The sequence below is a fragment of the Lycorma delicatula genome, chromosome 7, assembly GCF_047948215.1.
Source record: "Lycorma delicatula isolate Av1 chromosome 7, ASM4794821v1, whole genome shotgun sequence".
Lineage (NCBI taxonomy): Eukaryota > Metazoa > Arthropoda > Insecta > Hemiptera > Fulgoridae > Lycorma > Lycorma delicatula.
The window spans coordinates 9605486-9675000 of record NC_134461.1 but is presented as its reverse complement, the minus strand read 5'-3'; the positions used below and the strand labels follow the sequence as shown (position 1 = coordinate 9675000).

General features: G+C 27.6%; 1 protein-coding gene across 1 annotated transcript; it reads right to left on the bottom strand.

The window, feature by feature from the left end:
* Positions 1 to 28891: 28891 nt before the first annotated feature.
* Positions 28892 to 69252, bottom strand: LOC142328200 (protein cueball-like). Its single transcript, XM_075371784.1, has 6 exons — positions 68690 to 69252; positions 50782 to 51026; positions 47096 to 47604; positions 44698 to 45046; positions 30124 to 30217; positions 28892 to 29467 (listed from the first exon to the last, which is right to left on the bottom strand). Exons 1-6 carry the CDS (start codon positions 68748 to 68750, stop codon positions 29400 to 29402), a joined length of 1326 nt encoding a protein of 441 aa, XP_075227899.1. The 5' UTR covers positions 68751 to 69252; the 3' UTR covers positions 28892 to 29399.
* Between the last annotated feature and the right edge of the window lie 263 nt (positions 69253 to 69515).

Sequence of the window (69515 nt, the reverse complement as noted above, 5' to 3'; positions counted from 1 at the left end):
AACTAAAATTATATCAAAGTTTATACAGCAGTAGGCTTATTAACTACAGACATTCATAAGCCAAGTAGTAACAGATTAAATGTAAAAATAAACAAGTGATTTTTTTAAGATTACAAATAGTCTTTTGTCTACATAAACTACACAACACTCAATGAAGGAAAAATTAATAACTGCAGTGATATTTACTAAGTGTAATACAAATTTTTACAAATATAATGCATACAATATAATACAAACATTGTACGTACAGAATATTAGACGTGATCCGACTTTAACGTCAGGTCTTACTTGTGTTACAAAGAATTATCTCAACTAACAAACTATATTAATATTTTTAATATTCTATTTTAAAAACATGAACATAATTTGCAACTTCTTGAAAGTATTCAGGTCAGTACACAGACACATTTATTTGTAAATAAAAAATTAAACTATAAAATTTGAACAAGTACTTAGAAATATTTCGTACTGAAATATGTAATTTAAAACATAATGAATATTTTATTTATTTAGTTCAATTTTAATAATTAACAAAATGAACAATTTACGTAAATAAAATGAAAAAAAAGAAAAGTAACAAAATAGCTGATTATGATCGATTGGAACTGAAACTAAAATTTTTGAAATGAATGTTTATACAATTCACATCGATGTAAAGTAGTTTTTAGAAAAATAAATAACAGACATTTGTTTAAGAAAAATTTTTGTTCAATAAATCAATAAATATTGTTAGGAAGATCCTGAAATTCAAATCAGTAGATAGAACAAACTGCACAAGTGAAACTTTGACAGCTAAGTTTATTTTTTTAATAACAAACACAGGATTCTTCTACCCTTCCTCCTGTCAGCCACTTTTATAAATTTTTACTTTACTTACATAAAAATCTCTTCAAGCGATACGCAGACATCCCATACCTGATATCCTTGGACGATCACAAAGTTTCACCCAAATCTATACATTATCTTCAACTCATAAGTTATTTCAAACAAGAACTGATCCTAAATAATTAATGATAACTAATATTTTATTATTCACTTACTAACAAATAAAGAATTGTTGATTTTTGGAAGTTCCTAATCATTCTTTCAATCTAAAAGCAAATCCATTATTTTTAAGATATAAACGTATTTGCAAACCTTTTTCAGTATAACTAGTTTCAAGGCCACAAGGGAAAAATGTAAATGTACACTTTTTGATCTCGACTAAAAGATATTTGTCATATGCAAGTTTTAATGTAGAATTTTTCTCTATATTTTGAAATGGGAAAAGAGATGAGAGTCCTTTTTAATAATATCTTTAAAGGAAAGAAAGATGGGCAACCACCCACACCTGCGAATGTCAGTAAGAAAGATGAAGGTCCAACTGCTTTTCAGTTAGTAAAGTCAGCTTCCTCCTACTTCTGTTTTGTTTTAATGTTATTTATTGTTATATTTGTCTGGCATGAAAGCGAGTTAGTTTATTTTTTCTTCTATATTCTTTTATATTATAGTTAGCTTTTTGTTTATTTTTTAACGGTATAATTTATTTTTATGACAGATAACTATGAAAAATATACAGGCGCTAGTACCAAGGAAAGGAAACTGATTAGGAAAATTACAAGATATGTAAAAAAAAAAAAGGTTAACTAGAGCTTGATACTGCTAAAGTGTTTTGAAATACCATTTCTACTGAAAGACATAAGCTTATTTCAGAATTTAAGAAAATAGCCCCTGATGATGAACAGTCTATATATTTGGATAGCTAAATATTATGTAAACCTATTGCGTGCCATCATTCCTTTTTTTACTTAAGAATTTTCATTAGTATAAAAATTATTTAAGAACAGAGAGGTGATTATTTTCAATATCAAGTACATGCTCTTAATATAACTTTAATACCTCATTTGTTACTTATTATGGACACTCACTTTTATGCGTCATTTTTCATGTTATTGGTAAATTAATTATATTCATTTAACTCTTGTTTATAACAAATAATAAACTTCAACTGTATATTAATATTTAATTCAACTATTAATAAATATTTTTATTATAATTATCCAATAATAATAATAATAATAAAATAATAGCTAAAAATACTAATTTCATGTCTCGTAACAATAATTTTCTCAACATTTTAATTTTCAGACCATTATAGCATTACTCCTCTGCACTCTCTATATAATGAAGTATACCTTTTGTTTAATTTAACCAAAACATTCCTTCTAAAAAGAAAATATTTGCTTGGTAGTAAAACTATTTAGTGATGCAGCTTAAAAAAAACACATAAAAAAAATTAGACAGACCAAATTCCCATAAATAATAATTTTACTGTATTAATAAAGGTGATTCAAAGCTCATACCAAAGAAAAAACAAAATATAACTTAATTGTTTATTAATCAAGTACATTTCATAATAATCTTCAAGTTACAATTTAGCATGTAACCCTTCTTAGCTAACATTAACATCTTGTTGGAGGTTTCTAAGCTTGCAGACTCAATAAGTGTGGTTGTATAACAAATAATAGATGTTACGGACAAGTTAATAACAAAAAAATTATTCAGTGTGTACAGAAATAAGTAAACATGGATGGAAATCTTTATACTTTCAGAAAAACATCAAATTTGGCTTTTTGAAATTTATTTTATTATTAAACTAATAAAAATCATTATTTAAAAAAAATAAATAAATGAATTCTGTCATCGACCAAGGATCAAACAATATATTGCTACCTGACACTTTCAAATTAACATTTTTGTTGTCTGATTTAATAGTATTTAAAGTCTGCAGCTTAGGAGGCAAAAATAGAAATACCATAACCTTATAAATTTGGTAGATAACCATAATCATATTTAAATTCAGGAAACTAACATAACTTTACTTCCTTTAAAAGAAATTAACAGTATAAGTTAAACTTATACTGAATAAAATGTAAACTTAGTTTAAGCACTCAGATTCTAAGCACAAATGCCCAAGAATTAATATCCTAACATTATTAAGATCGCCAAATTTATAGTAAACTTTCACAGAAAATAGGAACAGGCTTACATACACCTCTATCTATATTTGCATTGTCTTAACTTTGTTGAATTTAAGGCTAAAATATTTAAAAATATAATTTTACCTAAATAAAAAAAAAAAAAATTATATTAACTTACGAAAAAATCCTCCTCTATGAATCATGAGACCTTGCCGTTGGCGAGGGGGGGGCTTGAGTGCTCAGGTATACAGAGTAGCTGGACTGAAGGTGCAACCATATCGGAGAGGTATCTGTTGAGAGCCAGACTAAGGAATGATTCCTGAAAGAGGGCAGCAGCTCTTTCAGTAGTTGTTAGGGGCGTGAGTCACAATGATTTAAACGGCCATATCAACATCACTCAGTCCTCTGAGTACTGCCCAGCTGAAAGCAATGGAAAACTACAGCTGCTTTTTTTCCAAGAAAATGTGGCTCTCTGCATTTTCATGTAGCAATGATGGAGGCGCCTTCCTTGGTAAAATATTCCGGAGGTAAACTAGTCCCCCGTTCGGATTTCCGGGTGGGGACTACTAAGGAAGGGGTCACCAGAAAATTAAAAAATAACATTCTACGAGTCGGAGCGTGGAATGTTAGAAGTTTAAAAAAGGTTGGTAGGCTAGAAAATTTAAAAAGGGAAATGGATAGGATAAATGTGGATGTAGTAGGAATTAGTGAGGTTCGGTGAGAAGAGGAAGGCGACTTTTGGTCAGGTGATTTTAGAATAATTAACTCAGCTTCAAATAATGGGCAGGCAGGAGTAAGTTTCATAATGAACAAGAAGATAGGAAAGATAGTAGAGTATTTCAAAATGCATAGCGATAGAATCATTTTTATAAGGATAAAATCAAAACCTAAACCGACAATGATTGTTAACGTCTATATGCCTACAAGCGCCCATGATGATGATGAGGTAAAGTGTGTATACGAAGAGATTGATGAAGCAATTAAACACGTAAAAGGAGAAGCTTGAGGAAGAGGAGGTAAAGAAGATTTTTCAGGAGGACATCGCAAGAGGTCTGAGTAAAAAAGATAAGGTAGAAATGTAGAAGAAGAATGGGAGAATGTTAAAAAAGAAATTCTTAAATCAGCAGAAGCGAATTTAGGCGGAATAAATAGAACTGGTAGAAAACCTTGGGTTTCAGATGATATTTGCAGCTGATGGATGAACGTAGAAAATATAAGAATGCTAGTGATGAAGAAAGTAAAAGGAATTTCTTAATTGCCGATAGGCAATTAAGAAATGCTATAAACAAGAAGTGCAAACTGGCGAAAGAAGAGTGGATTATAGAAAAGTGTTCAGAAGTGGAAAGAGAAATGAACATTGGTAAAATAGACGGAGCATACAGGAAAGTTAAGGAAAATTTTTGGGTACATAAATTAAAATCTTATAATGTGTTAAACAAAGATGGTACACCAATATATAATATGAAAGGTAAAGTCGATAGATGGGTTGAATATATTGAAGAAGGAAGGTTGAATATATACGGAGGAAATGAATTAGAAAATGGTGTTATAGAGGAAGAAGAGGAAGTTGAGGAGGATGAAATGGGAGAAACAATTCTGAGATCTGAATTTAAGAGAGCATTAAAAGATTTATATGGCAGAAAGGCTCCTGGAATAGACGGAATACCTGTAGAATTACTGCGCCGTGCAGGTGAGGAAGCGATTGATAGATAATACAAACTGGTGTGTAATATTTATGAAAAAGGGGAATTTCCGCCAGACTTCAAAAAAAGTGTTATAGTAATGATACCAAAGAAAGCAGGGGCAGATAAATGTGAAGAATACAGAACAATTAGTTTAACAAGTCATGCATCAAAAATCTTAACTAGAATTCTATACAGAAGAATTGAGGGGAGAGTGGAGGAAGTGCTAGGAGAAGACCAATTTGGTTTCAGGAAAAGTATAGGGACAAGGGAAGCAATTTTAGGCCTCAGATTAATAGTAGAAGGAAGATTAAAGAAAAACAAACCAACATACTTGGCGTTTATAGACCTAGAAAAGGCATTCGATAACGTAGACTGGAATAAAATGTTCAGCATTTTAAAAAAATTAGGGTTCAAATACAGAGATAGAAGAACAATTGCTAACATGTACAGGAACCAAACAGCAACAGTAGCAATTGAAGAACATAAGAAAGAAGCCATAATAAGAAAGGGAGTCCGACAAGGATGTTCTCTATCTCCGTTACTTTTTAATCTTTACATGGAACTAGCAGTTAATGATGTTAAAGAACAATTTAGATTCGTTGTAACAGTACAAGGTGAAAAGATAAAGATGCTACGATTTGCTGATGATATAGTAATTCTAGCCGAGAATAAAAAGGATTTAGAAGAAACAATGAACGGCATAGATGAAGTCCTACGCAAGAACTATCGCATGAAAATAAACAAGAACAAAACAAAAGTAATGAAATGTAGTAGAAATAACAAAGATGGACCACTGAATGTGAAAATAGGAGGAGAAAAGATTATGGAGGTAGAAGAATTTTGTTATTTGGGAAGATGGACAAAGCAGGTGGGATATAAAATGCCGAATAGCACAAGCTAAACGAGCCTTCAGTAAGAAATATAATTTGTTTACATCAAAAATTAATTTAAATGTAAGGAAACGATTTTTGAAAGTATATGTTTGGTAAATAGTACAATAAAGATATTGTTGTCAAAGATTGAAAACAAGTACTGGATCATTGTTAAAAGTTACACTATTGTTAAAAATTTTGAATACTACCCGGTTAAGAATAGTAGATTTTTATTTTAAACCGATAATCAAGGAGAGAATAATATTCTGTTAGTAAGCCTGGAATGAGCTTGTTGTACATGACAAGGACTTGTACATGAGTAGGGCTATGATACTTTTGGGAGTTGCTGGTGTTCTCACATTAGAACACTCATAGTTCTAATGAGAGAACACATAGTTCTCAACTTGGTTGTAGTTTTTATCAAATATGTAGGAATAAACATTGTTCTTTACTTGCTACCCACAAAAGCATCCAAAAAATTAAAGATAAAAGTAAAGAAAGTAGTTTACAGAAATTGTACAATAATTCATTAAGGTTCCTTAAAAGAATATTTTCTTCGGTGGTATCAACATGCAACAAGTAGATGAAGTATAAATACAAATTTAATTCATGGAATGCGATAAGTTCTATATATCCATTATTCAGTTTCTATTATTTTAACACCGTATAATTTTTATTTAATTGTCAAATCTTTATAACAATTTAAAAAAGAAACAATAAAATATACTTGCTATTCCTAAAAATGAGATAAATAACCTAAATACCTAAAGGTATCAAAAGCAGATTTTTTCAAGTAAACAGTTTTTAATCAAACATCACATTTTTGGAATAGAAAAGAATTTTTTGAATTATCTTCATCAGAACTGGATTATTTCATACATTTCAGATTCATCTCTCATTTGTAAATGTATTTGGGGTGTTAGTACTTAAGGAAATAAATAAAACTACCTCTTTGATTAATATAATGGTAAATAATATTACTTATCAAAGTTTAGAAAGCTCAGTTGAGCAGGGTTGTAGATGGATTCTGACTGGCTTCTTGCTACCTATGGTGACCTGTCATGGCACTCTATCCCCTCCAATGTTTTATGAGCAGTTTCAGCTCTACATTAGACACCTCATGTGGAAATACTGCACATTATATGTTAATTTTTTCTAAACTTTGATGGGTAATAAATTACAAAAGAGAAGCATAACAACTATACAAGCAGAAAAAAACTAGTGATGTTTTTAAAAGGTGATGTAAAGCAGAATGTTGGAAATTAGATGAAGATGAAATTAGGCTGAAAAAGTATAAACTAAACTGACTTTGATCGACGGAAGAAATTTGATGATTGTGAAAAATATGACGTGATGATGAGATGATATGTGAAAAAGGGTAAGTAAGTTATGGCCTTAACTGAATTCATTCTGATTTTGATTACGTCGGTGCAAGAAGAAATACTGATAGCAAGTTAAACCTTTCTTACTTTTAGGATTCCTGTAAGGGAAGATACAGTCCTGGAGAAAACAATAAATATCCCAACCTAAGGAAATGCCTTTGCGTGTTAATCATATCTTTTCTTCAACCTCAGCCTTACCTAATCTTAAATTTCTTTTCATCTGGATAAGAGTACAATGGTAAGGTTGATAAGGTCAACTGCAGCACTGCATTATTTGGAGGCCATTGGTAAAGTTGTTTCTGGAAAATACTGACTCTGGGTGTGAAATAATCATTAGAAATCATAAAACAGATTTACAGAAGGAAAATTTGTAGATTTACACCAAAATAGTATACCTAGTTTGGGCTGAAACATATGTTTTTATAATGTTGCTCTCCATTTTACCTGCGAAGGTACAATTGTACAATTAAATAAACTGTTGATTAAAATAAACTGGTTTATAAACCCATTCCTTGGAGAAAATCTGCTAACTATAATAAAATTGATGTACATTTCCATTTGGGTAACTAGAAAATTAAAATATATCCACAGATATTTTAAAAATAAACTCTAATATTTAAAGAGATATATTCTTGATTGTACATTTGTGTATTTGTAAGGTAAGATTTGGATTCACAAAAAGGCAATTAATCACATCTAATACATATTACCAATCTCCTTTTGATGAATCCTTGCAGAATCCCATTTGCAGATCCTGATTAACAGGAGTTGAATAAACCATACAATCATGAAACTTTTTATCTAAAATAAAATAAAGGTATTCAGATAGTACTAGTAGCAATACTTATCATTAAATTGAATATACTAGGGAAACACTTTTTGAATCCTTTGATTCACGAATGATCTCTGGCGACCTGATTTTACAGAATTAATTTTTTACTTTTTGTACTTATAACTTACATGTTAGTACCTTGAGTTGCCTAATGTAAAAATTATATGATTTGTTTGTCTAGTTTTATGTACAAATCCAAGTTTATTTTTCAAGTTATTTCTCTAAATATTTCTATTTTATTTCTTTGAGATACCCAAGATAAAAAATCTTGTATTGCGTTTTTAATAAAAATGAGTTCCTGTAATTACTAATGTTATTGAGAATAAATCTGCCTTGTTCTTTAATCATGCTGATCTAAATCTTTTGGAAATTTTGAAGAAATGATATGAAGTCCAAAAATTTGCGATGTGCCCTGTTATGTTACATTGAACGCACGATGCAGAGTTAAATGTAAATACTTTTTATATTTGTTGTTTCTGTTTTGTAATTGTAAATCATTTCTTGGTAGTAATTTGGTACACAGCGATTGTTGCATTATTAATGCACAAAAGAATAATTTGTTAATTTTTTTTACTACTTTTGATGGTTTACTTACTCTGCATATTTTATCTGTAGTTTGTTCATACAAATCGTATTCTTTTTAAAGTAGTTAAAATATTAAAGCAATAAAAACAGAAATTGTATAACATTCTGTTCCTCAAAAGAGTAGCAGACTCAAGACCACATGTTTCAACATTATTTAGATAAAATCTGTTACAAATTGGCCACAGATTTTTTGGCACAAATATTGAGTTTTTTGCATTTTCTGACCAAGGGATCCCAAAAAACAAAACAGAAAAAATAGCAGGTAATGCTTATATGTAGAACATTACCCCCTAGCATTAGTAGATATGTTTGACTGAATAAACTGATTTTGATGAACTTTTGTACAGAAATTCGTATATATGGGGCAATTTGTGGGTAAACATTTTGGAGTCAATAAATCCAAGGGTTGGATAGGGGGTTTGGGGGTCAATTAACACCAAATTTTGCAAATATAACTCCACTTTATATTAAGCTCAATATATGATATCTTACAATTTAAAAAACAATTTCCCCAAATTCAAACAGATAGCTTTTTATTTACTGAATATTTTTTAACAGATAATTCACCCCATCCCTAAAAAAAAGAAATCTTATATAACTTTTTATAGGTTGTACATTTTTTTGTAGGTTTTTTTTAGTTTCTTCCATTTAATACAGTAAACGTAGAAGAATCCAAAAAAATGTTTTTGGAAGAAAAAATATAAAAAATACCAATTTTTGAAATCTTTAAAAGTCTTTTTTGGTTTATTAAAATACAAGATGATAAATTTTACAAAAAAACTTCATCATAATTACCTCCAAACCAGAAAACAAATCTTAGGAAACTTTTTTCATGTATAATTATTTTTTCCCTACGTTAGAGTAAATAGCAAATGCAGGAAAGTATTATAACTGTTCTTTTCTTTTTTTTGTTACTTGCATACACCATGCTTGCTTGTTTTTGAAATATCAATCAAATATCCTAGTATTCTAGGAGTGTATTCTAACATAGTGCTAGGAGTTTTCAGCACTCGTCTTCACTACATAATTCAGTCAGTTGTGCACCAATCCTAAGCTTTGTAACAGATTTCAGAGACCCACAGGCTGTTATCAAGCATATATTTATTAGAAAGGGAGGAACCTTTGCAAAGGATTTACCTCCCTCGTTGCATTTAACTACAAGAAACCATACATTTGTTAACTTACCTGGTACATCTCTTGTATCCATTTGATTAGATGGATCTTCAGCTGACGCCAATCGAAGTCTCTTCAAACTCCCTGGTTAGTTGTTTTTTTCAAGTGGACCAATAATCACTAAAAGATTTTTATTTGGAACTACCATGTGGTCTCCATGAGTACCGGTGATTTTACGACCACTTCAGCAGAGCGTGCACATACTGCTGAAGTGGTCGTACTGCTAGGGTTTATTAAACCCCAGCTTCACGCAACTGCCCAGAGAACATCGTTCAAGACTCACTTTTTACTACCTTATACAAAATAAAGGAAATATTGTGATCACAAAAAATTTCAGTTTTCATATTTCAATGGAAATATCCATTTTGACTAGTTTCGGCATGATGTCTGAATGTAGGTACATATGTATCTCGCATAGCTCAAAAACAATTAGCTGTAGGATGTTGAAATTTTGGATTTATAATTGTTACACTATCTAGTGCAACTCCCCTTTTGATTGCAATCGACTGAACCAAAAGTGCCCAAAATTTGGATTTTGGACTTTTTCTTAACTGTAGTAATAAGCCCCATTGAGAGCTTTTCAACGATATATCATAAATGGTATATTTTCATTGGTTCCAGTTATAGCTAAATGAAATTTTAATTAAAGAAATATTTTGATCTTAGAAGGGAAAGACACATCTGTTCAAATCAGACATCATCTCCTTTTTTTTTAATTATATTGACAAAAAAATGCCAATGTACAAATAATACTGAACCTAATATTCACATACAATCAGCTGGTCCATCTACTTTTGCCATTTCTACATCAAATAAATTTAGTCTTCTTGAAAACAATGCTGACAACGAAGGTTGTCATGCAAAAGTATTAAAACTTGAGCCTATTTTTGCAACAGGCGTTAATGCAATAACTGAATTGAAAAATTTTCTGTCACAATTATTTCCCAATTGTAATGTTATTAAATATAAATTGACAACAATGAAATCGAGCCATACGGTAAAAGTTCTGCCAGTTGATATTGAAATACATAAAATTATTATGTCAAAAATGCTAGAAATCAATGTCAGTCACTATACATATAAACTTAAACATGAAAGAGCATATAGAGTGGTCATGTGAGGCATGCATCACATGGAAGATAAATCAGTAATCATTGATGAATTAATGAAGTTAGGCCATGAGGTTAGAAACATTACTAACGCTCTACATTGTCAAACGAAGGAATTGCTGCCACTTTATTTCATAGATTTGGAGCCCAAATCTAATAATAAAGAAATTTTTGACGTGAGATCTCTCAGCTATACAATTGTAAAATTTGAAGCTCTGTATGTTAAAAAGAAGTGATCCAATGCAAACATTGCTAATGGTTTGGGCATACCAAAAATCTATGCAGTTTACACTGTTGTGTAAAATGTGGTGCAGAACATGCCACAACAGTCTGTTCTAAGGCTCCACAGGTTCAAACCTTCTGCATCAACTGCGGCGATCAACACCCAGCAAGTTACAAAGGGTGTAAAATCTATCAACAGAAACTAAGGTCTATTCTTCCAAACCCGCCCTATCTTCCAGAATTGCAACTAATAGCTATTCTACTGATAGTAATAATTATACTAACATCAGTAATAACAATTTGAGAATTAAAAGAGATGTTTGTGTAACGAACTCTAGTAACAATGGTTTTCATAATTATAATAATAGTAATATTAGCGATAACAATAATAATAGGGTGAATATTTCTGGTCTACCTATGCTGAAAAAGTTAAAATGAATAGTCCCTATGATCAAAAAACTATTGATAACCAACATTTTCATCGGCTCATAAATGTCGTGTACCATATGTTTCAAAGATTTGAGCAAATGCTTGAAAATATGATGGATAGAATGATTGGACTATTGATGAATCATCTTGAGAAAATATGAACAACTATCTCAGATAGCAATCTGGAATGCTAATGAGTTGTCTGATAAAATTCTGAATATACTTTATGGAAAGTTACAAAGACATTCAAGAGACCCTGGCAGTTTATTCCTCCTCTCCATAGAAATAACAGAGCGTGGGCAAGTTTTCAAGATAAGGCAAACTTCTTTGCTGAGCACTTTTCAGGCGTGTTCCAGCCCAATAATAATGAATCGGATCCAAATGAAATTAGGAAAATTCCCAGAATTTTTAATTTCTTCTTCTCAAATGTCCTTACCAATTAAACGTTTTACAATCCAGGAGGTTTCTTCAGTGATTAACAATGAAGTACAACCAACAAAGGTGCCGGGATATGATGTAATCACCGGTCAGGTTCTTCAAGCATTACGTCGACAAGCAATTTGTTTAGTCACTGTAATTTTTAATGCTGTTATTTGAATTGGTCATCAATTTCACAAATAATTATTATACCAAAACCGGGAAAAGAACCAACAGGTGTTAAATCTTATAGGCCTCTTGAGAAACAATATCCTGATTTGACATATCGATTCAATTAAGTGGTTTTATAATCCAGCGTTATGAAATTCTCCTCAATTTCATTACTTTTCATCGTTAACTTTTAAGTAACAAACTACTGGGTTTGTAGCTTCTTAATGTTCATTCTAAATTTAGCTTATTTACTTATTGCTCAATTTTATCTCTGAACAGATTGTAAAGTTACTGTAACATTATAATAAAAAAAAAATTATATTGATTTATTACTAATTATTAACCTCCGATTGTAACAATATGACAAATAACAATTCAATAAAAACAATTAAAAAAAATATCAGAAGTTATTAATGAAATAAAATTTTATGTACTTTTCATTTTAAAAAAATGTGTATATGTAATTTAATAAGCGTACAAGGAAGTCATCTGGTGCCCACATCAGATTTTTTTCCAATGTGGGAATAGTACATAAATTATACAACAATTTGAGAGCTGACCAACAATTTGTTTCATGTTACTGAAACAAAAATTCTTATACCTTCCAAAATTAAAAACACATCTGAAAAAGGTAGAGATTCCTAAAGGAAACCACCCAGACACCTATCCTCGTATTGAAGGTACAGAAGAGAAAAGGCAAATTGCTGAAATATTTAACGAAATTCAATAATAAAAAAATTATATTGTTAACAGTAACTTACCGAGCAAATGTAAATTGTGCACACACACACACACACACATATATATATATATATATATTAGTATAATATAAAAAATGATATACTAGAGAAAATCATCATCTTCATTTATGCATTTTTTTATATTTTGTTCATATCATATAAAAACAAGACAAATCATAGCTACAAGTGGTAACTGCAAAATATAACAACAGAACAATAAAAACATGATAAACAGTTATGAAATTCTCCTCAATTTCATTACTTTTCATCGTTAACTTTTAAGTAACAAACTACTGGGTTTGTAGCTTCTTAATGTTCATTCTAAATTTAGCTTATTTACTTATTGCTCAATTTTATCTCTGAACAGATTGTAAAGTTACTGTAACATTATAATAAAAAAAAATTATATTGATTTATTACTAATTATTAACCTCCGATTGTAACAATATGACAAATAACAATTCAATAAAAACAATTTAAAAAAATATCAGAAGTTATTAATGAAATAAAATTTTATGTACTTTTCATTTAAAAAAAATGTGTATATGTAATTTAATAAGCGTACAAGGAAGTCATCTGGTGCCCACATCAGATTTTTTTCCAATGTGGGAATAGTACATAAATTATACAACAATTTGAGAGCTGACCAACAATTTGTTTCATGTTACTGAAACAAAAATTCTTATACCTTCCAAAATTAAAAACACATCTGAAAAAGGTAGAGATTCCTAAAGGAAACCACCCAGACACCTATCCTCGTATTGAAGGTACAGAAGAGAAAAGGCAAATTGCTGAAATATTTAACGAAATTCAATAATAAAAAAATTATATTGTTAACAGTAACTTACCGAGCAAATGTAAATTGTGCACACACACACACACACACATATATATATATATATATATTAGTATAATATAAAAAATGATATACTAGAGAAAATCATCATCTTCATTTATGCATTTTTTTATATTTTGTTCATATCATATAAAAACAAGACAAATCATAGCTACAAGTGGTAACTGCAAAATATAACAACAGAACAATAAAAACATGATAAACAGTTATGAAATTCTCCTCAATTTCATTACTTTTCATCGTTAACTTTTAAGTAACAAACTACTGGGTTTGTAGCTTCTTAATGTTCATTCTAAATTTAGCTTATTTACTTATTGCTCAATTTTATCTCTGAACAGATTGTAAAGTTACTGTAACATTATAATAAAAAAAAATTATATTGATTTATTACTAATTATTAACCTCCGATTGTAACAATATGACAAATAACAATTCAATAAAAACAATTTAAAAAAATATCAGAAGTTATTAATGAAATAAAATTTTATGTACTTTTCATTTAAAAAAAATTTGTATATGTAATTTAATAAGCGTACAAGGAAGTCATCTGGTGCCCACATCAGATTTTTTTCCAATGTGGGAATAGTACATAAATTATACAACAATTTGAGAGCTGACCAACAATTTGTTTCATGTTACTGAAACAAAAATTCTTATACCTTCCAAAATTAAAAACACATCTGAAAAAGGTAGAGATTCCTAAAGGAAACCACCCAGACACCTATCCTCGTATTGAAGGTACAGAAGAGAAAAGGCAAATTGCTGAAATATTTAACGAAATTCAATAATAAAAAAATTATATTGTTAACAGTAACTTACCAAGCAAATGTAAATTGTGCACACACACACACACACACACACACACACACACACACATATATATATATATACATAGTATAATATAAAAAATGATATACTAGAGAAAATCATCATCTTCATTTATGCATTTTTCTATATTTTGTTCATATCATATAAAAACAAGACAAATCATAGCTACAAGTGGTAACTGCAAAATATAACAACAGAACAATAAAAACATGATAAACAATTATTTTATCAGGAAATAGGCATAATACAATTGCAAAGAAATGCAATTTAAAACAATATATAACTAATACTATAAATAAACAAATATGTCCAAATACAAAACATTTAATTCAGAAGTAAAAATAGAAATGAAAATGTTAACCTTAAATTAACAAGTTTTTTCTCAAAATTGTTAAAATATCTGGAATGGTTACTTTCTTTTATTAATTTCTTAAAGTAAAAAAAAAAATTGCATCATATATTAAGCAAACTTATGTTGAAGAAAATTTTAATTTTTTGGACAATAATTTTTAAACTATTGTCCTTAAAATTAAAATTTTCTTATATTATTAAATTAAACTTTAATACATTAGTTACTACATAAAACAGTTCAGATATTAAATAAATGGAAGACAAATTATTAAAAATAATACTAGGATGCATTATGATTACTTTAAAAATGAAAAAATAAGTTATTAATAATTAAAATAAAAATTTAAAGAATTAAGTACTTGCATGAACAGAAATGTTAATATAAAATATTTTTCCAAATAAACACAATCAAATATTAACTTTGGCACAAAGCCCTGTACAATGATACTAAGAGTTGCATTAGACTAAGAATTTTATTAGCCAGAGCATTTCCTATCAGAGTCCTACATTATACCAGTTTTACTGAAGACATCGCTTAATAATATCAAAATACTCTTAATAAATACAATTAAATTTATTTGAAATAAATACATACTTAGAAAGTATAACTTAAATAAAAACTTCTAATTACAAATGTAGAATTAATGAAATAGTAATAAATAATAAAAAAAGTAATTTTGATAATAAAAAAATACAACCTTATTTTTCCTGATATTACTCTGTTATTAAACCATATTTGTAAATGTATTTACTGACTATTATTATTTAACCAGTCATTAATATAAAATTAACGATCATGTCAATCAGCAATTACTGAAATTCAATACTTGAAAAATATATATATATATATATTTAAAATTATTTACAAAAATCTTACATACACAGCAATAATTTAGTTTTTATTATTATACAACATTTTAAAATTAAACATTAACGTTATTATTATTACCATAAGTAGTAAAAAAAAACCACAGCAATGTTTAATACAAAAATTAGTCAACATTCAAAACTATATCAATAATTAATTAATTAAAGTAAACAAAACTTTTAACTTTATATCTAAAGGAAGTTTCTACCTTGTCAGATAAAAAATTTTTTTTATAAAATATATATATTTACAAAAATAACTGTAAATTTTCAAGTTGAAACTTGTAATATTTCCAACATTATGAATCAATGTAGTAGAGATGCAGGTAAAATTTCAGAGCATGATGAGTGACCTGGCATCTCAAATGTAAGCCTCTTAATAAACAGTACAAGGTTTTGGAAAAGATAGGACAGCCATAACCTAAACAGGTCTGCAGCTGTCCTATTATACATTTTATAAGTTAATACATTAACTAATACATGGTTAATACATTTATAAGTATGTAAATGTATTAATTAAATATGTATGATGTATGTATCATATTAAATACGTTTTAAGAAGCATAGTGCTTCTATACTTATTTTTATGAAATTTAAAAAAAATGTCTACCCATATTTATTTTAACAAAATGCAAATAAAATAAGTATAATAAATGTTAACGTAAATAACGTACTGTTTATAGTACATAATACAATTTATTATAAAGTTGTTAGTTCATTTTTTCCCGCTAGATGGTTACTATTATCATTCACAATAAAAATCTGAGCATAAATAGCAAACCAATGCACAATCATGTTTTTTTTATTGGAGAGACAACTGAATTACTGAGAATTTTGTAATATACATTCTACAGTGCTGCATATTTTGAAAATACAGTTCAAATGAATTAACAATTAATAAGAACTTACTTTAATAATTTTAAATAAAATAAAAATTAATTAAAAAGATTTATTTCAAAAAATGAAACTGAATAACCTGAAAAGTATATTAAGTATATAGCAAAAAATCCTTTAGCAGAAAAATAATCCCTAAAATTGCGTGGAGGTTACATTCTAGTAATCATTAAATAAATTATATTAGTTAAATGAAAATTTGGAATTTAGGTTATCATACTTCAGCAAATATATACAGAGTAAACCATGACACTCACAGATATTATATCAGGTAAAATATAGGCAGTACTGGTAAGGCATACTAATCAAAGGTTAATGGGCAAGTAAATCGCTTATTCCTAATAATTATACATCAATATAAATTTGTATAACGTATATATTACATTCAACTCAGAAATAAGTTGAATGAGATCCGAGTTGAACTCAGAAATGAATCGGACCTAAGCACTAAAATATACAGAAGATATTCATTCCTTAAAGATTAGGCATTTTCAGGGATTACCTAAGATTTCATAATTTCTTACTTCAAAAATTAATAGTATATCCTGAATACTAAAAAGCTGATATATCAAGAAGTTATAATTACTTTGTTGAGTCTCCAATGAAATCTTGAAATTCATGAACTTCTTGTAAAATGTAGTTACCTCTAAAGTATGACCAATTAGCGAAAACCTAATGGATATCCACCATTCAGAGGTTATAGCAGAAGTATTGATGTAAATACTTTTGTATTTAATTTGATCTTGTAATATATGATGAGATTAATAGACATCTTTTGAGATTTCCACAGTTTCATCTTTTTTTAAATGTTAGCAAACATAAAATATTTTGACAGATCAAGATTCACAGTTTAACCATTTGTCCCCCTTTCAACTGAAAAAGAATAATGAAGAGAACCAGTGTATTTAAGTAGAAAGATAAAGAGTAAAGATTTTTTTTCTCTTTTTTCAGGAGAAACAACTGAACATATCTACTGTGTTTTAAAACTTTTAGCATTAGTTACCGATACAGAATACCTGATATCCAATAATTTCTTATTTTAATGTTAAAACTGTAATTCAAATTCTGAAAGGTTTTGAAACATCAGACTGAAAATTTTATATTGTCTTTGTTTAAAGTTTTATACAATTGAAGCCAGAGCCTTATATTTTAAGTTTCTCGGATGAATTAATTTTAAAACTAATTATAGCTCACAAAAATAAATTAAACTGGTAAGAAATTACCTGCCATAAATTACATAAACAAAAGCTGTTTAATACATTAACAAAACTGAGTTCCAGTCAATGAAAGATAAATTATTACATGAAACACACACACAAAAGCAAATATACACAATCAATAGAAAATACCTCATCTAAATCTGAGTTACAAGTCACTATTACACAAAATAAATAATTTTAAGCTCCTTTGCTTCTTAACTTCTTTATTGTAACTAAAACTTTAAAATTAAATATATAAGAATATTCTTTACTTAACAACCATATGTGTTCTAATGAAGTCTGTGACTTGAATTGCATTAACAGCAGATTATCATCTAACTACTACTAAGAATATTAATATAAACAGTATCTGAAAGGACTCCATTAAAGGAACCAATATTAATAAAGACCACGTGTCCTTTATTTTATTAATAAAAAAAAACAGTCAAAAATATTTGTCTTCGTTGTTAACAGTGTAGCATCATAAATTGTATCATTCTTTCATTGTTAATGAAAGTCTGTAAGAAATTATGAGAGCCTATAAAATTAACAAAATACAGTTGTGAAAAATACATCTATTTCCATGATAAACATATTAATAATTTGATATTAAAGGGCATATTGTTATCATTCATAAAAATAAATCCAATTCTATTTTCAATTTGTCTATTCTTTTATAGCAGTTAACAACTGCATATAAGGTAATGGTATAAAGTAGTCTCCAGAGTTTCTACGCTCCTCTATATCAGAATATTTATCACTGTTAATGATAAATTATCTAAACGAGCGTCAACAAAAGCTTTTAGAAGTTGAAGATACTGCTTTACATCATTATTTTATCGATAAAACATAACTGCTACCAAACAAATTTTAAAAAAGGATTAGAAATATTTTTTCTCAATAATATTATAAGTTAATAAAGTGCGTTTACTCAAACTGTTGCTGATCAAAATTATAACTCACTAAGAGCTGACAACCTACTATTAAGACTGAAAGGGAATGCTACTTTTTATTTGAGTATACAGAGAAATCAATGTTCAGGGATTTGTACTGGAATCACATTTCCGATTTCACATGGCAGATGCTACACAAAGGCTAAACTTTTACGAAGGCAGTAAAGGCAGCTACTTTTATAATGATTTGAATACTAGATAATAGATACCGGTGCTATATGGTGATTGGGTTTCAATTAACCATACATCTAAGGAACGGTCAACCTTCATTTACATTCACATATATCATCCTCATTCATCCTCTGGTTCCAGAGACTAAATGGAAAAAAGAAAAGATGCTTCACAAAGAATCTTTGCAGTGTCAATCTTCATGGGCACTGCTGCTAGAGAAAATAATTAGAAGATAAAATATTTTACATAGGTACTTAAAAAAAAATTTATACATTATTTTAAGATGAAGCGACAACAAATGAATCAAATTATGAACTTATTATATTTTTAAATATAAGAGTAACTGCTATAACTATCTCTCCCAATTATAAGAAAACCTTTCTAATCCTAATAATTTAAAAAAATAATAATAAATACTGAACCATAGTGTTAGTATGTCACAGAATATTCTTTACTTAACAACCTTATGTGTTCTAATGAAGTCTGTAACTTGAATTGCATTAACAGCAGATCATCTAACTACTACTAAGAATATTAATAGAAACAGTATCTGAAATGACTCCAATAAAGGAACCAATATAAATTAAATTCTTCTATGCTTTATTTTATATTTATCTTTGATAGATTAACTAAAAAAAAATTATTGAAAAGGAAAATAAATAGAATACAAATTTTATACACATATTTAATCTGTATGTGTAATTATAAAAATTGAACTACTAAAATGTAAGATACCTCCCTCCTGGTTTAAAAAAGGAAAACTACTATGGGATTTGAAATCCTGAATTACCAATATTTATTACTCGTTATGTTATATTTATTAATAATGGCTACTGGACAAGACTAATTTAAATCACAAGTGGAATTTACTGTATTGTAAGGTGTAGTAAAATTTCAATATAAACTCTTTATTTGAATCAATAATTTATTTATTTGTAATAATAAAACATTTCTCTATAGAACAGATAACCAACATATTTTCACACTAAAAAAAGTTTATTTAAATAGATGGGAGTGACTTCAGTTTCTGAAATATTAATTATAAACTAATCTGTATTAAATCTACATAAAGATATTTTATAATAAAAAAAAAGTACTTTTTATATATATATATATATCCAAAATGAAAAAAAATATTTTCAGATAAAGATAATACATAAATTTTAATTATTCATACAATATTACAGTACTAGCTGGCCCAACAAGTAGTATATTTTGTTATCCTATTTAATTTTAATTTTATCATAAGACGTCATATATGTAAATTATAAATTTGAAAATTGTTATATTAAATTTTATATGTTATATATTTTTTTATTATTATTTTAAGTTTAATATGTAATTTGATAATAAAAATTTTATGAAGAATTACAACTTAGAATGTGGGTTCCCACGAAGGTACTACTGTAAACATTATGAAAAAATAAGGTGAGTGTCATTTTACTTTAATTCTGGATAAAGTTGAATTATATACACACTATTTAGTTCAGTATAAATAGTATAATAATAAAATATGAATTCAGAAGTCACTGATGGGCTTATACATATGTAAAACTGGCATACTTTAGTCGATTTTTCATGTTTTTCAAATTATATTCATTTCTCTAATATTACATAGCAAAAAATAAATTTGATATTTAAAAAAAATTTAATTATATTTTTTTTAAGTACTGATATAACCGTTGATACACAGTGGTAAAACAGTAATTTTACATGTTTATAAATAAATGAATTGAAAAAAAATATTTTAATACGTCACCAATAAAATTAATAAGTAAAATATATGTAACCATCTTTTTCTTAAAATTAAAAATTTCACATCAACATAATAAATGAGAAATTCATCAACATAATAAATGAGAAATTGTTGGGAACTGTACATATTAAAATTAAAAATTAAGTTAATTTTTAAAAAAAATTTGTAAGTACAATATTAATTGAAAAGTATATGATCATTCATGCCAACTGTTTTTCTTTTTAATCAATACTCTTTTTTTATTTTTATATATATTAAACAAAAATTTATTCATATTTTTATAAACAATTATAATTATTTTTCATTAAATCACAGCCTGTATTTTTTTTTAATATTAATTTAAAATACAATCTAATATTAATTAAACAATTATCCTAAAATAAGTTAATAAGTAATTCAATAAACACACGTTTACATGAAAATTAATTTTAAAAATACACTACTTATATCCACATCAGAAAATGTGGATATGTTCTTGTAAAAATAAAAGTCCTCCTTATCAGTAAATATTTTATAAATCTTACATTAAATACTAGACCTGTCAACAAAATTTAATTAAAAACAAAAAAAGAAGAAATTTACATTAAACACAGAAAACCTACAACAATAGTTTAAAATATATATAAAGAAATATGTATACATGTTTATTTGTCTGTTTTTAAAGGCTTTTAATTTTTTGGTTATACATAATTAAATACAAACAAAATAAGTTTCCCTTGCAAATTTTTCAATATTTTTTTACATACAAGGGATTTCTTGAAAGAAAAACAGGTTAATTATAAAAATTAGAAACATGTAAATATTATCGATGAACCTTTATTGTTTTTTTTTTTTTTTACCAAAACCAAAACACATTCATTAGTCATCTCCTCTTGATAATAGCAACCAATATCGAGGCGTGTGTCAAACTTATTCATGAACTTTGATAATAGTCTTGTTGCACTTCTACTCCAGTAGATCATTTAACCACCATGAAAAAGCTTATTTTAAATAATAATCACCTACTTAACTGTTACCACCCAAAAATTTCTATAATTATGTGAATGGATAGTTGCAGTCTTCAGAACTGTAATATACACTATGATAAATGTTTGATAACATTCCATGAGAGTCAAAAAGCTAATATATAACTATTCTAAGTTAAGATAGTACAAAAACATTATTGGTGTTTCTCCCATCTCCAAATGCTCATTTTCTGTAGATAAGTTATTTGTTTAATACATATATTTTGTTTTTCTACTAAAATGTTCCTTAAACTTTCAGTTTTCTTCCCTTACTCCTCAGAATTTTCCTTAGAGTTTTCTGATTACAATTCATCTGCAGATTTGGGTGTTCATCTTCAGAAACTCGATTGGCATATGTGAAGTGGTATGGGCAATGCTAGTAGGGTGATGGTGTGCTGCGTTCAAGGACTGATTAGAAGGAATTCGGTTGGCTTATTGTATTCGTGTAGTTACGTTGATTCACTGTACATTGTTACTGATATTTATTAAACGAAATATAACATCGACATCTTCCAAAGATGTGCATTATGTAAAATCATATGCAATTTTCAAATACAACATAAATCCCTACCGACATTGAAAAACAATTATTAGTTTTAAAACCAAACACTCATATCTGCAGATAAATTGCAATAATGAAAATCTAAGAAAAATTCTTAGTAGTATAGGAAACCTATACTTTACTTTCATCTAAAAAGATGAAAGTAAACTGAAAATAAAAGGAAAATTTTAATAAAAAAATAAAAAAAACATATTAAACATATTAAACATATACATATTAAATGAATAGACTGTCTAAAGAAAATAAACATTTACAAATGGGAAGGAAGACCGATTCGGATGAATCTTATATTCACTTACTTATGGGAAAAGTTATGGTTGCACCAATGGCTCAAACAAAAAGGCTCTAACACAGGAGAAATTCAAAATGCTCTTTAACATTGTGCCAAAGAAAAAGGAGAATACCAGAACTATATGAATGCCGATAATTACAAAAAAATGACAGAATAAAGCTAATCCCAAATCTTCCACATCGATCGGTTTTTATAATAGATAATGCTTGGTACCGAACATAAAGTTGTACAAGGTGTCAAATTCAATCGGCTAAAAACATAAACTGTTATAGTGGTTTCGAGAGAGAAATGTTCTGTACTCAGCAGATATGTTAAAAACATAACTGTACGAATTAGTGCAAATTAACAAACCCAGTACGGAGTACTACTTCGATAAAATATTGCAGGATCACGGTCACAACATAATAAATAAGATTGCCACCCTACCGTCCTGAAATTAACCCAATTGAGTTGGTTTGAGCGAACATAAAGTCAGGTAGCGAACAAAAATGTCTTTCATTGGAGAAATATAAATGATATAAAAGAAATTCCTGAGAAAAAGTTTCTGAACTGCCAGTGGAATGTTGGAAGCAATGTTGCAAACATGGACTAACAATAGAAAAAAATTATGAAATAGATAGGGAGTTGCCGACATGCAAACTGACAGCACCAATGAGTCATACTCATCGAACAATGTGAGATCTGATGATATAGATGGGATTGAGCCGCTTGATTAAAAAATCCTTATCTACCCTAATTACCTGTTAACTAAATAAACAAACAAAAAATTGTAAAGAATAAATGAAATTTCAAAAAGAAATAAAAATTGTAATTGTATAACTAAAAAACTAAATAGTCTAGCAATTTAAAAAAAAAAAAAAAAAAATATAGTTGATTGAACAACAATAAATATAAATAAAAATATCAAAAGGGAAATAGTTATGTATCTGTGAGCATTCAGTGCACTGTTGAGCATATGCATGTACACAATACATACTTGTGTATGTATGTGTGTGTGGTCGACCCTTTGTTCCACCTAGCAGTACATACCAACCATCACCACCCTGCGCATTGACTTGTATGTTTATGCTTTCTTAACTTACAACACTTGTAAATTTTATATTAATTTATTTGTAGTCGATAAAAAACCACAATATGACCACAGTGCTAATGAAATTTTTTACCTTATTTTACAATCTCTGCACATCAAGTCATTGGTTATGATTGAGGATCATCCTAAAAGGTGTTTTATCATATTTATTAATTCTACTGTAATAAAACTTATAATTCTTTAAATAATCATAACACAAAACCTCAAATTCGTGCCTCTGTGTTTTCGTTCAAATACATTTTATAAATTCATAAACTATACCAGAGTAAAATTTCAACATTAGTTAGTAATTCTGTTTTATCTTCTTAAAAATAACAAAACACATAGAAAGTGGTAATCTACAATAAAACAAACTGGCTGACCATGAATCCAAAGATTTAAATTAAATTTACCAAATTCTACAAAATAATTTACTAACAGCTGTTACTTCCTTCTAAGATAACCCTTGTATGTTGGTCGAGTTTTATCATATATTTACAAAAAGGTATATATATATATATATACTATAAACATATAATATATAGTATAACATACTATATATTACAAAATGTAGTTAGTGTGTTATAAAAAGGGAAATAGATATGACATCTACAAATAATATAAACAATTCATTCTAAGCAAATAGATGATAGTTTTAAGCAAAATACAAAAGTTTTTTTCTTAATGTAATTTCTTTTTCTTCCTATTTTTTTTATAGTATTTCAATATTTGTTAGTGTAATATAAACTCAAGGGATAGTTTAAAACAAAACATTTAAATTATGTTGACAAAAACTGAATTATTAATATCTTTTTGGTTAATGTTGGCTACTGGTTAATACAGGAGTTTTTTTTTTTTTATTTACTTTAAAAGTAAACTAATAACTTGCAATTAATTTTATAATTTCACGACTGCTGGAATTATAATACTTCTATCTAATATAATTAAATATAATTGTTACGTTTCAGAAGGAAAAGGATTTTACATGCCAACTGAAAAATTAAAAACAATTATTTTTTTCTAATGGCTTTCCATTACTTAATATTACTTGTCAAATGAGTGTCCAGTATTACTTAAGAATGAGAAAAATATTTCTAGTACAGTTCTGCTAGTTAACCACGAGAAATAAGTATTTTAAAATGTATCCTTTATACTTCAAATTTTTAATGTCAAATTTTTCTTCATAAAATAGCTTATCATTGACATAAAAGGACTATGCAATTTATGAAGTGAAATATTTTTGAAACTAAAAAGAATTGATAATTCTAATAAGATTTACCAAGCGCAATTTTTCCAATAACAATCTGTTATAGTTACCAAAAAACATGTGCTCTATTCTAAACAAGTAATCAGTGTACTTGTACATTTTTTTATGGAAGAAGCTAAAAAAATCCATTAGACTTAAAAAGGAAGACTAAATGAAAAAAAAGTGGTATTCTATTCAGAAGAAATATAAATATAAAATTAAAGCCACAAAACTCAGAAACATATAGTAGTATATCTATAACATAACTTGATATAACTTAGAATCTAATTAGATAAATCTATATATTCTATGACTTCTAAATCATATATTCAGTATTTTTAATTGAATTATAATTGAAATTTGGCTTTACCAAATAAGTATGTTATCTATTTGGTTTTTTGTGGAGCCACAAGATACTAAACAATAATTAAACAAGCCCTTAAATTAGTCCTCAAGCAGTTCCCCTCTCCTCCAGATCACACTAAGAATGCACCGGCTTCATAAGTCCTAGCAACCTCTACGATAGAGTAGGGTCCAACATACATGAACAGAACACAAAATTAAGAATAAGAAAAAGAGTCGATGGATGCAGAAAAGACAATCTTTTCATAGATGATAGCTTAAGATTCCCTTCAAGTCACGCACAGACATCCCGTACAGACATCCTTGGATGATCAGAAAGTTTCACCCAAAACAGAATTTATGCTATAAAAAAATGTATATTCCTCCAGAAATTAAACAGCCATCCAAAACAAATAGGATTTGATAAACGTATGATTTTTCCGATCCCAGAATTTGTGACCAGTCGAAATAACAGATCTAACTATAAACTATTCATTGAGAAGATCATTAAAGTGATTCCATTCAAATAGAATCGAATAACAATAATTAAGACCGATAACAGTAGATATCATCAGCACAATACTAACTACAAGAAATGAAAAAATATAAATAATACCTTTAAAAACAGTAATTTTTACAATATTTTTAACTGCATAAAAAAAGGCGATTCAAATTAATATAATTAATCCCGTACTTCTTAACATTACTTTCTTGTTTAAATTAGACAAAAAAATTAGATCTTTCAATTAAATATAACTACTACAATAATTAAATCATAAATCTATATAACTAAAATTATATCAAAGTTTATACAGCAATAGGTTTATTAACTACAGACATTCATAAGCCAAGTAGTAACAGATTAAATGTAAAAATAAACAAGTGATTTTTTTAAGATTACAAATAGTCTTTTGTCTACATAAACTACACAACACTCAATGAAGGAAAAATTAATAACTGCAGTGATATTTACTAAATGTAATACAAATTTTTACAAATATAATGCATACAATATAATACAAACATTTCATTGTACGTATAGAATATCAGACAAGATCCGACTTTAACGTCAGGTCTTACTTGTGTTACAAAGAATTATCTCAACTAACAAACTATATTAATATTTTTAATATTCTATTTTAAAAACATGAACATAATTTGCAACTTCTTGGAAGTATTCAGGTCAGTACACAGACACATTTATTTGTAAATAAAAAATTAAACTATAAAATTTGAACAAGTACTTAGAAATATTTCGTACTGAAATATGTAATTTAAAACATAATGAATATTTTATTTATTTAGTTCAATTTTAATAATTAACAAAATTAACAATTTACGTAAATAAAATGAAAAAAGAAGAAAAGTAACAAAATAGCTGATTGTGATCGACTGGAACTGAAACTAAAATTTTTGAAATGAATGTTTATAAAATTCACATCGATGTAAAGTAGTTTTTAGAAAAATAAATAACAGAGATTTCTTTAAGAAAAAATTTTGTTCAATAAATCAATTAATATTGTTAGGAAGATCCTGAAATTCAAATCATTAGATAGAACAAACTGCACTAGTGAAACTTTGACAGCTAAGTTTATTTTTTTAATAACAAACACGGGATTCTTCTACCCTTCCTCCTGTCAGCCACTTTTATAAATTTTTACTTTACTTACAAATAATTTCTCTTCAAGCGATACGCAGACATCCCATACCTGATATCCTTGGACGATCACAAAGTTTCACCCAAATCTATACATTATCTTCAACTCATAAGTTATTTCAAACAAGAACTGATCCTAAATAATTAATGATAACTAATATTTTATTATTCACTTACTAACAAATAAAGAATTGTTGATTTTTGGAAGTTCCTAATCATTCTTTCAATCTAAAAGCAAATCCATTATTTTTAAGATATAAACGTATTCGTAAACCTTTTTCAGTATAACTAGTTTCAAGGCCACAAGGGAAAAATGTAAATGTACACTTTTTGATTTCGACTAAAAGATATTTGTCATATGCAAGTTTTAATGTAGAATCTTTCTCTATAATTTGAAATGGGAAAAGAGATGAGAATCTTAAGTCGTCCTTTTTAATAATACCTTTAAAGGAAAGAAAGATGGGCAACCACCACACCTGTGAATGTCAGTAAGAAAGATGAAGGTCCAACTGTTTTTCAGTTAGTAAAGTCAGCTTTTGTTTTAATGTTATTTACTGTTATATTGTCTGGCATAAAAGCGAGTTAGTTTATTTTTTCTTCTATATTCTTTTATATTATAGTTAGCTTTTTGTTTATTTTTTAACGGTATAATTTATTTTTATGACAGATAACTATGAAAAATTTACAGGCGCTAGTACCAAGGAAAGGAAATTCATTAGGAAAATTACAAGATATGTAAAACAAAATTGAGGTTAACTAGAGCTCGATACTGCTAAAGTGTTTTGAAATACCATTTCTACTGAAAGACATAAGCTTATTTCAGAATTTAAGAAAATAGCCCCTGATGATGAACAGTCTATATATCTGGATAGCTAAATATTATGTAAACCTATTGCGTGCCTTCATTCCTTTTTTATACTTAAGAATTTTCGTTAGTATAACAATTATTTAAGAACAGAGAGGTGATTATTTTCAATATCAAGTACATGCTCTTAATGTAACTTTAATACCTCATTTGTTACATATTATGGACACTCACTTTTATGGATCATTTTTCATGTTATTGGTTAATAAATTATTTTCATTTAACTCTTGTGTATAACAAATAATAAACTTCAACTGGATATTAATATTTAATTCAACTATTAATTAATATTTTTATTATAATTATCCAATAATAATAATAATAATAATAAAATAATAGCTAAAAATACTAATTTCATGTCTCGTAATAATAATTTTCTCAACATTTTGATTTTGACCATTATAGCATTACTCCTCTGCACTCTCTATTTAATGAAGTATACCTTTTGTTTAATTTAACCAAAACATTCCTTCTAAAAAGAAAATATTTGCTTGGTAGTAAAACTATTCAGTGATGCGGCATAAAAAAAAACATAAAAAAAATTAGACAGACCAAATTCCCATAAATAATAATTTTACTGTATTAATAAAGGTGATTCAAAGCTCATACCAAAGAAAAAACAAAATATAACTTAATTGTTTATTAATCAAGTACATTTCATAATAATCTTCAAGTTACAATTTAGCATGTAACCCTTCTTAGCTAACATTAACATCTTGTTGGAGGTTTCTAAGCTTGCAGACTCAATAAGTGTGGTTGTATAACAAATAATAGATGTTACGGACTAGTTAATAACAAAAAAATTATTCAGTGTGTACAGAAATAAGTAAACATGGATGGAAATCTTTATACTTTCAGAAAAACATCAAATTTGGCTTTTTGAAATTTATTTTATTATTAAACTAATAAAAATCATTATTTAAAAAAAATAAATAAATGAATTCTGTCATCGACCAAGGATCGAACAATATATTGCTACCTGACACTTTCAAATTAACATTTTTGTTGTCTGATTTAATAGTATTTAAAGTCTGCAGCTTAGGAGGCAAAAATAGAAATACCATAACCTTATAAATTTGGTAGATAACCATAATCATATTTAAATTCAGGAAACTAACATAACTTTACTTCCTTTAAAAGAGATTAACTAAAGTTAAACTTATAGTACTAAAATATAAACTTAGTTTAAGCACTCAGATTCTAAGCGCAAATGCCCAAGAGTTAAATATCCTAACATTATTAAGATCACCAAATAGAAATAAAATATGAATAAAGACATTTATTGTTATTTTGCATCACAAATAGTAGTTATACTGTTATTTTTTATTTCTTATTTTTAAATAAAAAATCAGTAACTTTAAACAACTTTTTTGAGAACTATCAAAATTGCTGTTGTAAAGGTTCCTTTATAATACTTTACCTTGATTTTTACAAAGTTACACAAATGTTTAATTATCAATTAAATTAAATTAGCAGATAAATAAAATTGTTTTTTCATAATTTTTTTTTTATTGTCTACATACTAAATCGGCATATATTTCTTTAAAATAAATAAACACTATCTTAAATTATAACAATCACAAAAGTCAATCATTTTTTGTTTTAAATGATTTTAAGTTTTAATCGTCTAAGTACACAGAATAATACTCAATAAGTAGTTACTTCGATTTTATAAGACAAATTGCCTATTATTGCTGCCATGGATAAAAATTAAACCTAGTACAGTCTTTAAGTACTACTACATTAAACAAATACTAAGGCCTCATTACAATGTATCTTTTGTTTCGACCAACTTATTTTTAGCACCAAACCACTTTTATATAAACACATTAACACTTCATTCCATTCTTAATAGTATTTTATGGTAAACTTTCACAGAAAATAGGAACAGGCTTACATACACCTCACCTCTATCTATATTTGCATTGTCTTATCTTTGTTGAATTTAGGGCTAAAATATTTAAAAATATAATTTTATCTAAAAAAAAAAAAAAAATTATATTAACCTACATAATAAATATTAATCTACTTTCTTATAAATGTTGCACTAAAATAACGCAAGAATTCTAGAAAAATAAATACCTAACAGATTTTCTTCAAGGTTAGTGCATTCAAATTGATCCGATTAATTACTTGATTTTAAAAAATAAGCCTATTGGAATAAAACTAAAAACATACTACAAACATTCAAACACATTTATAAATACACACCCATACACCAGTTGCACGCACTAAGAATATGCACACACATTCACATAAAATAAACACATTAAAAGCGCATTAGGTATCATGACTCTCATTAGTATGGCAGTTGGCAAATATCAAATTACTTCTTTTCTTTGTAAAGGCAGTATAAATTATACATATACATATATAATTTTAAAAGAATACAGCATACAATCTGGAATGTACACAGAAAATAAAATGCTGTATTTGAGACACTTGCTTTGGTATAACAGCCTGATTTCTGTAAGAATCAGATCTATTAAAATAAAATAATTAAAGATAAGACAAGCAACATACAATCCAGCAAAATTCACTCTCTCAAAAATTAATAACAAATTAAATTCCAACAATAACAATTGCAAGCTCAAATGCTGCAGAATTTCAATTTTCATCAGTATAAATCATCACCAGGAAGATCAATTCCTGACAAAAGATTTCTGTTTTCTTCTTTTTTATATTTTTCAACACTACGAGGTTTCCGAAAATCAGGCTCAAAACAAGGCTGAAACAAACAACAGTGGAATTCTTAATTATTACTTTTATAAAATAAAAACTAATTTTTCAATACAAAATAAAAAATTATAATGATCATTTTCAAAAAACTTAATTTACATAATAATATAGCTAATAGATTACACATATACTACAATTGGAAATATGACTGCTAAACTGGACTTAAGGACAACTGGTTTGTTCATCTTACTTGCTGTTCCTTAAAATCATTAAAATTTAAAACAAGAATCATAAAATTTTTAAATAACAAGACAATCATAGTCACCACTTTTTAATATTTAGAAAGCAATAAAGCTTTTGGATTTACAAAATATAATTCCAGTGAAACTGAAAAACTGAACGACTAGTAAGAATTGAAATTCACCAAAAGAGTTGAAAATCTAATATGAGAATAGTGTAAATATACCAGGAGAAAAATAAAAATGTTTTGATTTATTGACAGCATTGTTTCTGGCAGAAACCAAAAATTCAATTTCATAAGGAAAGAAATTCAGTTTGGGAAAAATGAGAATAAAACAAATATACTGAAATAAATGAGGAATTAAATAATAATACAAGAAAACATAATACACCAAAAATTCTAGAATTTTGCTATTTAGGGTATAAAACTATGAAGATGGACAGAGTAATGCACACTTCGAAAGCAGAATGAGACCAGCAATGAGAGTTTTTAAAAAGAATTAAATATAAACCTAAGAATTAGAGACGATTTTGAAAATATTTTTGTGTGGAATGAAACACTGCATGGCAGTGAATCATGGGTAGTAAGATAGCAAAAGGAAAAGAATAGAAGCATTTGAAATTTTGTGTTTACAAGAACTTAATCCTTGTCTCCCAAAACCATGCAGCAGATATATATATTATATACGAATTCAAAATGTACAAGCAATATCTCAGTAGTTAAACCCTGAGGGATTCTGTCACTCTCATGTGCAAATGCAATTGTTGCTTTAAGGGTATGTACTGTAAACTATCACTTGCCTGGCACTGTGGCATGCCAATGATAAGCAATTAAATCAATTAAAAATTTTATTGCGCCTTTCTTAGTGATGCTTAATAATGACAGCATCATTTGTAATGCTTTGTACCATTATTCAGTTCAGGGAAAGATGGTATTTCAGTATAAGTTATCTTGTTGCTCAATACGGTACACAATACAGTTTTATAACACATTTTGTAACAATTTTATTCAGTTTATTTTCATCAGTTTTAATTAACTAATTAACCCTGTGTTTTTGTACCAATCAGGTTTAGTAATGAATGATTCTGTCGTGAAACATAAACCAGTAAAGTAGCTCTGAAAAAAAAATCAGCATTGTATACAAAACCTTAAAACAAGAAAATCCTGAAATTGCAGTCAGAGACATTGCTTGGAAAGCAAGTAGTACAACAGGCGTTAGCGAAAGAACACTTTTTAATATAATAAAGAAACTCAAATTGATGGTAAACATGTTACCCGTAAAAAGATTCGAAAGTGTCCAAAAATGATTGAAAAGTTAGACAATTTTATTAAAATCCTATCAGGAAAAAAGTTAATACATTTTATTTCAATAACGAGCTTCCTAAATTGAATAAAATATTAAATTCTGTGAATACTGATTCTGAACTGCTGAATCTTTCTAGAGGTACATCACTACATCGTGTTTTAAACTCAATGAATTTTCAAAAAAAAGAAGCGAGCAGACGACAGTAGTATGAAAATATTACTGTAGATAATATACTGATAAATTTGGGAAACCAAGACAGTAGTTCAACAGAAAGCAACTTATTATGTATTAAAGAAATATATTGAGAGGTGAACTATTTTTTCCTCTTTTACTTGATGAAATTTTAATATAATGATATTGTACTTTTTAAAAATTGTTTATTTTTAAGATAAATATATCACTATCACAATTTTCTAATTTCCTTATTTCAGGTTTTTTTACTTGGCAAGTATTTTTTTCAGACGGATTACGCTAAATTAAATTAGTATCATCATACTGTTATGTAAGTATATATATATATATATATATATGTTTGTTACGTTAAAAAATTCTCTTACAAATTTCTTTCTTCTTCTATTTGTCTTTAGAAAGCTTAATTTCAGATTTTATTTTAGGAAACTTAATTTCAGATCTAATATTCAATAAAATCTGAAATTAAGCTTTCTAAAAAACAAACAGAAGAAAAATTAAATTTATGAGAGAATTTGATGAGAAAACTATGTAGGTAGATCAAGAAGATAAAACGAAAATAAAAACTAGAATATTATATAATAAATAATATCATTAACAAAAATGCTGCTGTGTTGCCAGTGATTACGTAGAGAACCAGATAAAATATATATTAAAAAATTTAACTTAATCTTGTCATATTATAAGTTTTTATAATCAGATGATTAGCCACTGCAATGCAAGGTTGCTTACCAGCCAGTTCTGTATAAGAATTAAAATTTAACATGATCAAGGATTTTGTAATTACAAAATGGGGCTTAGTTCAGTAAGTAGATATAAATTAAAATAAAAAATAATAAATTTCATTTAACTATAAAAAAATAAAATACTGTAGATCTAAATGAAATTTTAAAAATACAAAAATTAATGATGAAGCAATAAAAACAGCTAAATTAAAACTTAGCCACTAAAGTTGTCAGCAGAAATGGCAAAGTTTTATACAAAGAGAAATATATACTTAAAAGGTAACAGAAAGGTAACAGGTACTTAAAAGGTAACAGGTATACAGTAACCTAACAGAAAGTCAAATGACATTCCCATAGATCAGGTTGAGGTGGAAGAGTATATAGTAGGGACTGCAATTGTAAAATCTTAAGTTAAATAAACAAATATATAGATGGACAATAGAAAGCTGTAGGAATAGATAGCATTGTCAATAAAATAAATTAAGTGTCTTAATGGAGGGATTACAAGAGATGGTGAAATTATACAATGTAATCTACAACAGTGGGGTGTGGCCGCAAGACTTTCTTAATTAACAGATTCCAATTTTCAAAAAACAGTATTAAAGTTTCAAAATTTATGTGGCAATTAATTTTATTTTTCATTCAGCAAAGATTTTTCTGTAAATTCTGATCAAAAGACTGAAGGAAAAATTATGTAAATTGTTACACAACAATCTGAATTCAGGAAGGAAAGAAAGCAAGGGATGCAATCCGGCTACTAAGAATTATTGTTGAAAAGTATTTGGAGATTGGTAAAGGATATATTTAAGATATAAAAACAGCATGTGACTGTCAATTAAGAACTCAAAGTACAGATTAAAAGACAAAAGATAAAAGAACTAACCGAATCAGAAAATGGCCATAAAAATAAACACAAAAACTTATAAACAAATACATTCATAAGAGAGGAAAAAATTGTATAAGGTTGGCAAGATGATAGATGGTTATTTTTTTTTTTTGTTAGGAAATAAAACTATCTGTGTTTTAACTTCTACATGAAGCACAGAACATTCGAACAGATGATTATAAAATTAGAAGATGCTACGGCAAATTATTGAACAAAAATGAATGTTAGGAAAGCTAAAGTAATGACAATAGGAGACACAATAAGCTACCAATAACTGCACAGTAGAAGTAAAGATTTAATAAATTAAGCAATAGTTACGAGGCAGCATGGTTAACAGAAGATTGCAAAGTTGAAAACAAGATAACAATGACTAAGTATGTGTTTAATAGAAATAGTTATTACATAGTAAGAATGAAAGAAGAGGTTTTTTTGGATTTTTTTTATTTTGAGTGTTCTTCAGTACAGATGTGAAAGATATGCACTAGAAAAAAAGAAAAGGTACAGGCATTTAAAATGTGGGCATGGTGTTAAAAGAAGATTAAATGAGTAGAAAAGTGAAGAATGAAGAATAATAAGGAGAGTTAATGAAACTAGCAATAATGTTCTTAATAAGAACATTTCAAAATGGGAAAGCTATAGCTTGGGACCTTACATCAGAGGAGGAGTACTGATTAAAGCAGTGCTAGAAGGATTAGTAGAAGATGCAGAATAAAGGAAGGAAATCAGAAAATAGTAAAAATTGAAGATAATTTAAAAGGAAATGGGAGCTATCAGGATCTTAAAACTTTTGGAGGAAATAGGAGCAAATGATATAAGTAATTTAAGTTAAAATCAAAAATATAAACATAAGAAACTAAAGAAAATGTAAAAAATTATGTTATAATTTAACAGAAACAGTTAGAGTTATATTAGATATTATTTTAACTGATGACTTGAGATTTAATTGTTTTTAAGTAACAAAAGCAAATAATAAATAAATATATTTAAAATAAATGTTTAATAAATACATTTTTACAGTTATCCATATCTACTATTCATGCAAGACAAGTGTGTGTATTATATGTGTGTGCACTCACTCATGCATACACATATGTATGAACATGTGCATATCCAAAAACACATGTTTTTTGACAAAAAATACACATAATTACATGTAACACAATAAGAAAAACACATAATAGACAAGAATAAGAAAAACACATAATAAACACTTAAAAATTCTAAGCAAAGTAAGGATCTTTTAAGCAATCTCAAAAATTACACCAATCAGTAATCTTCAATTAATATTAAATAAAAAGCTGTATTACTTACGTCACCAAGATCATTTTTAATTATAAATAATAAATTTATACTTTAAACAAAATTAAAAATAGCGGAGGAGAATTTTGATTTCTAAGTCCACAGACCTTTTTGACAATATATACTGATAGTTTGTCTTCTGGTTAATGGTTTTACTATTATGTGAGCTTATTTGCTAACATGTAAGGTGGTTAACCATGAGAAAAAGTAGATTCAATCATGGTGACCACCCTTAAATCCAAGCAAGTGTTAATAAGTCTTATCGGTTTATCTTTATAATCACCAAATAATATTGACCGGGTAGACTCTAAGGTATATTTTTTTAAATTTCTGCAAAGCACATCCAATATAGTTAAATTGTAATATCCAATGAGTGATGTAATGTGGGAAAATTAAATTTCAGATACAAGGAAATTCTGGAAATGAAAATGACACTATTTCATTTTACAATTAGTAATAGACTTTAAAATTATTTCTGATGGAAATGCAAAAATACGAATACACTTGAACAAAAAATAATTATTATCATTATCTTCTTCACATAACAAATTCTACAACATTTCTAGGTTAAATCACAAACTTTATTGTCCAATATTTTCACTTCTCTTTATACCTTCAAATAATTCTAACCCTATATACTTTAAGTGAACTTTCCCTTTTCACATACACTTGTCCAAATGAAAATTAATTATTCATTTTATCCCCACCCTTGCCAAAAAAAAAAAAATCATTATATAGATCATATACCAATACACTGATTTTATTTTACTATTTCAATTCGCCAACGATTCCAAAAGCTCTCTGTTGAAAGTTCTTCAACTTTCTAAAGTTTCTAATCAATAAAGTACATTATAAACAATAACTTAATCCAGAATTTACACAATAAACCTACTGCACAATTTACAAAATAAATACAATTTTATATCACAAGTAAAGATACAGAATTAAGAAAGAAACTTAAGCAAACAGAAAAAAGTATCCCATTAAGACATAATGTGCCGAAAAGTCAAAATAGTCAAATAGAAAGGTGCTTCATTATGCTATGTGGCATTCATTTATATAAACATTTATTTTACACTTAAATAAATAAATATGTTAGTAATTTTCAATAAAAAAAAATAATAAACCTCACAATTCTTAACATGTTCCTTTTTGTAAGTGAAAATAATGACTAAAATAAAAACATTCTAAATGTTGGAAGATTTCATTTGTAAAAATTCATGAGCTATACTCTTACACCTGTCAGCTGTTATAATTTGGGCTTCAAATTGGGCAGAAAAGTGTCACAATTTTTCCTCATAGAAAACATGGAGATTTTTGTATGGTGCTTTGCAAAATTGTATTAATGATCTTATTCACAAGTAAAATTTGATCTTATTCAGATAAAAATTTGGAAAATCTGTTAAATTTAATGTAAGTATCAGACCTGTCCACTCCATTAATCACAATTAGCTAAATTAGAACAAAATGTGTTTGAACTGAGTTTCAAGACAGTTGACTGAAAATGCCTTGAACACTTGAATTTACATTTGTAGTGAATTTAAACAACAGTTTTCACTGGAAAGCAATGTTTTTTTTAAATCTAATAATAATTTGTGATGAAATCTGGCTTCATCATTTTAAGCGAGAATACAAGGCCCAAATTATTGTAATTATTTGGAAGAACATGTGAGTACTAGTGTAACATGCTACAAAAAGTCAAATTTACAATACGGAAGTAGCATCCTGGTTCTCTCAAAAGATGTAATTCTTCAGCACAATAAAGCCCATCTCCAACCACTAAAAAGACATGGGAAGCTATTCAAAAGTTGGCTAACGAGATGTTGCCACATTTACCTTACAATCCGAATCTTACATCTTTTTTTGTCCTCACAAAGAGTTTTGTGAGTTTACCGAATACAGCAACAATGAACAAAATACAATAATGAATATGTTCATTAATAAAATAAATGAACAAAGTCAAAGAATGATTTTAATCAAGAATGTGTTACAAGAATGGTTAAAGCACTGAGGCGAACAATTATTTATTATTGGAATAAGAAAGTTCACAGAAAAATAGTTTAAGTAGCTTATGTAGCTGGGGATATGTATAAAAAAAAAAAACAGGATCAGTTTCATAATACTTAAATAAATAATAATTTTCTAGTCATTTATCTGTTTAATTATTGAACACCCTTCAATATACAGAACACTAAAAAAAAAAAATTGAAGTAAAGATACACAACAGAGCACAGAGTGTTCACAACAATTAAAATAGAGTAATTTATCTGTGCACATGATGCAAAGATTCAAGAAATTTCCAAATGAATTTTTTTACAACCAAATATAAACATCAATATATATTCACAGTACAAACATTAAAAAAGCTGCATACTAATTCAATGATTTAAAATAAAGAGATAGCATATGTCCTAGGTTTGTCTTGTTTAGCTCCACAAACTCGCATGCATAACTAACAAAGGACTAATTAAGATTTCAAAAAGCAAACAACTATGGGAACTATGGGAAATTTTTATAGAAAAATTACAGAAAAAAGTTTTCAAAGCACAGAATACAATAAATCACAATAACAAAGGTTTGTTAAGGAACTAACCAACATACAAACATAAACAAAAAAAAAAACCGAAAAGAGCAAAAAAATAAAAGTAAAAATCCATTATTAGAAATAATGAATAAAACAAATAGTGAATGTATGTGTGTGTGTATATATAAACTCAGCAAAAACAATTCTTTTGTTACTGTATTTGTCCATATTCCCCTCTGTACTAATATCTCAAAGAGACATGAAAAAAAACTGTTACCACCAAGAACAGTACAGAATACGATAATGCTTCCTATCTTATTTGGAAGAAAAATTTTAACTGATGATCAGGGAAAACCACAAAAGCACTATTAGAAAAAAAATAATAAGCAAAAGGTAGGAAGCACTATCGAATTCTGTACTCTTGGTGGTAAATGATCTTTATACTTTTGTCTTTGATATATATATATATATATATATATATATATATATAAATAAATATATTAATATAGGCAATTAATAAAGGTCATATTTTTAAGTAAAATATGTTTTTTGATTATATTTAATTCTGTCCAATCACAAGGAAAATAAACTTAAAAAATTACATTTAAATTAATTATTCACACATATATATATATATATATTAATTTAGTAAAATTGATTTTTAAATTGTCCATATTTTCCTCTGTACTAATTAACTCAAAACAAAAACAAAATTCAGCAATTTACCACAGTACAGAACCAAATAAGAGTTCTTACTTTATTTTTCATTTTTATTATTCTCCCTTACGTATCATTTTTGATGAATTCCTAATCATCAGTTGATTAAAATTAAATTTCAAAATTACACATTAAAATACAAAGTTATTACATGTATAAAACATGTGGTCGAATAATTAATTGTCTTTTTAAACATATTTGTGGCTAGCCGCTGGCAGAGTATAGTGCTGTATTTAGCAAGTGAGTACCAGTGGTGTACAGAGAATTTTGTTACGGGAGTGTCATTATTAAAACTGTTTACAATTGACATCAGTATTTTAAATTTTGTGTGTTATTTTATTATTATTATTACTATGATCATTATTATTATATCATGCTATGATATATTCATTTTGATATGTTCAAACATATCATAATCATAAATACTCTAATAAAATCTATAAATTATTTTTTTCACAGTCTTAGGCTACAATTTTTTTTAACAACTTTTAACATCTATTTCATTCTGAATAATAAAAATGCTTGTGCCAATGCCACATGTCATTACTACACTTAGACTACACAATAATTATACATTTTAGTCAATGGTTATTTGTATACGATACATAAGACACTTTACATAACATATAAAATCCACGGAAGCAATCAAATATAATGAAATACATTTAATTAAACACAATTTGGACTCACTGAGGTTGACGAATGAAACTGGCACTGATGAATTCACATTGTATGAAGGAATTTGAATAAATTATTGAATGCGGTTGTCTTAAAAGTTCAAATCAGTACTCTACTATAGTGTATTATTGTTTTGAAAAATCATTGTTCAAAAAGAGTACTGGTAGTTAAATATAGCATTTATAATGTATGTGGCTTACAGTATGTACATTACAAATGTTACATTTGGAAATTTCAGCACTCACAATATAATGTCAAAACAACATTTCTTTTAAATTAGTTCATTTAACACATCTTCTGCAATTGGAGTGTAGTTTCTATATAAGTTGAGTGCTAATCCATACAAATATGTATTTCCAGTAGAATTACGCATTGAGAAACATCGTTCATTTATATATGTGAACAATGGAAGTGCAGCTAATATTTCTAGCAAAGTGAATATATTTGGTATTATGTTGGGACTGCACATAGTTAACCCATCTATGGCCGTTTTCAGTTGGTCTCCCTTTTCAAGACATGCAATTCTTCCTTACCGTAATTTTAATCCATCACTCAGATCATCCTGGCAACCACTTCTTATGCCACTGGTGTAGAATTCTGTGAGCGAAGTGAAAGCAGAAACCTGAGACAGAAAGTCTGGGTTTGTAGGTAAAAGGTACTGAAAGTCTTTCAATATTTCCATTTTGATATGCTTTGAAGGGTTGCAATAATAGGGTTATACAATTCCATCACTGCGGTCACGGAATTATACCTTTCCAACCAACGTGTTGCGAAAACTTGAGTTTTTCACTGCATAAAGCTGTAGTTTCCATTTCACATCACCGATTTTAAAACATGTTTGCCTTTTAGGGGTATTAAGATATTTGTACAGACTCAATATTGTACCCATACAGTTTTTAATTGCAGTTACTTCATAAGCACTGGATACAGCTAAGTTGAGGCTGTGTGCTAAGCAGTGGACATATAGACGACATTATTTCCTTTACATGTGCCTGGACTTAGTTTACTTTTCCTGACATGGACATAGCTCCATCATACCCCTGACCACAAATCTTATTTATGTCTACATTTAATAACGCAACTTGTCCAATATTGCCTTTATGATTCCTTTTCTGGTCACATCATACAATGATATGAATTGTAAAAAGTTTTCCTTCACAGTGAAATTTTCATTATCAATGTAACTAATACACAGAGATAATTCTTCTAAGCCTGATATGTCTGACGTCTTATCGGTGAGAACAGAGAAGCAACTGGAGGTATTAAGTTCTTTCACGAAATTTTGAACAATCAGGTCGTTGCACTCTTCAATTATTTCATTCTGTATTCTAGGTCTGGTGTACTGTGCATTTCCAACACATAACACATTTTTTAATACAGTATCAGTCTTACTTGAAAAGTGAAGAAGACCCCTGAAATTGCTATCATTTTCTTCTAGTTCTTGGTCGACCTCGACTTCTATTCATCCTAAATCCCTCTGGCCTCGCACAGCGATACATTATTTCCCGCAAAACAAAAAATACTCTCAGTAATAGGAATAAGTTTTTTCCTGTTCTCCAGTTTCTTTTGAGTTGTTGAAGTATATATTAGCACATCTATAGACTTTTTCTTCCCGCATGAAATTTCGGTTAAGTACCGGCTACCTCCAAACTTTCTTTGCGATAAAGACACTTCTCATGTTCTGAAAATCGCTTGATGGCATCCTTCCAGTTGTCAAATTTCTCACTACAAAGTTGACCTAAGGGTTACTTGCCAGATTCAACACCGCTTCTTGGAGCAAAAAGTATACAAAATTTACAAAACTCCATTCCTTAAATTTGGAATATGCAAGCCACTTCCAACAGTAAAGCCATTTAAACCGAAATGGCAGATTTCTCTTTCCTTTTGTTAGAAAAATAAACCTGGATTTGGTTCCTAGATATTTTTCAAGACATCCAGTTTTTTTCATTAGACAAGTCTCTTCCTATGTAAACACCAATATCATAAGCGTGTGGTTCACTGGAACTTGAAATGTTGAAGCTTCCAAAAACCAGAACAATACACTTATCACTTCTAAATGATTCAACAGGTATATCAACATTATTGAGCGATGGTGATGTACATTCAACACAAGCTGAGTTTTCACAGAAGGGTTACTAGTTTCGAGAAGAACATTTGCGACAGCATCATCACGTTGTAGCAGCAAAGAAATATTTGGCAATGTGAAATTTTCACTAACATTACAACAATCGCTACTGATACATGACATTTTGCTAAAAAATTGTAAAACTGAACTTAATATCGGTCGCTTAGACATATTAAAGAACATGGAACGATAATGTGAAGTTTATATTTAAAAATATGAACTGCATAATGCACAAAACGTTAAACGAATGTTCCACAACACAATCTGAACTCAGACTAATGAGCGAATACCACTCGACAATGTACAATATTTCATATATGCATTGCTGCCAATGCAGAGCTGTCCCGACAATATGTTTTACAACAGTAATTTTATATGGTGTCGGCCTTGTTTTATTACAAGGTCAGCATTATTATTGTACCTTCTTAATAAGTGGCACAGCTTTGATGGTCTTTCCTCTCTTCCAGTAGATGAGGAGGGGTATATGCTGACACCCACTGCGCCAGTGAGAGTACTGCCACCTTCTAAGAATGCTGAATGAAGGCTACTATGTTGTACATAGAGTGATGTACTGTATGTGTTATAGCTCCAAGTACAGGGATTAAATTATTGAAGATGCAAGAGCGGCAGACTGGATCTTATGTCAACAGATTTTGTTACTCTGAGTGAGAAATACAAGGAGAGAATTCAATGGATTTTTAAAAAGATACTCAAATACATATGTGTAAATCTATAGTATGTTTATTTTACAGGTCTAATATTAAAAAGTACTTAAATCTTCAAAAGGGGGAGTTCAAACCCAGTAACCCCCCTTATGTACACCCCTGGTGAGTATAGTGCTGTATTTAGTGGTGACCACAAAGATGTTTAAAAAATTTTAATTATCTGTAATAACATGGTATTTTAATGTGTAATCTTGAAATTTTAATTTTAATCGACTGATGATGAGCAATCCTTGAAAGCAGTAGCGATACATAAGGGAGAATTAAAAAATGAAAAAAAAGGTAAGAGTAAGAGCACTGAACTTTGTTTTTGCTTTTGAATATATACATACTGCATATAAAGTAACAAAATTAAAAGAAAAGCATAATTATGAAATACAGTATATCATTAACCGAAGTAAATCCAGGTGGGATTAAAGGTGGAAAAATCCTTATTTCAATAAAATCCATAATGACTCATAAAAAAATTAAAAATCTGAATTGGAGTTGAACAGCTTTTAAAAATTTCTCCACCAGTCACACCATCATCTACAACACTACAAATGCTATGTGCCAGTTTGAACTTTCCTTAAATGTATTTAATTAATTAGAATGTGGCAAACATGGCAGTTACCTAGCAAAAATTATCTTTTTTTAATTTGATGACAAAATCTTTGTAAAATTAGTAGGTTCATTTACTAACAAGAAAAATATATAAACAATAAAAATGAAAGTTAAGAGAAAATACTGGTTTCCTTTATACAACAAACATGCTTTAATTCCAGGTGTTTTTCTTCTTTAAAAATTATACATGGGGTATCAACCAAATTGCTGTTAATAATAATGGATCCATCAATGAATTTTAAATTAATAAAACAAAAAAAAAAATTGATGGGTCTCTTGTTTATTAAGTATGATTAACAATATTTTAAACATATTTACGTGTATATTTTTAAACTCATTCAGATTGTATCAATTTAAAAAATTAGAAAATCATACTGAATATTATATGATAAAAAATACTTCATACTGATAAGTTCATTTTAAATCAAATAGTATTGTTTAGTTATAAAAATATATTATTATGATTATATATTGCTTTTAATTATAGATAAAACACAGAAAAAATAGGACAGTAACACTAAAACTACATAAGTGACCGAAAGTATTGTCACTGAAATACAAAAAAATCTGACGAGAAAATTGTAATATTTTCCTGGCATTGGTTACTTACTTAATCTTATATAGTAGAAAAACAATTAAATATGAAAAAGTTACCGAAATTTCTTTTTTGGGGTGCAGGTAATTAATGATCTTTACTGTAAAATTATCATTATAAATTTAAATAAACCAAAAAAACTTTAAAAAACCCAAAACTTTTTCTGCTCCCCACCACCAAAATCACCTTCAAAGAATTTTTCTTGATTTTCTGTTTACTGTGTTAAATGGAAGTAACAAAAACAAAATTTCACTAAATTGTAAACCAATAATAAAAATAAAACGTTACCTAAGATTTCTTTTATGGGGATCGGGATGAATTATGAAAAGTTAAAACTGTATTAAAAGTTTATTAACTTTTAATAGTATTAAAGTTTAAATAAACACAAAAAAGTTTTAAAAATTTAAAAAAAAATGTAAACTTTGATCGGCTCCCTCCCCAATATCGCCACCAAAGTATTTGTTTTCTTCTTTTTTTTTTTGGTCGCTTGCACTACTCCTAATCCTAGGAAGACAAAAAAGCTAAGCTAAGCCAGAAAAAAATTCTATCATTACTACAGAACAATAATAATACACAAAATATCAAATATATAAAAATGCAAAGTCAAAGTCACGGTGCAATAAAAAGTTTCTTTATTTAAAAAAGAAAAATCCATTACCATGATCGATAACAAACAACCATTACTGCACAAGATAAACACCTCTTTATCAATTTAACAAAAACAACAAACAAAAATTTGAAATAAATAATTATCCAAACACCACCAAATCATACAAACGTATGAAATTAAATCCAATAACTGAACATGAAGCGACTAAAATATTATCATAGATGTAGCATAAAATTATTAAAAAATTTGATTATTTTCGTGACACATAATTACAGCTAACTGTTAAAAAGTAAAAAAAAAAAACCAAAAAAATCAGAATGAATGCAACCAGATCCTTAATGATCTTAATGATACAAACAAAAAAGGCCCTTTTCATTATACACTTTTAATTAATAATTTCATTACAGGTATTAAATTTTTTTTTGTTTTTTATTACTATTTTTTTTATAGTTTTTAATAGAAAGAGTATTAATTATCAATTACATAAAATCTTAATCAAACAAGACATATGTTATGTTTAACATATGTTATGTTACAGTAAATGCAACTCTTAGCAAAAAAAAAGAATAGTATCTATAACATCATTACCAAAACTAAAATGGAGCACAATGATGCTAGATATTAGAGAATAAGTATTTTAAGTTCTTAATTTTAAGATTATAATAAAAATAAAATATATAACTTTGTATAATAAACATTTTGCTTCATAAAACCAGATATCAGTACACGGACAGTAAGTCCATGTACAGTAAATTTATGAGCAACAGGCCCAACTTTACCATGTAAGCACCTCAGCTATTAGTTTGGTTTTATTTGCAATCCTTAGTCCTTTGACAGTTTCTCGGGCAAAGAAGGTCACTGCTCTGCTAAGTCCCAACAAAGAAATGGATACTTTTCTGGCCAAGAGATGGTTGGATAAACTGAGAGATGGTTCTACCATTACAAATGAAAGCAACCGATCCAATTTCAATAATACTCGCGCAAAAAAGAAAGAATAAAAAACAAAAAGGAGAAAAGCAAAAGGTTAAGCAACCATGCGATTTTACCTTTGTTCAAGGTAGATAGATAGTTTACAATCTTACCATGATCCTGCTGCAGGATAAAAAAAATACTTTTTAAAGTGAAGGAAAATCATTAAAATATAGCATGTATACCATCTATTGTATTTGATTAAAGCAAATGTAAATGAACAGTTATTTTGTAATTATAGAATAAACACAACAAAGGGATAATTAAAGCACCCGTGTTATTCTTAGAACTTAAAAAAAATTATTACAATTATACATATACATAAAACAAAAAACCTTACCGTTTCACAAATGTTCATATTACAACAATTCTCAATAGTGATTTCACACTGGTCAGTATTTTGTGGTAGTGACGTTAATGGTGTAACATTCTTGTTCACAATAATTCTTTTCTTAATACGAGGACGTTTTCCTAATGACAAAACCTTAAATCCAAATACAGCTGACAATCCCATTAAAATCAGGCATACCAAAGCAAGAATACCTATAGAAATTTCATATAACTTTGTATTACATTTTACATATTCGCTACTCACTGACGGCAACAGTTCCATTTTAGTAGTATTATTATTTCTATCACTACTTACAAATTTATCTGAAGGACTCTTCAAATTCATAAAATCTGAACACCTGCAAAATAATGAATAAATAATGGGTTATTTTACAGACTGTAAACATTTTCACATAAGTTAAGCAAAGTTTTTGTTTAATATTGATAAATTAGCTACAAGAACAAATTTTATTTATGCGGTGGATAAATTACATAAATATGTGCACAAGTATAGAACGAGGGATATCTGTAAAGTAAAGACCACTGGGAAATTGCTCTCCTTAAAGTCGGTGAACCTGTGTATTTCATAGCCATGCTACTAATGAGCACACTGCATTGTTGTCTGTAAGTTGTCGCTTTGTAGTATAATCGATGTTACAGCCAACTGTGAAATACATCGAGTCATATGTTTTTTAAACCATCAAAACATTAAGCCGGCTGAAATTCATAGGCAGTTGGTGCTGTGTAAGGTTATAATGTAATGGATGAAAGAAACGTTCAAAAATGGTGTGAAAGGATTAGAAATATCAGAATTAATGTGCACGATGAAGAATGTCTGAGGAGGCCCTCGATAATAACAGAGGACCTGTTGAAATTTGTCAATGATGAAATCAGAAAAGATCATTGCTCAACGATTTCTGACCTGGCTCTTCTTTTTCCTGGTGTTTCAAAGTGGCGATTATATAGAGAAGTAAAATAAAGTATGTAGTTTAAGAGAAATAAAAATATTTAAAGTTTTCAGAATAAGTTTTTTTAATAATGAAACTGTCTTTACTTTAGAGATAACCTCTCGTATAAAGCATAATAAAATCTTTCAAAAATTTCATGTTTTATTTTTTTATTATAAAAAAATAAAAATAAGTTAACTTTATCAAACCAGACAAGAGAACTCTATGTTACACAGCTAACATAAGACCTTATTGTGCTTCTTTCCTTTAATAATATTATTATTTAATAATCTAAATGATTTATTAAAGATTACTTTAAAAAGGTTGTTTTATTAAAAAAAAAGTCACTTTTGGAAAAAAAATTTCTTAATAAAAATATGTACTCAAATCTTTTCCACTTTTCTTTTTATTTATTACTTTTTTTGCTCTGACCAAAATTTTTTCAGTTTTCATCTATCTATCCAGGCAAATGCTGAAGTATTTCCCTTTTTGTTTTCAATGAAATAAGCTTATCAACAATTCGATCGATATAATTTTTCTTTTCTAACCTGTATAAAGTATTTTTATGTTTACTGAAATATCATATTTCAAAATAATATTATATTATCAGAATGCTGTATAATATAAGGTAGAGCTCTCTAAAAGCCAGGTAGCTATGTTCATACCTTCAAGTACTCAAAGCTCAATCTCACAGAGTGTGTATCACCCCTAACAAGTATTAAGTCACACCCTTAACATTAAGACACGTAAAGAACGATTTAAATCTGAGAAATATTATAACTTAACCTCAAGTTGAGCAATAAAAATAAACAAATAAATAGAAAAATGTTACTATAAACAAAAATTACATATATTCTCATGTTACTTTTTGACAAAGACCTGCACAAATTCATGTATTTGACATCAGTTTGTCTATTTCCTCTACAAAGAATGGCGTCGCTGAAGTACCTATCTGTCATCACTTTTGAAGTATCAAGTAGCCAGCCAATTCTTCAATTTTGTGACCAGATGAAAATCAGACAGTGCCAAATCTGGGGCTTGAAAGGGGGATGGTAAGAAGCATGCAAATTAAATTTGTTTAGTACACCCTTAGCGGTAGAGATGTCATATAAAAAAATTAATTCCCTTCATTAGCATCCATTACTATTTATTACGTATCACTCTCCCAAGCTATGTTAATGTTTCACAATAAACATCTGCTGTTATTTTCATCTTCATATAAACAAAATTCTTTACAGTAGCAAAAGATGGTAGCCTATCTTTTTTTGTTTTGAATTTTTTGAACTTGTTTTTCGAGTACATTCGCACATAAAAAACATTTTCTTTTTTGTAGCTGTGTAGTGATTAAAATAAAATAGTTTAAATTTCATATGCATTTATTTAAATTGGTTCTCATACTTCATATTGCTTACTGCTTAGAAAGAAAATCAACTTTTAACAAAAGAAGAAAAAGTACTATACCTGCAAGGTGAAGGAGGTTTTGCTAAAACTTCGGGAATTTCATGACTAGATGACATATCAATTATTTGTTGTTCATCAAAACCAGCTACCATTAAACTACAATGTGCAATACAAAGATGCTGCATTTTCACATGTTTATCACAGCGCTCTCCAGTGAATTCATCACTACAATTACACCTCGGTATCTTTTTATTATCAACTGAACAATCACCACCGTTATAACAATAACCAAGACACACATCGATATCACATCTTTCTCCCTTCCATGTTGAATTGCATTTACATACAGGTTTATTATTTATAATAACACAATCTTCTCCATGTAAACAATAATTATGACAAAGAGATAATTCACAATGATCTCCACTAAAGCCTGGTTTACATATACATTCACCGGATGATTCTATTCCGTTATTGAAACATAATAATTCTCCTTTTTCAACACTTTCACTCATACCCTCCAAAAGCTTATTTTTTTTATCTACAACCTCTAATATGTCTTCTTCAACCTAAGGAAGAAATAAGATCAATTAACACAATATATAATAAAAATAAATTTAATGCAAAGAGTAATAAAGAATAAATACACTAAGTTCTTTAATATCATGGTTTCAACTGCATATGAGGTCTGTTCAGAAAATAACAGAACTTTATTTTTTTAATCTTTATTATTAATTTTACAAATAATTAGTCCTTGTCCCCTTCAAAGTACTACCGTCACCTATTCACACACTTTTCCCAGCGTTGTTTCCACTTCGCGAATTGTTAAGCTTCATTTGAAATGGCCTTTAAGGTGTGTGAATAATTTGTATTAATGTCATTAACAGTCACAAAACAGCATCATTTCATAACAGATTTTAATTTCAGAAATAAGCAAAAATCACAAGGAGCCAGGTCTGGCAAGTAGGGAGGCTGAGGGAAGACTGATTTTTGGCATAACACTGACAAATTGACAAAGCTGAGTGTGCGGGAACATTGTCATACTGAAGGAACAATCAGTCATCTCACCACAACTCTGATCTATTTTTGCAAATTTTTTCACATAACCATTGTAAAACACCTTGACAGTATGCATGGTTCACTATTTCAACTTTGAGGCGAGAATTCAAAATCCATGATTCCATTAAAATTGAACAGCCCTAGTATTATCTAAACGTAAACCAGATTTTCTCATTAGAAAATGTGATATATGAATCTTAGAATATGACTGAAATATTTGGAAATTAAATATATGAAGCTCACTTAATAAAGCCACATCACCTTAAGAAAAAATATTTTTGGTAAAACTTACAGACACAAATCACATAATAATGATACACACAGAACTTTAATTAAGAACATGATCATCAATGTAGGCATGATATAATATAATGACATTAAACAAGGTCTTACAGGTACATTTAATAGCAATACTGACTTATTTATTTTAAGACTAAGAACATATCAAGTGAATGGTTTGATTCTAAAATAAGAACAATGAAATACTAAAAAGTTCTGTTTAAAACACTATTTATACTAAAAAAGGAAAAATGGATTACAGTAAGCATTAATAATACAATACTAGACTCATTAAAATGAACTGAATTTGATTTGTAGTAGATCAGATGATATAAAATTAATAGTTAACAGTCTACAAAAAATTACACAAGAACTCATCGATAAGAAAGATAAGCATGAAATAAAAGATGAATATCAATTTTAAGTTATTAAAAAAAAAACAGAAATATAAAATGCCGTTAAAAAAACTAAAGCCAAAACTGCACAAATAATGAATTGTACATTTCTCTTCATAGGGATAGTAATTCACCAAAGGAGAAAACAACATTTGAAATGAAACTCTACTAGTTGCTCGCATAAAAACATACTAGAGGATCAACTGAATCACTTGTCAGTCTGTATACATCAAATCATTGAGTTAACTGAAAATGATATGTTCAAGAATGGCTTAATCAGCATTTTTTCAGAAGACACATAGATCATACCAACAAGGCAATGAAAATGAAAGATATTTAGTCCTGGAATATGAAATCCTTCTAAGCCAAAGGAACATGTAGCATTCTCGTTCTCTCTTCTCTTGAGTATAGGATTTGTTAGGCCAGGTTTCGCATCTTACTAAGGAAACAACCGGGCATTAAGAATTGGAACAGTAGTACTGTAAAAAAAAACCGAACATAAGAAGAGTACATTAAATAGGAACAGTAGGCATTTGGCAAGTCTTTCAAGGTCAATTGCGTAATGCCTGACCTAAGATATTTTAAATAAACTTTTTTTTAAATTTCTGAACCTGATGCAGTCTACAACACAAAGAATGTCTCAAGGAATAGTATCTAGGAAACAAGGTGTAACATAAAATGCCAACAACCTGTCATGCTTAATAAACCGGTTTCTATATTACTAAACTTCAACATTCTATGGAGTCACACAGCAAGCCACTGACATTAGTGGCTAATAAATAGTGAAATAGTAAAAATAGTGATGAACAGAGGAAACATGGAAGATGAAAATAATGCGGACTTAATTTGGAGAAAAAACAAAGCTGAACTTTTAGGAACAAGACTTGTAATAAGAATGGTATTTACCTCAAAAAGAAGTAAGAAAAGATATTTCTCAAATAAAAATTAAAGTTTTCCTTTTCTAAAAAAAAAGAAAATTTTATTTTTGTAGTCTACAATTAAGGCAAGCTCATAAACCTGGGGAGTGATGCCTTTTTATATATTTGTTCAAGTAAAGTTTAAAAGCTTCTCTCAACCTGATCAAAGTAAATAGAGTTATCTTGCCTAGGGTCAAATATTAAGTTGAGGAGAGTGAATGACTAAACCTCCCAAAAAAACGTTTGGTTTAGAGTGTATAACAGTAAATTTTTTCATGAGATAAAATTGGGTTTTTTATTAAATGTGTATGTAGTCGTTAATTTTTTGTTTAATTTGTTCATGATTTAACATGGTCAAAATCCCCATTTTTCAAGTTCCAAATTTTGTAAAGGAACTTTTATGTCAAAACTTCACTTTTACTTCAAATTGAATCCGCACACTTTTAGTAGGAAATTATTCTGTTAAAAAGGAAATATTTACACTTCTATATCATGATCAATCACATTAACAAATGCTGGCACAAAACATAAAACAAAAGTGTCTTTCAGAAAGCAAAATGTTTCAGTAAAACTATAGATGATCTGAAAAAATGAAAAATGATGTACAAGCTATATAATTTCTCAAGAAGTAGACCGATAACTCTCTGAACCATGAATTATATTCACTGCAAAAGATTCTTGGTGTAACAACGTAGCTGCAGTTTGAAGACAAAATACTCCCACAAACATTCTCAACTTAGTCCAATTTTATCAGCCATGAAATCAATTTTCAAAAACTTCTGTAACTACTGAAGCTAAATTATGAAAAACTACTGGAAAATAACATCATAAAAACATTTTTCTGCTTCAAAATTTGAAAAAGTTTAACATTTCTTAAGAATTTATATTTTTTCTTTGGTAAAAAACAATATCACATAAGTATACTTGCGCAGTTTCAATACAAGTACGCAAATAATGCCTTGAAATTTTGGCTGAATGGTTTTTGAGAAAATGGATCACAAACTTGGCAAATTTAAATAATGGGAACTAATATACTTAAATTACATATATAAAAATGTTTGGTAGCTGAATAATAAATATTTATAAACTGTCTTACCTGATCCTTTCGTTCTTTAACTTTGCTACATTCTTTAGGATCAAGATACGATTCTTGGGAAATTGAAACAATACCATAAATTTTAGAAAAATACTTTTTAGAGTAGGATTTTAATTTTGACACAGTTACACGATCATAATCTTCATTGTTTATCTTAGCATTATAAATTGCCTCGCTTCCAACATCAGTCCAAAAAAATCTTGAACCCAATGTACTCAATGCCACAGGCTTATGTGCATTTGCAGCTGAAAGAGTTTAATTATTTAACTTTACTAAACAATTAACAGTAATTAACAGTAATTTATCATTAATACATGTATGGATTGTAACAACAATAAATAAACACTATGATTTACTAAAAAAAAAAAAAAACATTACAAATTTTCTTCTTAAAACATACTACATTCTCTAGCAATAAGTTCTGTTAACAACTTGTATGTTTTTTTGTTTTAGTTTGTAACTGTCAGGCACACAATTTCAGACAAAAATTTTAACTTTTCATTACTGAGGAATATAATCACGAAGGAGTTACAAAAAATGTTATCCTTAAACAGTATAATATACGTAACTTGGAACATTATCAAGGCTTTATACAGCAGTAGTTTCTCATAGTATTACTGAAATAAAATTGAAGTTAACACCTGAAAAATGAATTAACACATTTTTGTTAAACAAATAACACCAATGTTTGTAGTGGTGCATTACAAACTTTTTGTAAGATATTGCAAGTCATTATCTATAAATAACATAAAGGAGGTGTCTGGGGTAACAAATGGTTTCTGAGAGATCAGTCATTTCTTCAAAAACAATTCCAAAACACAAAAACTCTTTAAACATTTTCAAATGTTTAAAAATACATTAAATATATATTAATGTATTTCATTATACGTTTGCAAAGGGTTCCATTTACATAAAAAAAAGTAATTATACAAAAACACCCCCTTCTTCCATGTAGTCTAAAGTTTTTGTTTGTTTATATTTAAGGATTCCAAACTACAAACGCAAGTAATGTTTGTTAATCTAAATACAAGTAACAAGATAATTATTTATTTTATAAATTATTTCAAGCAAAGGAAGCTTATACATAATATCAATTAAATTAAAAGTTTTTAAAATTAATCTATATATTTAAAATAATAATGTCGGGTTAGTCTAGTGGTTAAATTCGTCATCACAAAATCCACTGATTTTTGAAGTCGAGAGTTTGAGGTTCAAGTCCTTGTAAAGGCAGTTGTTTTTATATGGATTTGAATTCTAAACTGTGGATTCTTTGGTGGTCGGATTTCAATTAACCACACATCTCAGGAGCGGTTGACCTGAGTCGGTTCTAAACATTTACCATCTGCATCTAATACATTTACATCTGCAGCTATGTCAGGCCTGGCAAGCCAGTAGCAGCAATTGAATTTGCCTATACACTCACATCCGGCAGTCGCTGGAAAACTGATTGGAGAAAACAAACAGTTAAAATAATGTTATCTATATTAAAACAAAAGTAAATCAGGTTGATAACTATAAAAACTTAAATTTTTTACTTAGAAGGATTGTAAACCAACACTTAATAACTTACGTCAGGTCAATGCGACCCGATTAAATATTCTTTATAATCACCTTATATTATTCAGTTTTGTTCAATTGGAGACAACCTTCAAATTAATCCCCTATTGTAAAATATTCTTTTGATCATTGTTGCTTGTCTGCATGGATTGTAGTTGTCTGCTCAAAAATATTGACCCAATGCAAAATTTACACATACAGAATTTTATAGCTGACCCATTACAAATGCTGTTAAAAAAAAATTAAATATAAGTGGAGCTTCAATTAGATATATGTTACCTAATAGTTTATTGGCTCATTGATATAATAAAAGGAAACAGCAGGAAAATTCTTATTAACAACCGCTAAGAATTAGCTCTTTTGCTGTTGCACGCTAAATTAATTCTTGTTGATAAAATTCGAAAAGATTATATGGCTGTTCCACAGGATTATATTATGATCCATTCATAACAAAGATTATACAAAGGTAATGTTATTAAATTAAAAAAACATGACGTTTAGCTTCATCAACAAATAAAATTTGCATCATATGTGGTGGCCACATTATTTGTCTACAGATTCTTTTACTACTAAATAAACAATTATGAAATGAGAATAAAAAATAAACTTTTTATCAATTTAAAAAAGGATTAGGATCGATTCAAATTACAATACTGAAAGAATGGTCTCCTATAAATACATTTTTAAAATTGTAACACATTTTCTTACAGTAACACTTCAGAGTTAGACTGACCCAATATGATACTACTGTTTCTGTAGGGGTTTGGTATATACAAGTAAATACATGTACAGTTTACACAAATACTACAGATACATAAAATAGTGGTACCAAGGAAATAAAGTCATGCGTATTAATATGCTAAATTTCACCAAAAATATGACAACCACCATATTGGAAAAGGTTGTCTGCAGATTTCTTGTGAAGGGGATTTTGATGGAGGAAGGTAGAAATATTTACATAACCTTTTTTCATCAAGAGCTGGAAGCAAAGCATGATGAGCCAAACTAATTTAGGTTTTATTACACTGTCCCCTAACCTGCTTTGAAGAAGAGGATACAAGCGTGTTTACTTCAGAATATCCAACAATAAATATGTAAGAGTAACCTCACTACCACCGCAAAAGCAGATACAATCATGATCCAAATTAATCAATATTGTTGATATTAATAATTTAGATCAGTGATTTCCAAACTGTGGACCTGGTGCCTAGGAGAGACATGGCTCTTCATAGGGGCGCCATGAAATATTGTATATTCATAACTAATTGAACCAAGACATTTATAATCATTAATTTAATGTTAATAAAGTAAAAAAAATAATGAAGATATAAAAGTTTTATTTATTTTTATCTCTTACTTACAAGTAGTCATGATTTTACTTACGGTAGGGCACCATGGAAAAATTTTAATTGAAAAAGGGCGCTGCAACTCGGAAAGGTTTGGGAACCACTGATTTAGATCATTGTTAAACACACCAACAAAATCAGTGGCTATAAATTTAGTCAGATTAGCTTTAGACTATTCTAACTACCTTAATAAAAGTACATCCAACCTTGACATTTTTTTTACTTATGACTGGTTCAGATAATTTCAATTTATAGACAAGAAGTTTACCACATGAGAAGGATTGATTCACTGCTATTTGATATAGATAAATCAGGTTAGTTCCATCCAGTAATATAATTTTACATTTAGATGAAACAGAATTAAAATCTATGCCACTAGAACCAGTGTATAAACATCAAGTTTATAGAAAAGATCCCAACAAAATAAAAGCATGCCATAACACCACGATTAGAGGAAGGTATTCCTCGGGAAGTTTTTTTTTTCATTCTGCTAAAGGCGTATAACTATTGGTGATGTATATTATTTACCAAATGTTTCACAATCATTTAAAAGAATTATTCACATTATATGAAACATAAATTAAGTTTTTCTAACATGGCAACGTTGGTAAAGTACAATTATATATAATATAAACTGCTTACCAATATATTACTTGTTTCCCTCAAGCTCTTTCGGCTACCCTGGTATCTTCAGAAGGGATTATAATTTATAATTGAAATACATAAAATTTTAAAACTCACATTTTAAATGTACATAATAATTGATTGTCATTTTCTAAAAGTCTTAAGTTGAAGTAAGTACGTCTGTATTGTAATAGTATCACAATTGTTATCTTGTAGTATAACAATTGTGATACTATTACAATACGGACGTATTTATTTCAACTTAAGACTTCAACTTTTACAAAATGATGATCAACTGTTATGTATACTTAAATATGTGAGTTTTAAACTTTTATATATCTTAAATATAAATCATCCCTCCTGAAGATTGCAGAATAGCTGACAGCGTTTGAGGAAAATAAATAATATATTAGTAAGCAGTTTATATTATATATAACGTAAATTATAGTTGAATAATCTGTAACAAAAATAAAATAATTTTCTAATAGTATAGTGCATCTACACTTTTAAATTCTTAAATTGAATGCTCTGAGGAGTTGATTTGTGCAAAATGGTCACCTGCAGCCTGGTGAAATTTATATTATCATACTTCTGTCAGTTAATTTTTCTCTTTCATTAAACAAGTAGAATCTACAAGAGTAGCATCTTGAAAAATTCACTCTTTAGCAAGGATATACCAATTAATACTGTATGTACTGATTTGATGCGCAATATTTAACAAAATCATTCTTAAATAAAGTTAAATTATGCTAGAAGAAATTTTCTTTTTTTTACCAGTGAGAAAAATATTATGGGAGAAATTAGAATCGCTAATGACCAAGGAAGATGCATAAGAAGAAAATAAAGTAAATAACATGTGAAAGCGTAATATAAAAAAGTAATACTAAAGATAAATATTTTAAATGTGGATATTACTAATAAAAAAATAGTTAACTATAAAAACAAGGATGACTTTTGCAAGCAGTTAGAAAACTGTAATCATGCAGTCCTTCAATATCTATTTTATAAAGACATTATTTAAGCTCATTTCAATAAATTTATGAACACAATAACATTTTTATTAAAGGAAAAGGGAAGCAACATGAATGGTGAAAAATAAATTGTACTAGAGACTACACTGAATCACATAAATTCAGTTAATTAAAAAAGATTTTTTACCAATGAAAAAAAAGGATTTTTTTTTATAAATAATTTCATACGAATACAAGTTATACTTTTGAAAAGAATAGAATGATTATAATGTAAGAAATAATTGTCAAAAACATGGTTATAGAAGAAAAAAGATTGGAAGCCAATTAAGTAATGCAAATTCATAATACTTTTCTTTAATATTTGTAATGCTAGAAATATTCTAATTAACAATGTATAAAGTGTACATAAAAGATAATAGATTAAGTGATACTGAAACACATATAATGCAAAGTGAACTTTTTTAGATTTAAGTTATTCTGTGGAAACTGGCAATATTGATAAATTTTTGTTTATAAAAACCAAGAAGGCCGTGAAAATATGACACCTTGAATGTGGAAGGAGTAAAAATAAAAACAGTAGATAAAATTTCTAAACTCCTTCAGTACATGGTTTGTTTCTTACCCTCCAGTAAAATAATTAGTCATATTAATTAATGTAGTTCTATACAGATAAAAAAATAATGTAATGAACAGCAAAGAAAGCAACTAATCTTTTGTTCTGAACTGAGCAAGTAATTATTCAATACAATATCTTTAACCTCTATTATCAAAATTACCTTATACAGTCAAAGGCATCCCTAGTCATTCTAATACCACTCTTATTCTAGCATTAATCAGGTTTCACTGTTCCTGAAATAGCTGTATCAGATGTTTTCATTAATGTCTCATATAAATGGCAATGAAATTTCAGTTTTCAAAATCAGCTGATTTAAATGTTTTTGTAAATGCTAATTCTAATTAATTGTTTCAAGTACAAATATATATATATATAAAGTAAATCAAACTTATAACAAATTAGTTGTTTAACAGCTGATTTTCTTAGGTGAAAGTTCTGAGGTTCAAATTCCAGTAAAAGTTAGTTGCTTTATACAGATTAGAATATCAGATAGCAGAAACCAGTGTACTTTGGAGTCGGGGTTGAATTAACCACACGTTTCAAGAATGGATGACCTGAGTCTGTATAAGACTACACCTCACTTACATGTCTTTATCTCATTGGGCCAGGGGGAGGATTGCTTATTGTTCACTAGCTTAACAGATTTCAACATACACATTAGGAAAATAAGTAATTAATTAAATATATATATATATATTATATATATATATATATATATATATATATATATATATATATATATATATATTTTAATTACTTCATTATTATTTTAATTTAATGATGTAACTTGAGTGAAATTAATTTCTTTGAAATGTTTGTGCTAGCAAAATAATATTAGATTAAATGATTATTTAATTATATAAATAATTATGAAAAAAGTTTAGGAATTTGGGGAAAAAGGTATTAAACCTAAGAATAAAGATTTTTATACATAATTTATTAATAGTAATTAAACATTACTGATATTACTATTATTGTAATGAAATATGAATAAATTTTAATAATTATCAAAAAAATTTGAAGAAAAAACAAAAATAATCTTTACAACTTCTATTAAAAAAATAAATTCATATATTACCAGCTGCGGATGAGTAAGAAAATGCATATACTATAAACATCATATCATCTTGTAACTCAAAAACAATGCATAACGCAATACCAAAGATTTAGTAAGAAATTATGGGTCTATATTTTTCAAAGGGTTGTAAGTTGTAATACTGGGATGCAATTTTTGGTCTACCTCTATTTTTAATACTAAAAATAATCTACATTGTGACAAGCTTATATTTGTCACAATGCAGATTACACGGGGGGGGGGGGGGATGAGTTTATTAGCAGAATAAGCAATGTTGTACAAGTGTCATGTCCATGTAAAAATTTTAAAGTTATGTTATGCAGTAAGTAATTGCAACATAAACAATTAAATCTAACCTAAAAAGCAACCAAATTAAGTATAAATGTTTATAAATTACTTATCATTTTTAACTGAAATACAATTAATTATAAAATAAAGTTTAAATAATAAAATAAAATTTAAATAATGGATATTTTTAAGTGAATGAATGTCCTAAATATCTGAGACCTTCCATCTGTCACCAAAAAATTGATTATTAATTTTTTTTTTTACTCTAATAAGAACAAAAATGATTCTGGATGATCTGGAATTTTAGGAATTCAAAACAAAAAAAGTTGTTTATTTTCATATACTACCATTTTACAATTCAGGAATACTTTTTTAACAAAATACTGGTTTTCTATCTACACAACCGAATATTTTTATTTTATTAATTTCTAATCTACTCACAGTTTATATTAGAAGCTAATTAATAAATTATTTATATTAACTTCACATGAAATAAAAATTAACCTTATAGTTTCAAAGCCAGCATCATTTTCAAGTAATAAATATATTCATGCATATAAATATATATATATTTTTTTAAAAAGAAATAAGCAGTTATAACAATAAATTTGACATTATCTTTTTTTTATTTTTAAATACAATAATAACACATTTAGATGATAAAGTTAATGAATGCATTTGGAAAATTAACAAATATCTAATGAGACTATATTTAAACACAAAAATCCTTTCTATAGAATGATAAATCTAAAATATATTAAATTTTCACCATAACAAAATAAAATGTATTTACAAAAACCTTTTTAGAGTGATAATGTAACAGATTAAAAAATATAGATAACTAAACTATAAAAAAAAGAAATAAAACTTGCACGAAAATTGTACAGCACAATCCCAATTAACTTGAACTGAAGCTTTTCTAATAATATTTTAGAAAGTAAGGATCTACATAGTCTTAACAATTCTCATTATCTCATTATTAAAAAAACTTCTACAAGATTTTGACTTTTTATCAAGTAATTATTGTATTTTTTTGATATACAAATATTTATTTTACTTGTTAATATATAATGAATGTCACCTAAAGTAGGAAACAGTAAATGTAGTTTTACCTTTTTTTTTCCAGGAAGAATGTGTTTTGCATAAGTACTCCATCTTCGATAACTTTTCCTGCATCCAGATTTTAAAAACTCTGTTTAGTAGTATTATATCTTGTTGATTAATAATACAAAATGTACATTGATAAAGACTTTTAATTATTTGATGGTTCTATTATTAAAAAAAAAAACTAGATAAAGGGGACAAGGCTGGATTAATACTCTGAAAACATGTTCTTCCCGTTATGCTAAAGAGAGTATTAACATATTTAATTAACAAATTAAGTTAACAAGCAGTAGTTTTAAAAAATTAATATATATATATATATATATATATATATATATATATACAATCTAATTTTGTATAGTAATGTGGTTGTGCTCCAAATATTAAGAAAACAAATAAACTTTAATTGTACAATATTATTTTTAAGAATAATACTATATCAATAATCTATACAGAAAAAAAAAATTATGACTATAAATAAATCAATATTAAATATAAACCAATAAATTTCAGCAATATATATTATATTAAATAAACATTAACAAAAAAAAATAATTTTGAAATTAATTTTACTAATAGACAAGGTGAGGCACATTAGATCTGGAGGGACAAAATTAGAGAAAATATTTTCCCATGTATTAGACCAAGTGGAAAGAGTCCCTAAATGGTCTCATGTGTGGATACATAAGACTCTTTTATAAAAATATCTTGTTGCTATTTTTTTTTTATTAACAAATTATTGTAAAAAAATAGTGTTTTTCAGTTTTTCTTTAATATATGGTATTTATTAAAATAGCGAAACGCCGCTGGCACCATTGGAAAGCTGAGAAATTTCTACACAATATTACTAGTGAGCCCTTTTTTAAGCAGTATTTATCACTCAAAAAGCCGCTTACTAAGTAGGTGCAACTGCTGCAGCAGTATACATGCCATAAGTCGCACATGCTATAAACAAGTGCCTGTAACTTGTGATTTATTTGAGAAATTCAAAATGGCATGTATAACTCTCTAAGACTAAACAAAATTAATTAATCATATTTTGAAAGTATTTAAAACATTTGAATTCCTGATTTTCTTCTTTAAGAGTTAAATTTTTCAATTTATTGATTAAAGCCCTGTACTTCAAAACAAATTTTAAAAAAACTAATAAGTCACTATTGTAAGTTACACATTAATAGAACATATGTTTATCTACAACTTTACAAAGATTAAAATAAAAATCTATTTTCATTATCTTTTTACAATTTCTTTACAGCAATATTTTCATCTTTTTGGAGATTATTTTAACTTTTTGCTAATAAAACTCACAGAAAAATTAAAGTTTTATTAAAACCGATTCCACCATCTGAAAGTATGTGTTTTACCTAACTCATAACTCCTAAATCAATTTTAAATCTAAAAGATTACAATAAATAGGGATTGCTTTTTCTAATTGGAGAGGATGCGAAAAAGCATTTTTTATATAAGATACAACTAAAATAATTTGAAAAAAATAATAAATAACCTTTAGATATATTCCTTACAGAATTCATAGATAATGGCCTTGAAAAGACATTACAAACATGAATTCTTAGTTTTTGAAATCTGTTTATGATTACACGGCTTATATTAATATTAACAAATTGCAAAATTTAACACTTAAACAATAAAACCGAGAATTCAAACATTCAATATGATTCTTCAAGTATATGATTCTTTAGTACTTGTATACCAAATTGTCTTGGTACTTATATACCATTTTAAATTTCTCAAATATCTTTAATAAATCACAAGTTATGGGCATCTGTTTATGGCACATGCAACTCGTAAGTATATACTGCTGCAGCAGTCGTGCACCTACTTAGTGAGTGGCCATCTGTTTATTAAATACTGCCAAATCTAGTGATCATAGAAAAAAGTGCTCACTATTAAAACTGTGTAGAATTTCCTCAGCTTTTTTATGGTGTTAGTGGCATTTTGTTGTTCTAATAAATAATTTACATATTAAAAAAACAAAAGAAAACTGAAAAAAATAATTTTTTTAAAATTTGTTAATAAAAAAAAAATAGCACCAAGTTATTTTTATAAAGTTTCATACGTTAATCCAAATACTTACTTTTACAAGCCTTTTCCACATGGTCTCATGCGTGGGAAAAGTTTTCTCCTATTTCGACCCTCCAGATCTAATATGCCTTATCTATATATAACTGTTGAAAAACGCCATTCCATCATAATTAAAAAGATTTTAAAAATTTAATTTTATACTAATTTTTAATGTTTTCCCTCAATAAAATCTGACATTCTTTTTATAGTTTTTAAATTCTATAACTAAGAATTCGCTTTATTGCTTAAATAAATAGTTAAATATTACTTTATGGACTTTATAATGATTATATGCTGATTTAAGTTGTTTTGAGGAGAAAAAGTAAAACAAAATAAAGAAAATAAATATTTTATTGTTAAATTTTTCAAGGTCAATTTTGTTTGTTTTTAAGTAGCAATCAAAATATATCTTTTAGTAAATTTCTAAAAAAATATTTAAAGTATAAAAAGAGAACCTTAATTTTAGATATTGTAAGTAGTCTCCAAACATTATTTCAAATAATAACCGATAAAAATGGGAACTAAATATTAATTATAAGTAAAATTAATAATGATAAAAATGTTCATATTATTTTATTTGAAAATTATTTTATAACTATCATTTGTACTTGAAAATATAGATTTTATTATTCTCTTACTCTATATGAAATAAATATAAGTTTTTTCTTTAATTTGGCATTTTAAGGTTGAACATTTTGGTTGAAAATGAACAATTTTTTTTACATAGAATGTACAAAATTTTTAAAAAATATATGATTAAAAAAAACCAGAGATCTTTTTTAAAAATGTAAAACAAATATTGCTACTTTCTTTCTTCTATAAAAAACTCAAATTATTTTTGTAACTTGAAAAAACAACTAGTTAAAAGATTAATTATGAACGTGGAAAGATCAATCTGTAATGTCGATACTTTTTCCTATAAAGTTTAAACTTATTAAGTTTTGTTAAAACACAATTTATCTACTAAAGATTTATCAAACCGGTGAGAAAAAAACATTGACTAGCTTAGTTAAGGAGTTAAGCTTCAAGATATTGACATTCAAGATATTACACGTGTTAATATACATGGTGAACAGTCAATGTGCACAAAGAATATGTGGAAAGTAATACCCGTTCGTGAACTGTAATCGTGATCCTGGTTAATTCAAGGACAACCAATCTCAACACTGTATTTCTCATATTCTGTACAAGTTTCATTATTTTAGAAGCTTATGTAATCAATATATGTAATAAAGGACTTACATCAAACTCTTGATGACATAAAAAATTTCCACATGTTTTCCCACCGTAACCCATGAAACTGTCCTGTTTATTTCAAATAAATTAAAATCTATGCGAGGTACTAAAATGCAATGCTATTGATCAATGTAGTAAAAAATACAGACGCTGCACTGTTATTTTTTGACTAATTCAGAAAGGAAGGAGATGAATATTTTAAGGACATCATGACAGGTGAACAACATCACTTTTCTTACGTTAGAAAGAAAGCAGTACACGTTAGTCAAAGAAATGGTATCACCTTATTTACCATTCTAACTTAAGAAGTTTCAGCAGAAGCTCTTGACTCAGAGTCTACATTTTTTTAGGATGCTTAGATGTGTATGTGAGGTACTAAAGCAATAGCAGAGAGATATTAAGAAATGCAAAAAAGGACTACTTGTCATACATTAGCAAGATCCTCTAAGATGAACCACCACCCCTCAGAAACAAAAAGACAACTTGATTATTTAAAATGGGATATTTTTGATTGCTCATCTAAGACTTGGACATGACCCTTCATAAGTGATTTTCACATTTTCATCAAACTGAACAATTGATTAGGAGTGCTTCAAAATAAATGAATAGCTGCAGGAACCACTCACTAGCTTCAGAATGGACAGTGTTGAAGAAATTCGGTGAGTATAAAAAAATTTGTTACCATTATAGAAGGTTCCAAAATTTTCAAGATGACTAGATGAAAAAATGGCATAAGATGTACTGAGATAAAGTGAAAACTTTCATTAAGAAATCTTTAATCGGTTACTTTATTATAGAAATGGTAATAGTGCTTTCTAATATACGACCCTCAATAACACAACTTCATGCTCATTAGATGATACTGTAATTAAAGTATATCAGAGTAATGACTAGCTATTTACATCAACATTGTTTATCTATACTGTTATGATGTGGAAAAAAAATCCATGAATTTTTCCATGGCACAGTAATGCCAAACTTTTGTGTTGTTTTATTTAATTCATAAAATTGTAACTAATGTTTAATTTTGTTATTAAGGATTGTTGTTATAATTGATAAATATGTTTATCCATAGTTCAATTCTTTAAGGTGAATTCACATTCTGAAAAAACCCCTTACCTTTCTCAGTCTACAATGCACAAGAGTAAATAGAAATTACAATCACTGAAATGCTTTCTATTTTGACCAAAGATAACACACAAGATTTCTGAGAGTTACTAAATATGAGATCAACTAAACAGCTACTTTAATTCAAACAAAATTTAAACTCACAAGTAAATCATATGTACAGAACACAGCATTACTCCAGTTAATCATTTCAACATTTAAGTGTTACAACATAATGTAGAAATTAAACAAAATAAATCACTTAAGCGAATTCTTTAATGAAACAATTAAAAACTAATAAAGAACAGTTCACTTAAAAGAGAAACTTTATTAAAAATAAGTGAATTACATTGAAAAATAAAATAAAATAGAGACATTCCTAAAAAACTTAGTTAATAGTGTTGAAATTTGCGGAATCTATAAACTAATATTCAAAATAATCTTAGGCTTGTAAAATTATGAGTTTGCAGTTAATAAATGACAAATTTTGAGACAATGACAACAAAAAAAAATCTTTTAAATAATTAATAACAATAACTTAGCTCAATGTTTATTAAAATTACCCATATGCCAGTACTTTTACATTTATTTATAACATAACTTAATAAAAAAAGAAAACTATTCTTGACATACATTACTTTGAGTAAATTTACAATAAATAAATAATTTAATAATAAACACATAAAATACAAAAAATCTCATACTTAATTCACATAAAACTCGATAATGTCACATAATATAATATATTGCTGTGACATATTACATAATATAGATGTATTGCATCACATAATATAAGGGAACTAAATACACATTCTGCCAAGTGTAAACCAAGCTATGTTCTGTCCAAAGTAAAAAGCACCAATAAAGAAATTGATTAAGCAGAATATATAAGTTTATACTATTATTACTCCTTTACAACAAATACCATCAAAATGATTTTCATATGTTTGTTTTGATGGCAATGCCATATTTTTGAAATAAAGTTACATATGTTACTTTAATTTTTTTCTAAAATTAATGAGAATTTTTCTCATAATTAGGAAGGATGTTCAGAAGGGTTAAAGAGAAATCCAATATACAGACTAAGATTACATTATACTATGCTAGTTAAATGCAATTTCTTATTTAAAGGGTTGTGGCAGCAGGAAATAGACAGACTTCTATAAATCTGGCATAAGTAATATTAACTTTAATCAGAGATTGGTTGAACTGTTAAGTAAGGTCCAAGCAAACATCAAAAAACAATTGCTAAAATTAGTTATGTTCTTTAACTTTTTTTTTACAGAATATTTATTTTTAAATAGTTTTTTCTAATATAATAAAGTAAAAGGTCATAAAATTTTAATTACAGCTGAGATACATAAGTTATCCACTGTTATTGTTTTAACCTTTTAATTTTAAATTCTGAATTCCAAATCTATTCACCAAGATGTACAATAGGAGGTCTGTTCAAAAAACTCTGAACTTTATTTAAATAGTGCTCCAACATGAAGATGTAGAAATGATTGCTAAGTGGTACCGTATAGTGGTTTCCTTCATGATAAATGTCATTAGTTACATTCTCCCACTACTGTTTTTCATTGAGAAATAGCAAATTTTTCATGTATAAATAGAATATGGTTTGTGATACTCAAGAAAGCAAATTATTCACGAGGAGCGAGAAATATTAAATTTTGCTTGAACTTAAAAAAATATTTAAGAAGATTAACTAGTTGATGAACTACTCTTTAGAAAGTTTATGGTGACCGATGCACGAGAGACTGCATTTGTTTTGTAGATGAAAAATTTAGATGCACCTTAAATTCCTGTCACCTTGGATCAAAAAAAGTTTTGCCATGATAGTATATTTTAAAAATTATTACTTTTTAAATCGAAAATAATTCTTTGGCTAATTAAAAAGATTTTTGAAATAATAGGTATCAAAGTAACAGGGTACACCAAAATTGTTCTTTTCAATACAAAAACATCTAATGAAAATGGATTTTTTCATATAAAAAATGCTGAAAATAAACCTAAAATTTTATATCGTTTAAAAAATTTAACATAAAATAATTCAACATTTAAATAAACAACATTGTTTCAAAAGTCTTAGATGCATGATACAGTAATACTTAGAACATACATAATATTTAAAAATGAGTGTGTACATAAATCTTTTGACAGCAGCAGATTAAAAAATAAATAAAAAACTGTTGAGATTTCCTTCTTCAGAGTTTCTATTAGAATAAAGTTGTAATTCAAATAACTAAAAAATATTATACCAAAACATGCAATTATAAAAACTTTAAAAAAAAACAACAAAGATTAGCACATTAAAAAAGTCACTCTTCATTAATAAAATTTGATAATTATCTGATACCAATCTTCCAATTTAATTAAGATCTTGTAGGAATGAGTGCCATAAGCTGCACAACAAAACTAACATTATATACAAATTAATGTGTTCTACAGAGGTTTTAATCTATAACTACCGAATGTTGTTCTGCTCAAATCGATTTCCTCCTTCAACTCCAAGAGACAAAAGATTGTCTATTGTTCTACCTTCACTTAACTCTGTAAAATAGTTAAGAGGAAGGCAAAATTGTGATTTTATAAACTTTGGAGAGTAAACTCAAGGAAACATTCTGAGACAATCTCTTACTTTTACATGACGTTACATTAAACTTACATTAAAGTGAAAATAGTATATGGGGATAAAGTAAACTACACTTAAAATGTTAGTATAATTCCCACATCATAGTTACCAAAATACTAACAAAGAACTGATAAATCCAGACGTTTTTATGATCTTATTCATGAATCAATAAGATGTAGCAATTATAAATGTTAATGCAATTCCAAACAAGCAATTAAAACATTGGGCACAATTTGATTAGATGTAATGTCTAGCGTACCTTTCACAGTTTTTCAGATATTAAAAATATGGAACAATATTATTAATAGCTACTGCAAAATCCAACTTATCTAAACACAGAGTTTAACATTTCATACCATTATAACTAATGTTATTAATAGCAATTACACAACTTTACTATATTTGTTAAATTTTTCACTTTTCTTAATCATTCTGTTTCTCCCAATCAAACAATATTACTAGCTGAAATCTAAAAAAAGAGTATTTTAATCTAATGATAAAAGTAGTTCTATTTAAAAAAAAAACTATAAAGTTACAATTTTTATTCAGTTAAATTTGCAGTATTTTTCTTTTAAATTTTCTACAATTTCAACTAATGTCTAAGTAACTATTACACAAGATAAAATCCTTTCATCCCTGATACTGATTAGAATAAAACAGGCGACTGAATCCTCTAATTTGTTATACTGATATTTAAGGTACAGGCAACAAACATTACCAGATGTACTAGCTTAACACCAAACTTTATAAATATTTAACTGAATGAAAAAAAAAAAAGGTTATAGATAATTCAGGCTTAAGATATTTTTGTCTTTAAAATGCCAGAAACATTTAAAGTAAAAAGCTACAAGATTTCCACACCAAAAAAAAATTAAAAGTATGCTATAAAACTTACACTTGTTCAGCCAGAAACTACAGAAACACTTCTGAATAGCTTTATTTAATTTGTTCCAAGATGATGTCGAGTTAAAAACAAAAAAAAATATTGTTCAGGTTATTTATTATATTCCATGATATCCTGCAGTCATTCAATACACCATAAACGGATTCTGCATAACATCCTTTAGCGTTGAATGTATTAAGCAATAACAACTTATGTCCTACTATGTAATGATTCCATTGCATATGGAATACATAATGAAATAACATCACATAATTATACTAACAAGATATTAATTAAAAATGTAAAACAAAATTTTATAAAATTGTTCCTAAAGATTGGCAAAATTAAAAAAAAAATAGGTCAATATTCTCATTAGGTAGGAGAGCAACTGTTAGTATTTAAAAGTTAATGACCACAGCAGTCAATGCTACTTAAAATAAATTAACAATATGGTTAAATAAAATAGCAAAACAATTCTATAATAAAAATTATTTTCATTAGTCAGAAGCAATTATTTTCATGATGGATTTTTAATTTACTACAAACTTAAAAAGATACGAGTGAAGTAAAATTTCACAATATTAACATTCTTTAGCATGTACACACTCACTGCATTAATTAATTTACTGAAACTATAAACAAAATCATCAATCATGCATGAAGCATTTTTTTCTTTTAAACAATTTCCATTTTAAAGTACCATTCTAAATAATTTTTGGATCAGAAACACACATAACATTTGACTATAACAATAGTGAACCTTTGGAATGTAGCAATGCAGTTGTATCCTCTCATGATCTATTTGCATTGCATGCAAAATTAAAAATACAGCAAATCAAAAGCTGTAATTTGTTTTTTTTGGAAAAAATTATTATGCTGCATTAATTCACGGGTAAATTTAATACAGCTATGAGCCAAATATTATAAATGAAAATAATGTCAAGACTACAGCACTGTCTGTTATGAGGAGGAGTTAATTTGTTCAATAAGGAAACTTTACGTTCATTATTTTCTTGAAACTCAAAACAAATTTTACATTTCCAATTTCTTGATTACGGGATCACAACTGATTCATAAGCGGTAAAAAAACTACTAGAAAATATTCACAACTAAAGATACAGAGAGCTTCAAAAGTATTATGTTTTTGCATGATAATTTTGCACAAATCTTTAATTGCTTTTCCTATGGCCCCTTGAATCAAGAAATCACATTTTTCTGTATTTTAAAAAATGGCTGTAGAATTTTAGAAATTATGAACTGAAACAAAATAAATGGATAGTTGAAATCACTGACAGGACAATTTTCTGAATATGGCGTGTGAAGAGGCTAGTGAGATATATACTTAAATCAATTTTTAGCTTTTTTTTCATTTTATTTTTAATTCAAAATGTCCTTACTGAAAACATTTTTGCTGCTTGATTATAGTAAATCTACAGGAAAAATCCATTCAAATTCAGTTATTTTTTAATCATTGAGTCTGTTAATTTAGTAAAGGAAAAATAATATATTCTATGTGTTTATTTAAAAAGGTATAACTACTTTCTTTCGTTATAAAAATGATATCAAATATCTCAATTTAAAAAATACATCTGATCTTTGATGTACAAAAAAAAATTACACTTTGGTATTAAAGTAATGTTGTATCATATTTAAAACAAATAACCATAATTAACATTTTTTTTAAATGCTGAATGAAAGTAAGTTGTAAATAATAAAATAATCACCATTTGTCTAATGGCTAAATCAATACAAAAAAACCAAATGGTTTTAAAAGAACATAAATAAATTTAACAGGTAATAAATTAAATACTAATACTCATAATTTAATTTAAGAATTATTTTCTTATAAAATTTACATTATAACACTCATAATAAATAGCAAATTTTGCAAGATTGCAAATTAATTTTAAGCTTTTTTATTTTATTCACTTTCCTAGTGCTTCAACTTATAAGATCTGCATTTAAAAAAATTGTAAAATCCTTTTTTATAAGTTTATAAAATATATAACTGCTGTCAAAAAAACAAATAAACATACAAACATAGAATCAAATACAAAAAAAAAATTAGATAATACACTCTTTTTACAATTGTTTCATTGGACAAAATTTTCATTTGACTAAATGTACACAAACATACTTATGACAAAATTATATAATTTCTCAAATACATATTTATGTATTAACAGTATTAAAGAAAAGCTGTTATTCTCAAATAAAAGAAAAATGACATAGAATGACTCACTGATCCAGAATACGAGTAATTAGTTTATTTTTTAAAAACTATTTTCATTACTACTTGAATGACAATATTTAAAAATAAAATGTTAAGATATTTTACACAATTATATATTTTTGTTTAATTTTTTTTAACAATAATGACTTACCAGTTATTAAAGTGTGGTCTCCAATTATTGTTTCCTCTAAAAAAAGGTCTAGGTCCCACATTATGTGTCTGTTGAAAATTTTCTGAAGGAGGACCGCCGCCAGAAGGTCTGAACCGAGGTGGCATCCCTCTTCTAGGACCTCTCCATGATTTAGGACCAGAACCTCTTGGCCTAAACACAGGGGGTTGTGAAATTAATGGTGGTGGTGCATTAAGAGGAGGAGGTGTATTAAGAAGTGGCATCCATGTTAAATCCTCTATCACACCGCCATCATCCTGTTCATCATTTTTTATGTTACTCACTGGATTATTTAAGTCCAAAATTTGGCAAGCAATGTTATTTGGCAACCTTGTTCAACATTAGAAAAACCTGGCCCGGGCACTGGGTTCGGAAATCTTGGTCCTGCATTATTAGGACCACAAAACCTAGAGTTTGTGTTTGGAAACTTTGGTCCTGAACTATTATTTTGAGGTACAACATTTTCATCCTTTTTTGTAAGATGCTGTTCCGTTTTTAATTCAGGAACTCCTCTTTTATCATCTTCATTGGGGAGACGATTCACAGATTTCTGACTAGTGATTTCAACCCCGATGTTCCCTGGATGAATTTCTGGTTTAGTTGACATTTAGGAGGCAATGGAGGTGGCATTATTTCACTGAGTTCAATAATATTTTTTGGAGGAGAAGGATTCAACTTATGTAAAGGTAATTTCTTCTTAGGCTCTTCTTTTTCTTTCAAAGGAGACTCTGTTAATATTTTATTTGCTACAGATATATTAAACGATATGGACTGGCTCTGCCCACCAGTAAGAGGTTCCAGTAGACTA

Coding starts and splice junctions, on each gene's coding strand:
- LOC142328200 (XM_075371784.1), bottom strand. CDS start 68,750: ATGTGGGACCTAGACCTTTTTTTAGAGGAAACAATAATTGGAGACCAC. Junction 30,218..44,697: donor ATATGAACATTTGTGAAACG/GTAAGGTTTTTT, acceptor TGTTTGTTTCAG/CCTTGTTTTGAGCCTGATTT. Junction 29,468..30,123: donor GTCAGGAATTGATCTTCCTG/GTGATGATTTAT, acceptor TTTTTTTTTTAG/ATAAAATTATATTTTTAAAT.